A 62,400-nucleotide genomic window follows, 5' to 3' on the forward strand; every position below is an offset into this window, starting at 1 on the left:
TCACTCAGCAAAGTATTTTATCCTTGTTCTAACTAGGTGCTGAAGGTGACAGGTAATTTTGTACGTAATTATCTAGTGAAAACCAAGTACATGGAAATCTATGTGACCTCAAGACATATTTCGTCTTTAACCATCAAAGCTTTCGACAAATACATAACCAGTTATTCTGTCTGTTAGTTGTATAAGACTTAAGACATGCATTGGGGCAAGAGTATAACCTGATATTTCTGCATTACAAAAGCAGCAACAGCCACTTCGTATTTGACTTAGGGTACTACAGATATGATACCAGTAAAATACATTTGGAAACCTGGAATCACAGAGAACAGATAGCAAATAATTTCTGTCTGAAGTGAATTCAGGTGATGATCCTGCTACAAGAGCCTAACACAGCACAGCTTGCTGCAGTGCCACAAAAGAACTAAAAGTGTCTGCAGTAGAAGCAATCATCATCTAATAAAGAGGATGTGGTAAATTTTATGAATAAAAATGTGTATAAAAGCTCAAGGCTATTATTAACAAATTGACTGACAAGTGCTTTTTTTCCTTTTGTTCCCTCTGGGAAACACAGTCATGCCATGTCTTTGGTTACGAGTAGTATGAAGTGAAAACCAAATGACTAGAACAAAGTATTAAGGAAATATAAGTCCTTTTGGCCACTTCTGTCATTCAAATAAACCCTGAACAATTACAGGACCAATTATTCAGTTGCATATCCACAAGAAAATACAGACCTTCCTCTCATCTGGGAGGTCATTGAGAGATGATGCACAGCATCACTTTAGAGCACCTCTGGGGCTTCACATAATAGCTTGTAAGTTAGCAAGGATCCTTTCTGAGCTCAAGAAATCTTAGAAACTGATCAAAATCCTCCTGTTTTGAGGTAAAAAAATGCATGCATATTTTTTTCTCCTCTGTAAATATTTTGTCATTAATTTTAAGAAAATCTAATCTCTAAAAATAATTTCAGGAATACTGTACATAGTTGCAATGATTCTGTGTAAGTCCTCTTGTTTTGCAAAAAAACCTTAGATATTATGGTGATTTGTTTTGCCTTAGAAATGTAAATTTTGCAGAAATATATTGACATGTTTAGCATTGTAAAAATGTGTGGCCTAGTTTTGATTTGGAACACTATTTGAGTAATGAAAATTTTGTTGAGAGAACAAAATAAGCCTCACGTAGCTTTACATTGTTCTGAGGTTTGGAGTTTTGGTTGTTTTTGGTTTTTTTTTTATACTTAAGCAAATGTTCATCTACAAGTAAGAGTTTCATTGCACTGTTCTTCCCCTAAGAATTGGAAATGGATATGGGAGTCATGCACTCCCCTAAAAGTTGGCATAATGTATAATATATGGGTGAGAGAGTGGTGGGTTAGGTCTAATCTCTGTGAAATGCTACATCCCTATGGTTCCTAGGAAGGAGTTGTGTTATCTTTTCTTTGCGCCTTGTCTCACTTTGAATGGCTTTGTTGTCTAAGTGCTGCCTGTTCCTGTATTCTTTCCCTCCTTCCAAACTCTCAGCTTAGCTGCAAGACTGGGTGCACAGAATTTTTACAGTGGACTTGAACTGTTGTAGCTAATCTTCCAGCCATGGAGATGGGAGAGTGCCATTTCCTTCCTAGGCACAAATTGAGTCCAGGTCTCAACCATGGCAGATACACCTGAGCTCAAGGTATTAGAAGTGACTTTTGGATTCACAAAAGTAGGTATTGCCATAAGCACCAGTCTTGTCCTTTTCAGCAGGGTGGTGTCTGTGGTCTGGTGTGCTGTTGCTGCTGCTGACTGTGATTCTTTGACTTGTGATTTTCTAGGAATTAATCGCCATTAATTACGTAGCAAATCATCACTATTTGTTTATGGAGGTGAGGCATCATGGCGTGCATTCAGCCCTGTGTATTAGAGGACACACATCATTCACCTTCATTAAGAATCTCCCAGCACTTGCTAAGAGTGAATAAAAGCATCAAAGCTTGGTCCTTCTTCAGCTGCATGCTGACATTAAATGTTACCAAGACAAGCTCAAAGGTTAGATAGCATTTCTGCCTGCTGTGGTATATTGATCTTGTTTTATGTTGTTAAAGTAATTAAAATTATGTCTGTGACAACAGTTTGTGAAGTCCCTGGGATATAAAAATGAACTCTTTGTAGAAATGAACAGTCTTGTAAGAAAGAGACACAGTGAAAAAGAATAACAGACCCAGAGAGAAAATTACATTAATTTTCACAATTTGATTGATCTGAAATAACTGCTAACAATTATACACAACCATTCTTCATTCCAAATGGAAGCAGAGGTACTGAGGTAAGCTTAGCTACTTGGGATTCTTGGATGACTATTTGATCTACTCATAACTAAAAGGCATTTCACATGCTGGACCATGGTATCTTGCAGTGTAAAGAAACTCACAGAAAGGGAGCAGGGGCAAGCGAATTACAGGAGTTGTAGGAACTGAACAGCTGCACTGCTGGGATGGTCAAGATGATTTAGCAGATATTTTCTTAAAGCACAGAATCACACAGAATATACCGAGTTGAAAGGGACTCACAAGGATCACTCAGTTCAACCCTTAGCCCTGTACAGGACCATCCCCAACACTCGCACCATGTACCTGAGAGTATTGTCCAAATGCTCCTTGAACTCTGTCAGGCTTGGTGCTGTGATCACTTCCCTAGGGAGCCTGTTCGAGCACCCAACCACCCTTTGGGTGAAAAACCTTTTTTTAAAATGTAACCTAAACCTCCCCTAACACAACTTCAGGCCATTCCCTCAGGTCCTGTCACTGGTCACCACAGAGAAGAGATCAGTGCCTGCCCCTCCTCTTCCTCTGACAAGGAAGTTGCAGACTGCAATGAGGTTTCCCCTTAGTCTCCTCTTCTTCAGGCTGAACTGACCAAATTCCCTCAGCTGATCCTCACACGGCTTCCCCTCGAGGCCCTTCACCATCTTTGTTTCCCTCCTTTGGACGTTCTCCAACAGCTTCATATCTTTCTTAAATTGCAGTGCCCAAAACTGCACACAATACTTAAGGTGAGGCCGCCCCAGTGCAGAGCAGAGCGGGACAATCCCCTCCCTGGACTGGCTGGCCATGCTTTGCCTGATGCCACCCAGGACATGGTTGGCCCTCCTGGCTGCCAGGGTACTGCTGACTCGTATTCAATTTGCCATCGACCAGGACCCTCAGTTCCCTGGCACTGTTTTCCGGCATCTCATTCCCAGTCTGTATGTACATCTGAGGTTGCCCCATCCCAACTGCAGAATCCAGCACTTCCCCTTGAACTTGCTGTGGTTGGTGATCACCCAGTCCTCTAATTTGTCCAGGTCTCTCTGCAGACCCTCCCTGCCTTCAAGGGAGTCAACAGCTCCTTCCAGTTTTGGGTCATCTGCAAACTTAGTATCCCTTCCAGTCCTGTGTCCAAGTCATTTATGAAGATGTTGAAGAGCACAGGGCCTGACATGGAGCCCTGTGGAACCCCATTAGTGACAAGTCACCAGTCTGATGTTCCCCATTCACTATTACCCTCAGTGCTCGACCCATGAGCCAATTGCTCACCCACCACATAATGTGTGTATCCAGCTGTGTGCTGGACATTTTGTCCAGAAGGATCCTGTGAGAGACAGCATTGAAAGCTTTACTGAAATCCAAAAAGATTACATCAACTGGCTTCCCTTGAACAACTAGGTGGGTTTGATAAGCAGGACTTTCCTCTCAAGAAGCCGTGCTGGCTGTGACCCATTACTGTGTTGTCTTTCAAGTGTTTTTCAGTACTTCCCAGAATAATCTTCTCTATAACTTTTCCAGGCATTGAAGTGAGACTGACAAGACTCTGCTTTCTGTGGTCTTCCTTCTTGCCCTTCTTGAAAATCAGGACAACATTCGCCGGCTTCCAGTCAGCTGGGACCTCTCCATAGTCTCAAGACTGCTCAAAAATCATTGAGAGAGGTTTTGTGATGACATCAAAGAGCTCTTTGAGGATTTCAGGATGAATCTCATCAGGTGCCGTAGATTTGCAGGGATCCAGCTGAAGCAGCAGATCCCTCACAATTTCAGAGTCAACTGGGAGTCATGGTCCTCCAGCTCAGGGTACTGAGACCCCCTTGGTTGATCATCTGTGTTGAAGACAGAGGCAAAGAAAGCATAAAACACCTCTGCCTTGTTTCTGTCCCTGTTTGTGAGATGACCACCCTCATCCTGTAATGGGCTAATGATATTTCTATACTGTCTACTGCTATTAATATATCTGAGAAAACTCTTTTTATTGTCCCCCACATTTCTGACCAGCTTCAACTCCGGCTGAACTTTGGCCACATGAATTTTTTGGAACGGATTGCCCAGAGTGGAGTCTCCCTCACTGAAGATATTCAAAAGCCATCTGGACACAACTGCCTATAATGTGCTTTAGGATGACCCTTCTTGAGCAAGGAGGTTGGACCAGATGACCCACTGTGATCCCTTCCAACATTACCTATTCTGTGATTTTGTGATTTATCTTCCAAATTTAATGATTTTTCTAGCCCTAAGATATCTCTTTATAGTGAGGATGAGTTTTTCTACTGTAGTTTTGACCTTGTATCACAGCATTCAATTCAGTCTTTCTAGAATAGTAGCAAGAGCTTTTCAAAGAGGGAGAATTTTGGTTTTCTCCCTGTATAGTAAAACTTTTATTAAAAGGAAAAGACAAAAAAATTCCACCACACACACATAGGATGGGTAGAGTGAGTGCAAATGTTCTGATTAAGCAATAGGATGTTAAGAGGTAAACCAATTAGCAGGTAATCCTAGATGCTTCAAGACCCTTTGTTTTCAGTGTCTTTGTTCTTTTTTGCTTATAGATAGCAAATGTACATTATCAAGTGAAAGTATAAACAAGCAAACTTGAAATAAAATTAATATCTTGCTTGTTCTTCTTTCCAAAATGTTCTTTATCCCAGGAAAAAAAAAATCAGTATATGAAATATTAAATATCTGGTAAAATTGTGGGATAAAAAGGCTATGTCACAACAATAGGAAGATAGATACCTGACTATCATTAAAACAGAAAAGATATCTGAGAGGCAAGGGCACATCCAGAAGTATTCATGAGCAGCAAAAATCATCCGTGAAAGGTGAAAAACTTTTCAAATGTTCATGGTTATGAAAAAGATTTGAGATCTGAAAAGCAATTAATCTGATGAATTAAATGAAAGGTTCTGATAATTCTTCTTCTGACATAAAATCCTGAGTCAAGGAAGCAGATTTACTAGTGATGAACATTTTGTTGCTCTTGTTTTATTCTTCAGTTTCCAGATCCTATTAAAAAATAGTGAGTTTTACTATAACTACCCATCTCATTTTTTTTCAGTCCATGGTAGTTGTGCATTACCTTCTTAATGCAGTTAAACATAAAAAATAAAAATAAAAAAGCTAGATGCCTCTTTTTTTCAACACTCCTTGCTACTGCCTGTTTCTGGGAGAATTCCTCCCTATTGGCTGTCCAGTTCAATCATGTCTTAATTCCTTACCGTGGGTGTCATGGTTTGTTTTCCTCAAGCTTGTTTATCTTATTAATGACTTCCCTCTTTATAGAAAGGTACAGCTAAGCCACAAAATGCAGTCTCTCCTGAAAAGCCAGAGATTTACCAATTGAGCCAGGCTTTCAGAGTACAGAAGGCACAACCTCCTGAACGCAGGGAGTGTGCTGAATTGGAGCCTGTATTGGAGTGAGCCTGTACTGGAGTGAGCCTGTGAGTCTGTATTGGAGTGCTGCTGAAAAGGCAGGGGAAACCCAGAGCTTTCAGGATAGTGACATTACAAGTATCTGGATGTGAAAGCCATTTCTGTCAGTGTATCATTTGGACAAAGCCTCAGTGTTTGGAATTCTAGATAAATTGAATCGTATGTGGCAATTATGCTTGCAAAGTGATAAACTGTATGATGGGGAAAATAATAAAACCCCCCACATTATCAGCTCCAGCCTATATTCATTGCACAGTGTCAGGAAAGACGTGAACATGCCTTTCTGAAAATAAAAGAGAATGTTTGCCAGGAAACTTTTCCTTAGCGATGAGTTGAAGTCCTTTAGTACAAGCAATATTATTCTTAATTAATATGTAATGCACTGTTAGGAAATGTATTGCTGTAATGATACGATTTTTGTTCTCTGCTGACCAATGATCTACCACAAACCCTCAGTTTCTATCTTGTGGTTGCAAATTTTATTTGTGCTTTACAATTTATCAGATGGCCATAACCACTGTACATTCAGAGAATCCCTTTTAAGTATCTTTATTCCCCTCTATACTATTGTTTTATTTTACTTTGAGCCCCTTTCCATTACTGTAAAGCAACATCTTGTTTAAGAGACCAGCAACTGATGCTGCTGCATTACAAGCTGTCTGTCAGGTGATTCTGCATCTGCATTGTGGTTCACCTTGGAGACCATAGATTTACATTTCTTCTGTAATCCAAAACCAGAGACACTGTTGCAGAGAAGGAATACAATATTGATTATTTTCACTACACTCCTGTTTTGACTATTATAGTTGCTTAGACCCAACCATGGCAGACCAGATTTTTTCTAAACATCTTTAGCTCACCTCTAATTCCATCTGTGGCCATGATATGCATACTAACCTCACTCCATTTAAGATTAAGTAAATGACTTTATTCTACTCATGTCCTCGATACTAGTGCATTTGCTGGAATACACCTATCTAGTGAAGAGGAAAATTAAACCTATAGATAAGCAGTTAGAAACAATTATTAACACAAAACTAAACAGTTTTACTTTAGTACTTGCATTATGTTAAAAGCAAGTGTACGGAAGGAAGAAGACTGCCAGAGAATAGCTTAATGGTACATAACATGAAGTTGAGGATTTTATGGAGCTATTGTCTATGTCCTCTTAATGATAGGGAATAAACTCAAGACAGGAAAGTCAAGGTTTTGATGGTCCTGAAGGGAAGAAATTTTTTATTTGCTTGCTCATAAATATTACAAGCTTGATCATTAAACAGAGAGGGAGTTCATATTTTTTAGCATAAAATGGACCCTATTGACTAATACTAGATCTTTGAATATTGCTGGAATATTACTTGAAGTTTATAAACCTTTGTTGGGAAGGACTTTGTAGACAAACAGGCAAGACAGAAAAGGGGAAGGGCACACTTGGTGTCAAAACAGCATTGTGTGTTCCAGAATTGCAAACATCTCTAAAGCAAATAATCTCAGAGGTGCATAGATCAACGTGTTAATAGATAAAGCACAGACTGGACAACAGAAAGATCAATCATTTAAACACCCATCTACAAGAAGCAGGAAAAAATATCTGGTATTAGGGAGGGCATTAATCTAGCCAACACATTCAGGAGGCTTTAAGCTGCCAGGATTAGGAATTTTCTAGCAAGTAAAAAAAAATAAAACTTAAAAGACGAGTTCTACAGGGAGGAACTTTGCCCTCAATTCCTGTTAAGAAGAAAGTATTTGTTTTCATAGAACTAAATATAAGCGATTACTTAAATGTAAATGATCAAGACTTAAATAAATTTATTAAAAAACAAATTACGAACAAGCAATATTGATGCTCGGAGTTTTAAAGGTCAAACTTTACAGAGCAGAAAACAATATGCCAAATCATTTGGAAAAAGAATTTAAACAGAAAAATGGAAAAGACATTAGTTGTAAGGTTTTTTTCTCCATTTTCTACCAAAATAATTTCAGCTCCATGTACTATTTTTGTGTGCTGCCAAGCTAATCTACATTTGCTTTCAGAAATAAAAGGCATGACTTCATCATGCTGATTTATTATTAGTAAATAAATCTACAATAAGTTTGGCTCAACACTGATTATGCCAAATTTCTGTGGACATTGTGGCTATTCAGACCCACAATTACTTTCAAATAAATCTTTACCTATTCCAAGTTTGAAGTTACCTTTTATTGCTATTAAAGCTAATAAAAGTTTCAGCTAAGTTGAACTGATATGCTGAAAAAGTTTTTCCTCTAGTATCAGTACTTTACTTAACAATCACATCCTTTATATCTATTATATCAATATTTCCTCCCTAATCCCCATTCCCTACTTTGATCAGTAGACAAATACTCCCCATAGTAGTTAGTGGCTTTTTAATTTTATCATAAGAACTAAATATATATGCCTGGCAAGATTTATTCATCATCATTTTACACAGTTTAAGGAACACAATTCAGTTAGTTTTTGCTTACTTGCTGATAATTCATCTCAATATCTTCTCCACTGTTACAGTAAGAGAAGAAGATATATGTATTATATGATGCTTTCTCTTTATTCCCTCTTGAAGGCTGGTACTACTTTTACCTTCCTAAAGACTTCATCTGTGTTATGTGACTTCATTAGTCACATAAAAACCTCACAATAATCACCATGGATTGCTGTTTAGGCTGCAGTCTTATAAAAACATATATAGATATGTGACTTTATTTGTACTGCCAGTTTTAATTTAGCTATTAAGATCCCTTAGTCGACGTATACCTTTGAAAGCTTGTAATATTATGATCTACTGAAGGCACTAAACTTATCCAAATCCACATCCTAATAAAGTGTAAATAGGCTATTGTCAAACACTCTTAGATAAACCACAAATGTGTTGATTTGTGGGAGAACAGATTTGTTTTTTTAGTTTACTGTGAAATTCTGAGGGAGGAAACATACAGACTGTGAGGGGAGAAAGAGAGTAAGTTTTAGAAGAATGCTAAATCAGTAGGGGATTTTTACTTCCTGGGAGTACCTAATACTACAATGCTCAAGTGGTATATATTCACATTTTTAAAGTTTTAGCTTTTTTTTCCTCACTTTTTGGAATGAATTTCACATTTATTTAATTTCTTAACAGTTTTTAACAGCTACGCAACTTCTGCAGAGGTGAAATGTATATGAATTCATTGGGGTAAGACCAGAGCACTGTTTCATACATGATTTTCTGAAGTACAAAGGATAAGCACAGAAAGCAGAAAAGAATGAAGTAAATGAAGAGTAAATATCTCTAATAAATAGTCGTGGGGTTTGTCTACAACAGGTCAATATGTATTTAAAGGACATAGGTTTTGTCTGCTCTCCTTAGCATCCCTTTTCTTAACTGGCTTGAGAAAAACGTCTAGAAAAGCATACAAGATCTTCATTATAGACACCAGAAGATAAAGAAAAACACTTCCAAAATTGGTTTTAAAATGTAATTAACACTAGATCAATGCTCACTCTGGATTTGAATATTATGTCAACATATGTAAACAGTAAGTGTATTAAGTAAGAATATACCATGTTTCTGAGTGAAAGAAAAGATTCTCATATAATTCTCTGCCAATCCAAGAAATAAAAGGCAAGTCTAGCTGAAGGGATACAGAAGGTGATTTGAATCTGTTACTTAAAATCTTTGGAGTGGAGGCAAGGTAAGACTGTGTCATGGCAGGCTTTAGTTCTAGTGAAAGCAAAGTAAGATAAAAAGGGAAAAAAGTAATAACTTTAATTCACGGCAAGAGATTGCCAAACATGTAAAAAAGCAAGAGGTGAATAAAGAGACTGGAATAACATGACCAGTCCAAAACATGTAGGAATAAGGCCCTGAGCCACATCCTGTTCAAATCGCACCTGTTCATTTGAGTAAGACTAAAATTTGATTTCCTTCCATGAATATCTTCTTCAAGAAGAGCAGTGGAAAAGTAGACCAAAGCCTATCAGGAAACAAGTATAAAGAATGTCCTTAACCCATTCATTAAAACTAATCAATGACAAAAATACCTCTTAGGCATTTTTCATGGAGGGTAGGGCTAAAGGCAAGATTTTCAAAACTGTATTCTATGGATAGCACTGGAGAATCAAGTGGTCTCACAGATACAGGGCAGATCACACAAGAGGCAGACTGGAGCTAAAACCTTGCCTACAGAGAACACGCCTGCTCTCAGTCACATTGCAGCTGAACTTAGATAAGGGAATAAAGAAGCTTACCCAGCAGGGGACTCTGTTATCGCTTCTATGCAAAGTCTTCTTCGACTTTCTCTGCAGTGCTTGTTCTTACTCCTGTGTCCTTGCCCTCCTGATTTCAGTGGTCAAAGCTACTTGCTGCAATTGCTTGCAAATCAATCAGCAATTGCTGAAATTGCCTTCTGCATAGGTGGAAAAATACTGTAAACCTCAATGATTTAAGAGATTTTTTTTTCCCCTGTACCCCTGCCAGGTCCTACAAGGAAGCAGTACTTACTGATGCTGCCACCTCCAGGGAAAATCTACACCATGAAATGGAAAGTGGTTCAAAGACCCCAAACTAGCAGAGGCCTTTTCTGGGCAGTTTCATGTTTGTGTACAGAGAGGTTGTGTTAGACAATGCTACACCTGGGCTAACAAATCTTAACCTGTGTGTACTGTTGCATTTACTTTTATTATGCTCCTTGGGAAGGAGGCATGAACACAGAGTGGAGAATTTGCTTGCTGTTTGTTTCCTCAAAATTATTCCTGAGAACTCCTTTGGGAGTAATAAATTTGGAAAGGCTTCCTGACACCAAAGTTGTGCTTCAAAAAATGTGCCGTGTCGTGAAGCATCAAGACCAGCATTGATTACCCAGGTCACCCTTGTGATTTAAAGTACGTGTCTCTTTGGGAAGTAACTGGTGAGAACTTGAGAACTTTAGCTGGTGCCCAATGAAGGAAGGCTGGCTCTTGGGTTAGAAAAGAGATCACAATACTAATGATACAGACTATTCAGCAAACCAAAACACAGTTGGGGACCTTTGCTCATGTTTACACTAAGATGGCAAGGTAGCTGTTTAGGTGTAGTGCCATTAGTCTCCATACAGATAGGTGTCAACATACTCCTTGGTTTGGATTTGGCATTTGCCTTCTAGTATCTTCACTAAGGATATCTGGGAATTTCTTGGCAAGCAGTATAGTACTTTTAATTATTCATGTAGATGAAACCACCCTGTGCTGGTTTGGAGAAAGTACCTTTAGTTGCAAGATATCAGCTGTGCTGTGCCAATTTTCCTCAGCATCAGAGGAATGGTCATCAGCTCATTTTGCTTTCTACTGTGTATGTGTGTTGATTCTGTGCAATTGTTCTAGTATCGCCTATAGCTGAGTTAGAGTACCAACACATTTGGTATAACACAGTTCTGTAAATTATTGTTTTGCTCTCAAGCAAACCCTAAATATTGAGGTGTCAGACTGCATCGAAAGTAGTAGTTTTCCTATTGCTCGTGTTTCCCAGTAAACTTTAATAAGGATAATATATGTATGCCTAAATCTGGAAAAGAAATTAAAGACTGTGTTTGACTCTTGTTTTCTCCATCCCCGTCCCCTGCAGAAAGCAGACTTTGACATGGGCTTTATACTTTATTGTGCTGGGGAACTTGAAAGTTTCTTTCTGTAGAAGTTGCCAATTGCGACAAATTATGTTCAGTTTTATGAGCAGTGGCCGCTGGAGACTGAACTAAATTGGATTTGCACTCAAATCCCACAGCCCATGCCTTCTTAGGAGCAGCTGCTGCTTGGATGATGGCAGGATTTAAATATGTTTATTTATGATATGCTAGAAAACTATTTCTGTAAACAAAAGTAGTTTCATTTGGAAGAGCAAAACCAGGATGTTAAAAAGAAAAGCTACAGGGACTGATGGTTGCCTCTGCAGTATCCATATTTTCTAAAGAATTGTATTATTAATTTAATAAAACTTCAAAAAATTTTGACAGTATTGCAAACTGATGTTGAGATTGTATGAACTGATTAAGCTGATGATCAATAGCAACCCATGTCTTTCCAACTAAATTTAAAATTCGGAGTGTGTATCCTGCAGAAAATCAAACTCCTAAGAAGCAGGGAACCAGTACTGAAGCAAAAGTTATTTTCACTTCTGTTTGGCTAAAATTCAGGGCTTGTTTCTGTCTGGATGAAGTGTTCCAGCTCTCTTCGACGAGTATTTGTTTATTTGTAAAGAAAGTGAAAGGTCTTCTTTGCCTGAACACAGAGGATCTAGTTTCTTACAGCTCCAGGAACCTTTCAAGCACTCTTAGTAAAGACATCTTCAGAAACTGTGGCTTTTAAACCTCAGAAATGCTGGCCAATTTCTGTTGGACTTACCTATGCAAACCCTGACTTTGCAAAGGCATTGACTGAAGCCATATGGGGTGATTTTCAACAGAGTGGCATAAGGCACCTTCTTGATGTATAAACTCAACCCTGCCAAATATAACAGTCCTTTTACAGAGTCAGAGGCCAGTGGAACTTCTATAAGAAAGGATAAATGATTTTAACATTTAAACAAAAATATATTTTTTTCTGGATGGGTTAATAGATGAAATATTGTGGAATTTCTCCATTAAAGTGGGATCTCAGGCAGATATCTGAACTGGAAAATTTCTGCCCATTTATTTTTGCAAGCTTAAAAAAATTAATAAACAGGGTGTTACAGTGGAAGGTGTCTGGCAACGTTAGTAATGGGTGGTGCCAACCAACATGCATAATGGTCAATAATAATTCTATGATGCATGCATATGCAAATGAAGCTCAGTGGCAGACTCCCAAATGGAGTAATCACACGATTTATAGGAACTCTTGAGCAAACTTAATGGGAAACCTTCTTCTTTGAATAAGTCAAAGTGAGAGCTTTTACCACGACGTGCAATGTTGGTGAAGGGGTTTTCTGCAGCCTGTCTTGTGTACTGTGCCTAAGAGGCTCTCTAAATTGCTTATTCACTGTTAAGATGATGACAGGTTTCATATCCAAAAGGAGGACTTTTTTTCCTTATGTCACAAGCCTTGGAGACATAAAACTATGTTAAGTAAAGTTATGACCACTTATGGAATCCTATTCTTTGCATGGTTTCCTTTGGTAGCACAATCCGTGTAACTGATCCTCACTTCTCCCGTTTTTTCTCCTTCACTGTCAGTTGAACAAGTTCCACTTCATAAACAAACCTCTATCTACTATCTATTTTATTAGTTCATTTGAATCTAAACTTTGCTTCAAGAATTGTGGAGTATTGTGGATGAGGAGTAACTTCACTTCCTGAGTAGCTTCTTTTGTCTGAAATAAAAGGGGGTGAGATAAGAGGAGAAAAAAGAAGCCTTCTACATGACTTCAATTAAATTATTACTTGTCCTGTAGCTGTTTTGATCAAATGGTCTTGGGACAGTATATGGAACTCCATTACTTGGGGTAGTGGTCATTTTTTATGCTCCTGGCTGAAAAACTACTCAGGGAGGCTGAGTACGTAACAGTCTTCTTGTAAATTTGCATGGGCTTCTTAATGAGAAATGACCTGATATAACCAAGATGAAGGCATATCTTCATCAGAAAACAACTAATTTAGGTAAAGTAACTTAATTAAGTTCAGCTTAAACTCTACTATTTTCTTTACTCAACATAAAACTTAAGTGATCACCTCTAACAACAAAGTGATCACCTCTTAACAACAAAGTCCATTTCATAATAACAAAGTCTGATTTTGTAAGATATTATTTCCTGTAAAGCAGACCTATAGAACCTGATGATTCTCTGATGAGGGTTGTATTTGTAAGATGCATTGCTCTGACATTCCCTTCTCCTGAAAGAAGCTTCCCAAATTTTTTCAGCAAAACCTATCTATCTATCTATCTATCTATCTATCTATCTATCTATCTATCTATCTATCTATCTATCTATCTTTTTTTCAGTTTCTACTGAAGATTCACTTATATGGTGACCTCACAGAAAGTGAGTCATGGCAGTTTAATGGAGTCACGACAATTTTATGAAAACTTGTGTGCATACCTACATAGCAAGAAATGTTTTTTCCTCATGTCTATGATTATGTTATTTTCCTGTTACTTTTTTCCACCTATTTCATAAATTCATGTTAGTTAGATTTCAGATGCACTGGGATGGAGACTGAAGTTTGTAATGACTTATTTGAGGTCCTGAGTATGTATCTAATATATGTACATGTAAACAGAAGCACAACAAAATGGTGATGAACTCAAACTAAAAAGTGGAGACTGGATTTCTTTTTAAGGCATACAAGTAGAAAGCGGGAGGCTTAAGTCCAAATCCTGGCATTATCTCAGATTTACTGTATGACCTTGAACAGGCCAACAGGGCCCTGAAGTAAAGGTCTGTAGACCTTCCTTTTGGCAGTAATACCATCCTGAACAGGAGTGGGATTACTCATACATGTGCTTAAGAGTTTTGCTGAACAATGGCCTTAATCTCCCTGTGCATTAGTTCCTTGCCCACACCAGCATGTATAGATAACACTGCCCCTTCCCAGCCAGCCCCATCCTCTGATTTAGGTTTCCAGGTTTTTATGGCCTGGTTTGGTTTATGCTGTCTTTGTGAGTATAACACTATAGCCCAGCATGCTGACACTATATTGAGGGACAGAGTCTCTGTACACCCTTGCAGTAAAAAGATATATCTAAAGTCCTAGCTAAATAGGTTACCATGTAGTAGTGTAAGTGGTGAATATAAACTTGTTGCTTCCGTTATGGTATCTGCACATGTGGATTCATTAGTCACTAAATAATGTAAGATAGCCCTCATTGAAATAACATATTAGAATAATTTTTTCAGTAAAGTTTTTAATACACTTAAACCTTAAGTTACAATATATAAACATGAATACTAACAATAGTCTATGATATATATCAACTTATAATTTATTGAAATTTTTTCCTTCTTTCAAACTGCATTATGGACTAGTAGGTTGGTGATGTTTTATTTGGAAGCATCAAGGTTAGGGTTGCTTACAAAAAGATATAAAGTACACCTACTGAGAAATTTTTTTATGAAGTCTTTCTGTTGAAAATTTTAGTCAAACCTGTAACTTTTTCAGGGGAAGGACTTGGTTTAGATTAATTGCTCAGTGATATCCTCTTACTTTTCTTTGCAAATTGTGCAGGTGCCTCCTTGTTTTGATAATAAAAAATGAATTTTTTTTCTGATTTTTTTTTTATTATATAATCAAAGTAATCAGAGACAACAGTAACCAAATAAAATAACTTAATTGACCTAAAGCTGTGTTCCTCAGGTTTTGCTTGTCAGCATCTCTGGAAATTAATTTTAGATGCTGATTTAAGGTGCAGAGATTCTTCTGGAGGTCTTTTTAGTTTGAAACTTTTTTCCAGTAGCCTAGCTAAGGATGCTAGGAAAGCTAAGCTCTTCCAGTAGAACTTCATTGGAAACTGGAGATGAAGGTACAAATAAGAAACATAAGCATGTTGTCTGCACTAACCTAATCTTAGCTTAGCATCACTGTTAAAAAGGAAAGGTACCTGTAAGAAGGATGAGAAAACAAGCATGATAACTCTCAAGTATTATATCTGAAACAGGTACCAGTAAGAGAGGAAAGGAAAGGAACTAAATCTATCTTATGTGTCTCTGTGTGACCATGTCCCTTAGGTTGGCCTCTGAGTATGAATTCCTGTTCTGAAGGGTAAAGAATGAAACATAATCGGAGTTTGGCCCCAATGGGAAGGTATAATTGAGGAAGCCACTAAACCAATATCAGAATCATCTAAACCAGATAAGAATCAAGTCATGTTTCAGATATTGTGCAGAACTTAACTGCAGGATTAAAAGTCTCTCATCTTTAGTATTAATTACCTAGTGAGAAGGGGTTAAGTTGGATTGCCTGCTTACTGATTAAACAGAACCTCATTTAGCTTTTAGCTAATGTATTACAAATAATGTCCACTTTTTCTGTTGGCTTATTTCTATATTTGTATGGTATTTCCTGCCATACGCTTTAGCTATATTCTCTTTCACATACTCTTTTTGGACACTGCTGTAGTGTACATATACTTGAGTAATTTACTGGCAAAATCAGCTGCTCATTTACTGGTGGGGAAAAATGGAGTGCTAACTGAATTTTTATTTCTCTTTGTTGCCCTGACTCAATTACAGTCTGGCACTAAGAAATATTACAGCATCTTCTTTGCAGCTGCACTGCACATCTCCATTTTCCATTCAGTGAGGGTTACAATGTGCAGCAGTCAAATGTGCATTTGTACCACCCCTTTGTAGGACAAAGTAGGGCAAGTTATGTCGTGCTTTAGTCTCAATGTCTTCTGCTGGAGTGCTCAAGTAACAAAACTTCATGTTTGTCATCCTATATTTTAGGCACAGGTCTGATTCACAGTTGTTGAAAGTTGTCCTCAGGTAGAACCAAACCAAAACAGAGTAAAAAAACTCTCTACTCAAAGTATTTCAGTGACTGAATCTGGGAACCTTCAAGCCCACACGTGAAGCTCTGTTACTTAAGATAAGCAAGCAGCTGAGCCAGATGGTAGTTGGAATAAACTGCTCTTCTGTGCATAGAATACTCAGAAGGCAGGAATGAGATAGAGTGTTAAAGCCTCCTACCTTACAAGCACATTACAAAGACAGGAGATTAACATACAGATTTTTAAAAGGCCTCTCTGGGTATACCTATGCTGTTCTTAAATGGTGGGACCAAGAGAAATGGTGAAGTGCCTGCAGGCAGTTTACAAGGTTGCTGCATTCAGCCACCCACCTGCTGAGGTACGTAACACTGCCAGTGAGCCCATGGGCAGCCTCAGGAACAGTGCTACTGTGGGTACTATTGAATGGATCATCTTGAGTTTGAGTGTCACTGGGCGCAAACTAGAATAGCTGATATTCCTTCCCAGTCCCTGAAAAACATTTGTATATGAAAGCAACTATGTAAAACAAAGCCAGGCCCCAGCAATACTTTCAATTCATGGAAATGCATCTGCTGTGAGAAGGAAATAAGACTTCAAAGACATAGGACATCTGAGAAAATTATTCTCTCGATTTCTTTGGATCAATTTGGCCTTGAAGTGAAATTGCTCCTTATTCAACTGACAAGGAGATTGCTGCAAAGTTTTTGTGTTCTTGGTATCGGCTGACCCTGTATGTTTTTCAGAAATACTGGCAGCTGTTTCAATGGAAGAAGTGAACAAGTGAACTGAAATGACATCTCTATTATAAATAAATCTGAGCTAAAGTAGTGCTGTTGTTTGCTAGCTCACAGACATTTAATTTCTGAAAGAAGAGGTAGTATGCTTTTTTCTGTATGTCGAACAGTGTATTCCTTGTATTGATTGATAAATTTGTACAGAATGCCATAGCCTTTCTCAAGCTGCAGAATGTTTGTTCTCCTAAATTTGTGTCTAGAGTGGTTCTTACAAAACACATTGAGATTTCTAAAACATGTTTGGTCTAGCATGAATAACTAAAAGAATATGATGTCGTGCAAGATAGAGTCCATTAGATGTTTTGTATGTGTGCTTGTGTCATCCAGAAATTCAGAACCATGTCTGTTTTAGAAGCTCTTGCACTGTCTTGATATTAGTAGGAAGCAATACTTCAAAAAAGGAACAAACAACTAAACCACTGTTTATTGAAACCTAGTCTTTTTGTCAAGTTAATGTTTTGGTTTGTGTGGCTGGAGTAGAGAAATTTCTCTGAACAATTTTTCCTGCATTCTGTAGGCCTTACTTGACATGACTTTAGAAGTGGCAAGAGGTGTAATGTTTATACTTATAAGCTGTGTGAAACTATGCAATGTTTATACTTGTTAGATGTGTGTTTATAGTTATAAGGTTTGAGAAAGTAGTATGATTATAGTAAGAAAGCCTTGAGAAACTGGAGATAATGAGACACCTATAGATCTTGGAAAAAACCCTAAAGGTGGGTCAATAGAAAGAGCTTTGCATGACAAATATGATTTCAGGCCGCGTGGACAGAGCACCAGGTCCAATAAACTGAAAGCATGAGATGCGTGCACAGACTGAGCTATCCAATCATCTTGTTGTGAGCATGTACCCGGAACAAACTAAACTGTATAAAAGTTAACTGATTTAGATAATGAATTGGACATCACTGATCACATTGATTGTCTGCTTTGTCTCTGTACTCCTACCATCCACAGGTTTGTGTTTTTATTTTTGTGCAGATTAACTGCTTTCTGTGCTGCATTTAAGTATTACCAGATTTCTTACCTTATTCTCCTATAAAATGTATTTGTGTTATCTCTTAGATGCTGTCGGCTGTACACTGTATGCTAACTTATGTGCAACACTGCACGTGAAACTGCGTAGGCCAGTGTCTGCCTGTACGTTGAGACCACAGCAACCTGCAAGAGTTTGAAGTCTTATTCTTATATTTCAGATGAAGGATTCTAACAAAGCTCACTGGATAAACAATGATGAGTCAGTGGGTTTAGTGTAAGAAGTTTCTGTTTAGATTTATACAGAACAGAACTGCTTTAAATCACAAAGCACTGGATCCTGAAATAATAAATATTCTATTTATACCTATTTAATGGAAGACAACTGAAATAGCAGTGCATTTGGGTGTCTTGAAAGTAGATCCAACTGCATAGCTTTCCCAAGGTTCAGTTTGGGAGGCTGAGCTTGTTTTGAGTGGGGAGGGTGATCTCCATCCATAGGTCCCTCCCAGCCTACAGATTCTATGAAATAAATAACAAGAAGTTAGATAGTTCAGTCATGAAAACTTATTAAAATTTGTTGTTCCTGCAGTGTAGCAGTTCAAGGGGTTTCTGGGGGGTCACTGCCGGCTGCTCTGCGAAGGTTTTCAGGGCTGGAATCACCCCCCCGCCGCCTGTCCCTCGTGGCAGGGACAGGCGGTGGAGGTACTTAAGCCAGGAGACAGAGACCACACAGCACCCAGGAGTCCAGCAGCGAAGAAGAGCTTTATTTAAATTTCCCGCAGCTTAAAAGGGCTACTGGGCCAAAGAGGGGATTGGCCATTTGGCTAGCCAATGCAAGGAGACAATATAATAACTATGGCAGCACAGAAACCAATGGTAGACAAGTGAGTTAACAGCTTCCAAACCCCTGCACTGCAGTAGTCATCCCTGCACTTCTGTGGGAGCTAGGATTCCCTGAGTAACAGGAAGACTAGTAACTGTAGAGCTGCCATGTGGGCTGCGTTACTACACTGCGCTACAAGCTGCCCCTGAAAAGTCACTTGGGCATCTCTGTATCATGTTCCAAGCAAACACAAGGAGCCATCATAAGCTTGGCATTACATTTGAGCAAATACACCCCACTGGAAGCTGGAGCACTGTGGGTGTGCAGTACAGACTGAGCCACACGGCTCTGCCCAGAACCATCTGGATGTACTTGGTGCTCTGGTTTCAAGTCAGTGCCAGCTTTGCAGAATGGAAGTTGATTCTGCAGAGATGTTTACAGGCCTCCCTGCATACAATTTTCTCCAGCAGATCTGGGGACAGCATGAAGACAAATGCCATTCCAGGCTATGGCACAGAGCCAGCATTGGTCTTCAATGTTTATTGGCAGGGGATCTGCTCTGGGCAAACATGGCAATCCTGCTCATCAACCATAGCTGGCAGTGTAAGCAAGATAGCTGTGTTCAGCACTGAGCTGGAGGCTGCAGAGAGCCAGGTTGTGACATTTGTGGCAGAATGAGTCTGTTGCAGATGACCTACCCGTGATAATTAGGTGTCCATGACAAAAGCCTCAGCTCTTTATTTAATGTTTGTGGCAAAAGGAACCCAGGCTCCCTGTTCATCCACACTGTCCCTGCGCTGGCTGCTCTGCTGGTTCAAGTCTAGTGACTTCATCTTCAGGCAAAAGAACCTGGGTGTGGAGCATGGAGTTCAATTACATTAATTTGTGGTCACTGAGAACATCACAAGTCAAACTGACTTGGAAAGGCAGAAATTTCAAAATGTAGGAATGACTTGAGGTAAGAGAGGTGGGATCTAGTTGCATTAAAGTCTTGAATTGCAAATAAATGAGAATAAATCAGTTACATTTCTTAACTATAGGGAATACACTCCTAGTTGGCAAGCCAGCTTTAAGTGTAAAATCTGTCCTGATCAACAGAAAAATGTTTTTCAGAGTAAGAATGCAATTCAATTTCAACTTCAAATGAAACTCAACATAAATAACAAATTGATCACTTGTCTATAATTAAGTTGTTCATCTTTTCCAATCATTGGACTGTACAAAAGCTAAGGATTTGAATAAATCTATACCACATAATCACATAATCAGATAATTATATTAGCGTATTTACAATGAGAAGTAAATATAAGATGTAAAATAATTGTTTAAGTGAAAGCTTTTTTTAATTGATGCTTTAAACTATGCTTGGAATTGCTATAATTATAATAATCTCCTCTGATTCCTTGCATTCAAGGATAGTAAGCAGTTTTTAATTTGCAGCTTCCATAGAGCTTTCATGTTGCAACTGAGGTAGAATTTTAAAACATATAAATGTTATGGTAAAAATCCCAAAAACTCATGGAGGAGCTCAGAAATAAAAAGGTAGTTTCAGGCACTAAAACTAACTCGTGTTTGAAGATCATTTTGGTTTCCAAGTGGCAGCAGTTTTTCCTATTTGCATTTATAGGATTTCACTTCTATTTGAATGCTAATGCCTGAAGAATCTAACTAACAAATCTTGTTTGCTTTTAGTAATTTTATTGCCAGATTGCCAGATGTTCAAGAATCAGAAGTAATGAATATTCTAAAAAGTGTTACAATTATATTAATCCTGAATAATTTGAATGTGATCAAATCTAGCAAAAAATAATGAGCTTATAAAATAAAATACCTTTAAAGCATTTATATAGCAGTAGTAGTTTGAAGGACCTCCTCTTCCATGATCTAGGGAAAATATAATAACATAAAATTCAGTATATTCATATTCAAATTTAAATTGCAAACCAGTGAAAGATAAAATCTTAAATAATAACACTCGATGTTCATGAAAAGTACTCAGTGATTTTGATCTTGATCTTAATTTCTGGAGCTGTTAACCCTCCTTTTCCTCCTCAAAAGTCAATTGGCAAATAAAGGGTGTAAACTCCGTTGTATCAATGATTATTCTATACTATTTTTTGGCACAGTCTTTAGGTTTCTCTCTAGATAAAACTGTGTGCAAGAACTCACGGGTCCTGTATTTACTGGACATTACACTAGACTGATAACTGGAGTCAGAGTGTATCTGCAAAGAGTTTTTGCAACTCTAAATGTGTGCTGGGAACTTATTTGCTGCTGTTTGTAAGTGGGTATGGTAAGGCAGACCTGACCCAAAGTTAAATTCTGTCACCCTGTCACAGAAGAGCGGAAGGTTTAGACAACATTTATTGAGAAGCTCTGCTGCTGAGTCACAAGGTGCAGAAAGGACTGCCTTGCTTTCTAAAGCCCTTCTCAGAGAGGAGTCCGGGTGTGGCTGTATCTTATCTTAGCCTCAGATTATGTCAACAGTTTAAATTTAAGGAATTACAGAGGTGTGATTGAACCACTTTTGTCCGGCAGGTTTTAATGATTGATGAAATGAGAATATTTATTTTAAGTGAATATTTTATTATTACAAATGATCAGACAAAAGATCTTAATCAGACCTATTTATTACACAATATAAATGTTAAAAATCTACTAGTAGAGTATAATATAGCATAAAGTAGTATAGTGCACTGTAAAAAAGCAATTATTGAAGTTATATTAAAGCTAACAAAAAGAAATAATTATTAAGTAGAGATTTGATGTAACTCACCCAACCAACACTCGTGGGGAAATCTCTTTATCTCAGCCTCGAGGAATATCTTTGGAGGGTGCTCCCAGACAAAGGAGGAATCTTCACATGTACACCCCTAGAAGAGTTATGTCAGAAGAACATGACTGCATGAAAGGGGACTGGACTTTTATAATATAAAGTGATTGACTTCTAGTCACACATTTGCAGGTCAGCTATCAGCTTATCTGTCAAATTGGACTTCAAAAAACAGGGTGTGTACTCGAAGTTTGGCGAACCAGGATAGTTTTAGCATAATTAACACCAAGACAACACCCTGGCTCCAGCAGTTGATTGTGCAAGATAGCTTGATTAGATTTTAGGTCTTATCAGAGTAGGTCTATTCTGCCCCACACCCCAAGGATGAGGAAGAAAAGGTTTTTTTCCTCATTGTTAGTGGCAGCAAAATTAAATTTTGTGTTGATAGCATGGTCTAGGGAAGCTGGGAAAGGGCAATAGTGAGCCAGAGCCAGCACCTGGGTAATGAGAAAAATATTTCTCCAAGCAGTCTGCTAACAGAGGCAGCCACCTACATTGCATCTGTCTAGGGCAGTCCCTGTCCTATGACAGCTTTAAACATCTATTTGAAAGAGATTCTTTACACTGTGTTTGGAAAGGGGGAAAGAGAAATGCTGAACAATTTCAAGAGTTATATTTAAAATTATCAATTATGCTAGCTACACTATTCCAGCTTAGGTGCCTGGACATATATTTCTGTGATGTACAGTACCCAGAATTGTTCCATGTTTTCAGTAATATTCTTCTATAATTCCACGGAAAAAAAAAAAGAATAAAGGGAGGAGTTTTTGTTTTGTTTTGTTTTGTTTAGTTTTCCATTATTTCCTAGGTGATAAATACGTCAAAATATTTTTGAGAAAATAAGATGGGAACTGATGCCTACAATTTAATTTTCAGGTTTTATCCTGGATGTAGGAAAGTAACAAGCAAGGCAAGTGACAGCAAAAATATGTAGCAATCTCTTTATTCCCTTTGCCAAAGCATTGCTCTTTTCCCCTATTGATTTTCTGTCCCAGCCACTACTGCTGACCTGATGTGCATGAACAAGATTTCCTTGTTTAAATAAATATACCCAAAATGGTCAATGTTAACAATGATGGGGGAAAAAAACTTGGTACAAAAGGGAAAAATATACCTTTTATTATTAATGTTTGAGCTTTAGATGGAAAAGATGAAAGTTTTTCTTTTTCCTCTGCTTAGGGAAGCAACAGTTAAAGAATACAAATTCATTTGTAGGTGAAAATAGCACTGAGAAGCCTCAGACACTGCACTTCTTCAGTTACTCAGTTCCCCAGACCTGGGAACCCTTGGGAGAGGGTAATGCAGAAAATGTCCTCTACTAATAAGATTTTTGAAAGTATATCACTGAGTAAAGAAATCTTGCAGGTATCCTAGACCCAGAGCAATTACTGAGCTCATCATTCTTTATCAAATCCATATGTCTAGAGTTGCTGAAATAAAAGTACAAGGATCCTTAAAACATTAGCTTAAGACAGTGTAGTTATTGTAGTAATACTCTGTAATATATCTTCAGAAATAAAATAAAACCATTGTTGTGATGAACCTTAGCTTTCTCCTGATTTATTTATGTGTTTAACTTTAAAAGTTTTGAACTACACTATAGCATTTAACATTTCCTTTTCCTATTTTTTTCCCCACTTTTTGCCAATTTAATTGCTTGTTTGTCACTTTCCTTTCTGAACAGTTCATCCCTTTTACCATTTCTCCATCACTATTTCAGTTCTGATGCACTCAGGCACACTGTTATCCTAGAGGTGTTATCTGTTTTTGTAGAGTTGAGCGTGTTTTACCACTCTACATAAAAAAGCACAAGGATGGGAAACCTGCAACATTCTCTCATTGTTCGAACATTGTTCGTTGGTATTAAGGTAGTTCATTTTGTATTGTGCTGACAATAAACACAATACGTAATGTGGAGTAGGTGCAATGCAAGAATATTAGTCAAATATTAATAGAAATAAGGCTGACATCCAATTAAAACTGACTATGTACATCTTGTTCTTTACATGTACAGGTTATGGAGGTGGCTACTGATATGCCTTCCTTTTCATTCATATGCTTCTGGTCTTTTTACACCAAAATAAGTTTTGGGAACAGAGCTAAGGGAAAAAATACCTCTGGAGTAATGCTGGAGTAGTGGATTAAAAAAATAAGAAAAGTTTAACAACCTATTATGCAGTGAAAGGGATGGAATAATTTGCTAATGTTAAACTCTAAAATCATCAGAGACAGCCCAACAACAATAGAAAGCAGAATGAGGACTTCCATTCCCACAAATGCTTTTGAAATGTAATATTCTATACAATCTTTCCACAATGCTACTTCTACTGATAGTAAGATAATTCTGCTGAAGATATATAAGTGCAAAACAGTTTAGTATTAGCATCACTTGCAGCCATAGCTACAATATTAACAATGCATGAGGCATACTGAAAAACGAGTAATCTAGAAAGAAAATACTTCTGTAAAATACAGTTTGTTCCAGACTAAAGTGTAGGCAAAATGCATTCATTACCTGTAAGTTCACCATTTTACTATGTCCAGGCAGAACTGCATAGTTTGTGCTTCAAATGATTGAAGTTCTACTGATTCCATACACTTGCTGAATATTCCTCTACCTTTGTGAGTGCAGATTACTGAATTTAATCCTTAATATAACAATGTTATTTTTAAAATAGAAATATCCAGTATTTATCAATAAAATTTTAATGAAATATGATATTTATAAAAGAGGTATTATTCCAAATAACTCAGAACTAAACCATGAACTTTGGATTAAGGGATATAATGTATGGATTTTAATGTATAGGCTTACAATGTATCAATGCCAAAGGATATAATGCATAGATTTTAATACCATAAGGACTTATGATACTGTGAGCAACATTATAAAAGAAGTAAATAAAATTTAATCTTCATCTGTCTTGACATGATGTCTTTAAAGAAGGAAAAAGTCAGGTATTCTTGTGCCAGTGCATAGTGACCATCAGTTTAAAACCATCAACTAAAAAATGTATGTACTACTTATTTCAGTGTGTCTAGCTTTATTTTATATCATTACCTCTAGTTATATTTTGTCTTTTGCTTCTCTCTACCTAAACAGATATAATTGCACCCCTAAAACATTTTTATTGACTAAAATAACTTTATCGTCTAATGGATCAGCAAAGCACTAATCCAGATGCTTAACATAAAGGATCTTGAAATCAATGGGACTGTAATTAAACATATGTTTAAGGGCTTCACTGGAGAACTTGAATCTCATATAGATGACATATTTTGTGATACCTATCTGGATTGTGACTTGCTCATATTACAGAAGGGATCAGTTGAAAGTCATAGTTTTTTTGTTTCACTGCTACAGAGCAAGTAAATTCTGTGTCTGTATCCCATTTTGGAAATTTTTTTTACTGCCAAAGTTTACTGGTTGATTTTTATTGAATTTAATTTTTAAAACTACATGCAGTACTGTATTTGATGAACTGATCTCTCTGCTTCTTCAGATCAGTTATACAAGCTAAGCTGAGCATTGTTTGAGCAGTGTCAGTGCTCGAACTGTTTCTGAGATCATGGTAGCTTCCACTTTTGTTTTACTTCATGTGTGTGTTTTATGGTGTAACAGAAAACCCTTCCAATGTAGAGGGAACCCTGGGACTAAAACGAAAATTTTTCTTCAAAGTGGATTTTAGAGAATAGAGAGCCAATGTGAAAAGACCTGAGCATGATCAAGCAATGTGAATGCCTAAAATTTGACATCCAGTAACATTTTAGAGGATGTAGGGTATCTGAGAGACTAATATGAAACTGACAAATGCTATTAGCCCTACAGAAGATCCATACCTTTCTTCTGTAGTGCATGGTATCCAGATTTTACCTCCTCCTGATGTTGGATTGGCTTGCTTAATATGCTTCCATATAAATTTTGTATCAATGATTATTTGTCCTTCAAAACTCCAAGTTTCTTCTAGGAAAATATTGACAATAGATTGCCAACCTTCATTTGAAACTCTAAAATTTGACACCTTTACCACAATTGTTCATGTGTAAACTCAGTTACAGAAAAGGTCTTTGTAGGGCCTTGATGCTGTCTGTAAAATAACAACTAGCTTCAAAATATTATTGATGCATTAGAAAGATTAAAGCTGACACAAGAACCTGTTTAAACAATATAAATAAATTTGAAAAACCTTTATATAGACTGAAAGTTCTTTGACAACTATTGCTACTCAACTAGCCCTTTGTTTTGACTTCAGCCAAATGTCATACTCAGAATGACATTTAGCATCCATATTTGTTTAGATGTGGCTATTTCCAGCCTTATGCTTACCCTTTTCCTCACTCCTTGTGTTCTAATTTCTAAAAGATTACGTTACGTATTGTTGACCTTGATTGTATGCTCCTGCCATTTTATAAATTGTTTAATTACTTCTGTGCGTAAGTCCAAACATTGTGCCTGCTAATTATGAGCTCACTCCTCTCTTTTAGCTTGGGATGAATTCTATAAGTAATGTGCAGTTGCAAATCTGTGTACTTTAGGACACACACCTTTCATGCATTTCTTCTATTGGGTGTTTGTAAATAGCTCTGCTTCAGATACCAGATTTTAATCTCTGAGTACTTTGACTTGGTCTGAGCAAGTAATACTTCACAGCTCAAAAATATCATGGGCAGAAAAGCCTGTTCTGATATTTTTCAAGGAAGACTACAGTTATTAACCTCGTTCTCCTACCGTGTGCTGGAATTTATTAATAAAACTTCAACCAGGAGCAAACACTCACTGTTCAATATTTACCATTACCTCAGATCAAGAGGAAAAGCCTGGTTTTCACATCTCTGTGTTTCTAATAGAGAAGAACACCCAATTAAAAATTATAGATACCATGGATACAGAAGTATCTCATATTCCACTTTTCTTTTTCCTATCTGCTCATTATCTGTCATTAACTAGTCCAAGGAACCACAAGACGATCTCCTTAAGTGCCAGCTTGTGCCAGTTCAGTGAATGGTTGGATGAATGGTTAATCACTGAGGGAATGACAGACCATGAAACAGTAATCATATAACTAGTGCTGATGCAGACTTCCGGTGCAAAATCCACCATTATTTACAGATTAGCTCAATGAGACAGAGGGAATATGCATCTGCAAAACTATCCTTCAGTAAAGGGGTGAGTGATCCAGTGAGAGCACATTGTGAATATTCATAACTTGGGCTGAATGAACTGCACAGATGCTGCCAAATCATTTCAACAGCCCAGAAGACTTTTAGAAAACAGTGAAGATTAGCTGCCCTCATCTCTATTGTTATGAGGTGACTAGCTGGAGACAAGAGGCTCTTTGTTCTCTTTACAGTCCCATGCAGACATCAACTTCCAAGGAATCTGTTCCATGGAAAGCTGATTTTGTTTTCAAAAACTTTCCATTAGATAGCATCAGGTGCATCTCCTACTTTAGGGTTGTGTTTGTCTGGTTTTGTTTTGGTTTTGTTTGTTTGTTTGTTTTGTGATCCACATGCCACTTTCAGGTTGTGCAGAACTGTTTATTTCTGTTTAGAATTAGGAAGAAAAATTTCCAAATGTGACCTAAGGGTAACTGATTCCATGCGGTCTCCTTGAGCCCATATTCACATGAAGCAAGGTTTGGGGGCAGAAATTAATTGTTTCTGTATCATCTCATTGGATCATCGTAAAAGAAACTGAGTCAAAAACAGGGCTTCTTGCAGATGGAGAGGGCCCATACCAACCATGTCCAAACCCTCTTTTTTCTTGTCTATATCAATAGTGACATGCAGTAGTGGCATAATGCAACAGGGGTTATTGCAAACCTGGTACAGTACTTAGTATAACTTCATAGATGTGCATTTTAAACAGCACTTCAATGGCTACTTAATTCTGGAACATTTGTGTTTGTTCAGTAAACATCCCCTGGGATCTCATTGGTCATCCCAAACTCACAGAGATGGGCAAAGCTCCGCCTAGGCTGAGCACAGAAAGGCACACACAGGGGAAAATAACACCATCCTTTGCATGGCAATAGGTAATTTTTCCATTTTCTCTGATGTTCTTGTCTTGTTACTATTACTTTGGTTATGAGTGAGCTATGCTGATCTTTTTTACAATACAGCTCTCTTAAACCTCTGTTGTCTTATGGGTATGCACACAGAGAAATAACACACAGACATATTAAGAAATTTTCTTTTGAGTATTCTGTGGGTTATAAAAATTAGCGCTGCCACTGCTGCAAACACTATGTTACTGCCGAATTATTTTTAGAATGAAGGCTGTAGTTATGTTAGATAGGGCAGGAATAAGTAGAAGGAAAAAATAAAGATGTAGGATAGAACTGAAAGAAGAGAAGATAGAGGAAAAAGGTGGGGAAAGGAGCAAAGGATGCAACAAAATGATTCCCAGTGATTTCTCCCTGTCTGAAAGGGAGGAAAGGCACAGGAGTCATCAGGACTCATTGAAATCTAGCTTTAAACTAAATTTGAAAAGGGATGGGGATAAAACCAGGCTCTCTAGAAATAAGCCTGAGGGTGGCATATCAGTGTTTGAGGGACAATGTGCTAGTGAAGTGCCTCACTCTGCTATCTCAGTGGAGGTAGGAGATGGAGATCCATAGGCAGTAGCAAAGACACAGGGGTTATTTAAGGGTTAGAAACCATGGATACATCTGAGAATGGTCACTGAGGAATTAGGACTTCTCCACCCAAAACGTAGTAGGATCAATTGCCCAGCTGAAGTGGGCCCAACTCTTCAGAAGGGACAGGCAAGGAAGGAGAGGTGATGGGGTAGCCCTGTATGTTAGAGAGTGTCCACATTGTCTGGAGGTTAATGATGGTTGACTGTTTATGAAAAAGAGTCAGGGGGAATGGTAACAAGGCAGATACCCTCGTGGGACTCTGTTCTAGACCGCTCAACTAGGATGAACAGGAAGTTGGGAGAAATCTCACAATTTCTAGCCCTTGTTCTCATGGGGGACTTCAACTTGTCAGATGTCTACTGGAGATACAACACAGTAGAGAACACATAGTCCAGGAGGTTCCTGGAATGTGTGGAAGATGACTTCCTGACACAGCTGGAAATGAAGCCAACTAGGGAAGGTGCCCTGCTGGACTTGTTCCTTGTGAACAGAGAAGGACTGGTGGGTGATGTGATGGTTGAAGGCCCCTTGGGCACAGTGGTCATGAATGGTAGATATTTCAATTCTCATAGAAGTAAGGAGGGTGGGTAGCAGAATGGTCAGACACCTTGGAATTCTTGGGGGCAGATGTGGGCCTGGTTGACAGAGTCTCATCAAGACAGATGGCCATCTACAAGAAGGGTCAGAAGGAGGATCCAGGGAACTACAGGCCATTCAGCCTGACCTTGGTGCTGGGAAAGATCATGGACAGGATTGTCTTGAGTGCCCATCACATGGCACATGCAGGACAACCAGGGGATCAGACCCAACCAGTATGGGTTTAGGAAAGTCAGGTCCTGCTTGACCAACCAGATCTCCTTCTATGACAAGGTCATATCTCCTGCTATAATCAGTCACCTTATTTTCCAAATTACAGAAAAATGAGCAGAGAGGATCTGTGGAACAAGGCACACTGATGCTGTCCTAGACCGGTCATATCTACTTTCATGTGTGCTTGGTGAAGGTAATGCTTCTTGTAACAGCTGTCCTTGAGAACTTAATATATAAGTTATTAAGCAGTTGCTGGCATTTTTTCCAAATGGGTTTGTTCTGCCTTGCTTATTTAAAGAACACCTTCCTCTTCTGAGCTATTCTGCAGCTTCTCAGTTGTGCCAGCACTTCCGCACTTCTGAAATCTCAGTTCAGTTTTATTTTCTGGCAGTTTGTTTAGTCATTCCTTTCAAGCTACTAGTCAGTTTTTGGTTTGCATCTAGTTGCTTCAGAAATCATAGTTTTTTGCTACATTGAAAATTAATTTTTCTTGTTTCTACTGCTATACTAGTTTCTGTCATGAATCAACATCTTACTGGAGCTAGAACTTGTCACCTCTACTGTGATTGTACAGTTGTATTTTTGTGTACCACTTTTTATGCATGCCTATGGCTTCATTTAATTCCAGGACTTTTACACTTTGACTGGAGCAAACTCAGGCTTGTCAGCTGTCTGGCTGCCCATGCTACTCCCAACTTGTCTCTGCTACTGGTGCCCCTGACTTGCCAGCACCTGGTCCCCATGGCTTGTTCTGCTGCTGTTTTGAACTCGCTGCCTCTTGCTGTGAGATGCAGGGGCAGTGTGGTCAGGAGCAGGAGGGCAGTTTTGAGGGCATCTTTCATTTTTGCACAAGCCCGTGCACCACAGGAAAGGGATATCGTGAACGTGGATCCACTAGCATGACAATAAATACATGATCTAGGATATTTAATGTGGTTTTTGTTATATGAGGGTCTGCCAACTCTTGGCTTCAAAAATTATCTTTTCATGCACCCTAGTTTAAACTCCTGGGACACCTTTGTCTGAAATCCATTACCTGAATCTAACTGTCCAGACTCTTGTACCTACAACTCCAGACGCATGCAAACATCCCATGGACCTTGGGTTACACCCGCTTTTTGGGTGTTTCAGAATCCTAAATAAAATGTCACAAGACAACATCTTGCACAACTGAACTGTGTCCTTCCCCCCTCTACTCATGTGTGAACCTCTGTATTCAAAGAAACTCACTTGACAAATTCAGTTTTGGCATACTTTTAAGAACACAGAATACAACTCAGCTTTTAAAATACAAGACAAAACCCTTTTTCTTCTAAATGTGCTTGGGCATTCACAAATATGTCTTGCATATAATACTAATGTCTTGTTCTAGAAAGAATCAGAGTGTGTTGGTGTGTTCGGCCTTTTATATTTCCCTTTGATTGGCTAAATATGCCATTTTAGCCTACACAACTCAGTAGGGATCTTGCTAGCTTCAAAAAAAACCAGCAAAAAACCAAACTGGAAAACTGTGCTGAATGTTAATTTCCCTTGTGCAGATAAGAATGTACACTCTAATTTGGAATTTACATTTGGGAAAGAAGAAAGTTGTATTGAGAAGTAGAGATGAGGAACATCAATGTGAAAATAAAGCAAGGTTTTAACAACCGGAACTAGAGCTTTTGATAAAATGTATAATTAGAAGAAACTGTGAATCTCATTTTTAATGCAAATGCCAGGGAGAACTCTTTGTCCTTTGGAAACCTTTTGCATCCTGAGTATGCAAAAGTATATACGTATTTTGAGAGGATTGCCGTAGATTATTATTATGAACCTTAGCATATGAACCAGGGACAAGAAAGCTCCCAGCAATGTCCCCATGCCTTGCATTAAACAATGAAAACCCCTGGTAACATACTATTATTTGGTAAATATATGCTCTCACCATCATTGACTGGAAACCTGTGAAGGCAAGCAATTACCACTGTGTTGGCAGTTTGTGTTTAAAGTGTGTAATTATCTCTCCAACCCTCTATGCAAATGTTTTTTACTGTATTTTAAAGGTGCCTAATGAACATTTGCGTTCATTGTGTGCAATGACATATGTAAAATCCAACAACCATCAGAAAAATTCAGTAAAATTATTTCATTCTGCTTGTATATTCATAGAACCATAGAATGGTTTGGGTTGGAAGGGACCTTAAAGATCATCTAGTTCCAACCCCCTGCTGCACCCTGAAACTTTAATTTAACTGGAAGAAAATGACTTCTAATCTTTCTTTCATTAAGTGTAAGTAAGTTCTCTCTTTCTTATATTTTCCTGATATAAACATCAAACATATAAATATGAACTAAAGGCAAGATGAACACTGAGGGTTCACATGCTATTGGTAGGTATTTTAGACATTTCTCTGTAAAAAGGAAAGGGGTTTTTGGTAAGATTTAATACACAAGATTTTAGAAAATTTAAATAAATATAACTTGTTTTTTTATGTTTAACAAAACTAAATAAGCCCCAGGTTTTAAGTTTGAATGTTTTTGCCTTTTTTGGTATATTTTGACTGTGGTGGGCTAGTCAAAACACAAAGCAGAAATCACACACCTAAAAAAATTATAGCATTGTAAGAATACTGTCATATTTTGACCAAGGAAGGTGAAATGGGTTTGAATGAAGCAACAGTTTTTCAATATTTGTTCAAACTATATTTCCAAATTTATTAGCAAGTTGTCTAGCACAGTCTTCACTGTCACAATCATCATATTATTATTACATAAAATAATACCTAAGCCCCTTTTGTCACTGTAATTCAACTAACTCAGAACTTGTAAACATGTAATTTTTCTTTATATTTTTCTAAATCATGACTTGAATTTGAAAGTGTTTTAGTATTGTTAATGATACTGAATATCACCTTTGTGATATACCAAAGAAGTTCCTAAGATTGCTTTTGAAGGAGAACATTATTTGAATAAAGAACAAGAGAGACAAAGTCCTTTGACTTTTGTCAAAATGTAAAGGCTTTACCCCAGTTATGAAAATCAGGCAAGTTGCCATTCTCAGGACACATGGAAAGAGTGTTATAACCTTATGTTCACCATGCTCAACAGGATAGAACCTTGATTAGCAGCACACTTCACAAGAAAAACTGCTGTTATAAGTGTGGTTGCCTATTATGTGTTGAAATGGTTACTGTGAGAACTCAGAAATTATTTTATTGAAGTTTTTTTATTTGAGCTTTTCTTATTCATGTTTGCAAATACATTTTTGAATGGATAGAAACACTTAAAAAATATTCATTGCTCAAAAGTAATTCATCACTCAAAAGTACTTATCAATGTGTTAGGTATTATTTTTTTCTCACTTGAAATCTGTTGTTTTTCTGTGGCTAAGCCTTCTTTGAAATTTGTATTTTACAAAAAATGTGGAATTATTGTATCACTTTTCATAACTAACAGACTAATATGTCTAGCCTTAAAACTTTAAATTGAATATTATGATGTTATTTTCTGAGAAATATTCATAATATTAAAGCTCGGCTACCTATAAAATCATCAAAGAATATAAAGTTTATGAAAATAAAAATTAAAATTAATGTGACATTGTGCATTACTCTGCATAGTGGCACACCCTGCAGCTTTAACAACGAGATACAAAATTCAGAAAAGACCTACTCTCCTTTTACCTTCCTTACCCCTAACCTAACTTTAGAATAATTTTAATACCACCAATTTTCTCTGTTTCCACATAGCATTTGGGGAACGTCCACAATTAGGCTCAACAACACAAGGAAGAGGCTTGGTCCCATATTACATTTCATTCTGAAACACAGTGTGAGTTTAGTGTCTCAGGAAGTTAGCCAAAGTTTTGTAATCATTCCCATGTAGGTTGGTCTACACTTGGAACAAGGACTCCATGTAAAATTTGCCTAGTAAGCACTCAAGCCAGAAGGCCACAAGAGACTTCTGTGCTAAAGCAGATGAAACCTGATTTTTATGAGCCTCAGTTTTGAGATTTGGATTTCATTCCACTTAAAAACTCTAGTGATGTTAACAACCCTTCCTATTCAAATGTTTCCATTTCCATTGTAACCTAGAAGTCCAACTCTTTGCACTCAAATGCCTCTTTTTAATCTATGTTGTTTACCAAATTGTACTTTGTATTAACTACTTTGTGAAGTAGCTATGGTAGTTTTTTCTAAATTTGCTAAGTGACTTGTGGCTTTGTATTTCCAAGCACAGACACACTCCAGATGACTGAATTTGGAACTGCTGATAGTCACATCTATTTTGAATGCTGCCAGGTAGGTCCAGAAAATTGCTATGTCCTCCAAATCACTAAAAACTCCAAATCACTTAACTATACCTGGGTATTTTGACAAGGCTAATGAACAGCAGGCAGGCAAATATGAAGTAGAGAGAGAGGTTATGTCAATGGAGGTTAAATGATATTTTAAAATAAGAGTGTAGGCATTTAAAAAGTAATGGGCCATAAAATATGTAACTCCTTATAATATTACCAATTTTGCTACTTGATGAAAAAAAATTAAATCCTTAAAACATGACTGCTTTACAAAGTATAGTGATCAGTGATAAATATACACAACTTATACTCGACAATATTTTAAATAGTCCTGTGTTGTTTAGAAATAGCACTTTACAATGATTCCTTCTAAAATGTAATCAAATTGCAATAAAAACTTCACAACATCAATTTTTCCCTCACTTGAAGTTTCAAATGATTATCAACTTTGCTTTTAATTATATTCTTACAATGTAAGACTAATTGCAAAATATACGCTTCAACTTTGTTATAAGCAATTAAGTAATTGTGATCTGTATGCACATAATTTAAATGCTTATATGAAGAAAATACAGGATGGAAAACTTGTGGATGACGCTTTTTATATTTTGAGAATATAATCCAGAACTGGAGCGCATTGTTGTATTTACTCTGCTTATTTGCATGCAAAAATGTAAGTGGTGGCAAAAATATTATGTGAATGAATTAAAAAAAAAAACACTACTGGCTCATCTATTAGAAATTGTAGATGTCAGTATTGCACAGACCAGCAACATTGCATGACAACAGTCCAGGATAGGTATATTTAAAGATCCCTGGAACAGTGGTCAGGTTGGAAGGAGAACTAGTTGGAATGCTTTGTCTTGAACAGTTTTATTTAAAAAAAAAAAAAAAAGTTTTTTGAACAGCACATTCATTTGATAGGCTTCTTTCATTTGAAAACATTTTCTCAATTGTCCTAGTTTTTGTACTTGGTTAGAAATTAAAATGAAAATTTTACACCAAAGGAAAACATGACCATTTCAGAGAAAATTGAAATTCTGAGCTGGAAGTAAAAGATGAAAGTTTTCAATGGCACGAGCACTTAACTGTTTTTCCATGCAGCAATGAGAAGCAGTTGAAGCTTCTGATGAGCCCACTTGACCGGCAGTGATACAGGAGTGAATTTGCTGGACGGTAGGAAACTCTTTCACTCTGTGAGACAGTCAGTCCTTTTGCATCCATTCCCCATCAGAGCGAAGGAGTGATGTGTAATGGACATTGGCTCATGCTGCATGGCAGAACCATCCTCTGATCAGTTTTAATGTCATTTTTGCCATGATGATTTGTTTCACTTTGTGTATGAAGTAGAACTGATGTTAGAAGGTTCACAAGCCCAAAAATCCTGAACAGAATTACTTTCCATTTTACCTCTTCATCATTTTCTCTCTGGAACAATTTTCACTCTGCCACAGTGAAAGAAGGAATCCGCAGTACAATTGTAGTTTGACTCTGTCGCTCCTTCCTTACTCTCTTTCCCACTCTTGAAAGCACCCATTGTTGGGGAGATATTGTGAGTTCACAACCTTCCTGGAAGGGTTCCTGTTCAAGACAAGCTCTGCAGGAGCCAGGACAAAAATCAGCACTGGCTCTGCCCTTTCTAAGCAATCACTTTTCCTTTTCTCTTTTGTTGCATCAGTTCTGAATGGTACTACACTGTGCATGTCTGCTGAAATCCTAATCAAAACTTATTGAGCATGAAATTCACTTATAGAGTATTAGGTGCCCAACTGGGTGTGCAACTAGATTCTTTGCCTGCATATCCTCTGGAAAAAGGCTTGGGGTCTAAGGGAGATTCAGTTCAGTTTTGATGATTTCCATCAAAAAAAAAGCTGTGTCTCTTATAGTGGTGGATGATAGCAAACTACCCTCCTTCACCATCAATCCTTTATTGTCTTGTGCTCCAGTTCCTGCCCAGCTGCTGCAGCTGACATTCTGTAGCTCAATAACTGCTGGGTGCCAGCTAGAAGACTGCATTTAGGATTGGTTTCTATTAGAAACCGGAGTCTTTGTTTTCCATTCCTGCTGTGAGGCATCCGCAGAGCATGGCAAAAAAAAAGGTGAAGCTGACTTTTCCCAGTTCATTAGACTATGACCCACGGAGCTCCCTGGACTGTTATTTGAGTGCTGCATTTTATCATCCAGACAAATCTTTCTTTTACATTTCATTTGTTTGTCCATTGACTGTGTTGTGTTCCATAATTGCTAGTTACTGTGGTGCAGCAGGGTCAGGTTTCACTCTTGACACATAGAATTTAATCCTCCAGGATTCTCCTTAAAATCAATGCAACGCTCAAGGGAGGTGGAGGTAGGCACTGGAAATCCAAATAATTGCCTCTAACCAGTATGCTTAAAACTTGTCAAGCCTTGTCCAGGAAAAAGGTGTGGAAGCTCTGACGCCATATCTTCTTTAGTGTTGGAAACTAGAGTATTTAGAGTGCACTCCTTGAGGTCCCTCGTGCACCGCAGTCACAGGTGTTACATCCCTTTTCATCAGTACCCTCCTCAAACTGCAGCCTTTGGGGCTAGAATCACTGTTACAGTGAACAGCACATGGAAATGATGGGGACATGAAATACATTTTTAATTTTGATACTTTTCTGCTTACTAACATGGTACTAATTTGCAGAAATATCATATCCAAATACATATAAATTACTCCCCATTCCCTAGAGTTCTGACCAATGATTCAGACCTGGTAGTGTTGCTGTGTCTCCTCACAGAAGATCGTCAGGTTTCATAGGTTTTCTTTTGTCAAAAGGGTAATATTGTTCAGGCTGACAATAGCAGAAAAACCTGACAATTGGAAAGAATAACAAGAAGAGGGAGGAAAGGCACATTCATTTAAAACAAATGCTGGATGAGGGAACAAAGAGATAGGGAGTTTGATGCATTTCATAAGACTGTCTGGATCTGTTCAGAAGACAAGACTGGACACGCAAGGAAGTTACACTGTGCTGTACCTTTAGAAATGTTATTGAGTGGTGTCTACTGGGAGGGATGGTCTCACAGCAAATCCTGCTTGATCTCTCCAAAGCCTTCCTGCTGACTGGCACATACTCATCTATGTCTGCTCTGATCTGCCTGAGACCATACAGGCTGTGCTGTTGCACTGAACAAATGTGAACATAGAAGCATTCAAACAACAAGAGGGTGAAAATGCATAGCCAACACTGCAGAAATATATTCCTGCTGAATTATTACTGTTTACTTCTCAAAAAAGGGAGTTAGTCTAAATTTAAAAATGCCTGTTGAAGTAGAACTACTCAAGTCTATATAATTATAAAGACAGATGATAAACCTGTGTGTAGGTTTGAACACATAAAAATATATTGTAATATATGTGTTTGACTGGCTTCTCTCCAACTAACACCACGTTTCTAACATTCACTTAAGATTTTTGTTCACTGAGTGTCTCTCTCTCTCTCATTTTTTTTATGAGGTTTCTTTTCCATAACCTTTGCTCTCTAAAAGTTTAAAGAGTTTAAGCCCAGTTTAAACAAATCATCAGTCTCCTAAGGTCCTTTTCAAGTTGGTAAATGTATGATCTTCTAAAGATTCCTTAATACCACCTGTTTCACAGGGGCGTCTTGAATGGTTAGGCTATAATATATGTCAGATTTTCAGGTAATAAAATTCAAAGAGAATGCTACTCTCATTTTGTTCAGGTATGTGTATTCCTCTTATAGTGTTATGTGGCATTGTCTCTGATGTGTGTTTTTTCTTTGTGATTTAGTCCCCTCTGGGACAACTAGTCTATCTTCAAACATGAGATATGGGGTGATACTGCTGAATAGTTAACCAAAATAATGAACATGTTCCAAAGGAAAAAGAACCTTCCAGAGAAAGGAAAGGTTCACACACACACACATCACTTCACTGCAGTTACTTTCTGTGTTTTCTTGGTCCACCTGCCTGTTCACAGAATGGCAGGACAGTATGACTGGGATAGGAAGGACCCTCTGGAGGTCATCCACTCTACCCACCCAGCTCAAAGCAGGGTTAAAAAGAGTAGGTTGTTTAATCTCTTGTCCAGTGAGGTTTTGAATATGTTCAGAGTTTATGAAGAAAAAAAATACTTTCTTCAAGGATATATACATTACTGGAATGCCATCTGAGCTGATAACAACCAAATTGCTTTCACTGGCCATTTTGACAAGGGGAAATGATCAGTTTTCATCCATGCTAACTTTATGTTGGGCAGAACCTTCATTTAACATTGTATTCAATGGTAGGGGCACACTTAAAATGTTGTTAATTAATATATCAGGCACTGAGCAGATCTTCGCCCATCAGCTGCAGCTCCCTGCTGTGTAGTGTTTTGATTTTGGAATTAATTTAGAGCTCATGTTATGAAAGATATTAAAGCATCCAAACCAAAACTAAATTTCATTTTACAGCATTTATGAAAACTTTCCAAAGCAGTATGAAAAATAAGAAATATATTTTATTTTTCCATTGCTAGGGAAAGTAATTATGTTAATGACATATTGTATATAATATCAGTTACAATGTATGAAAGACTGATTTGTGTGTTTGTGCACATTCCAACACAATGACATTTGATTTAATAATATTCACACCACAAAACATAACTTATATTAATTTATTTTTTGAAATTATGTATTCTACTTCAAAGTAAGGTTACTAATAAGGCTACTAATATTACAGAACTATAATAAACCCCTATATGTTGATATATCTTCCCTATTCATAGAGACCAATTAGAAACCTCTTTACTGATATTGGGCCCAAGATGTCGCAGATAATTCATAAGGGATACAATTTGTAACTTTTCTTTTGTTTAATATTTGGATTCAAATGTACATTAGTTTAATTTTGTTATGAAATATTGACGGCAATTTTAAGGACTTTGTCAGCTTGCTGAAATCAGATATGTTTGCTTTTAATAGAAGGCACACTGAAGTACCACATACTGCAGAGGGCAATGGAGTGTCACAGCAGGAGGTTTAGGCTTTCAAATCCAGCCCCATAGCTGAAGAAGCAATCATATATTGGTTTTAGGGAGAAACTGGTTTGCACGTCTGCCTTCTGGAAGCTCATCTTTCAGCAGTCCAGCTGATTTGAATGTACTGAATCATAACATCACAACATACTTCAAACAATCTCTGTCAAATTGTAAAACATTGTAAATATACCTGGATATATAGAAGAAGCAGTACCCTCTCAGCATGACCCCTAAAATAGATTGATCATTTACAATTGAGATGCAGTTGCCATTTTCACACTAGGATTGTTATTTGTTCCTTTCAAGATCTCTTCAGTTGCTTCAAGGATTATCTTGGCAACCCATAGAAATAGTTGTCTAGTTGATGAGGCTTCCTGTGTTGCCAAGAGAGTGTCACGCACAGTAAACAAATCACTTTGTTTAATTTAGGCAGTAAGAGTAGGGTGAATTCACCTAAAGAGTTGTCTTGTATCCTAAAGAAGGAGCCTTACAGTGCTTATCTAACTTTTAGATGTCAAAAGTGAACTGATATGAATCACAAACCCTAAAATATAAAATAGATAAGCAGATGAAATATTATGGTTCTTCAGTTTTTTCCATACAGAAGAGATACACTTTTGTTTTCAAGCTTTGTCTTCCAGCAGAGACAATATTCCATAAATTACACATAATAATTACAATTGAATTTCATTATGACAGCTAAGGTTGCTTTTCCTCCCAAACTTGCTACGCGGAGGAACACCCAAATCATTATGGGCATCACAGCACAGGAGCAGCAAGGTCCTCAGGAGAGCCTCTGTGGGTTCTTCTGCTCCATGGTGAGTGTGACTGGGTCTTGGTCATTCTTGTCAGGTGTTTGTTTAAGCAGTTCCCAAGAATCTCCATTGCCAGAACCTCAGCAGCTTCCCCAGGTGGATTCCAGTGCTATATTACACTTAACATCAGAATATTTTTGCTAGTATTTAATTTAATTCTTCATGCTAATTCAAATCAATTACTTCTTGCCCTACCCACCACTGGTACAGTCAATTATTTTATGTCTCCTTTCAGCAGCCTTTTATGTATTTGAACAGCATTGCATGCCTCTTTGGTATGCTTTAATTTAAATGACCCTTAAACCTTTCTTTATAGATCATGATTTTCTGACTTCTTCATTGCTCTCCTAAGGATTCTGCTCAGCTGGTCCACAACTTTCTTGAAGGACATTGCCTGAACCTAGAGACATCTGAGTCCTTATTAGTGTTAATCAGAGAGAAGGCATTGCTTCAATTGTTTTGCACACTGCATATATTTTATATATTCCGGTATAATGTCAACTAGTTTCCTAGGCCTGTATATGAAAATTGAGAAATGTGAAGACTATGATGCTGATGAAGCTGAAACCATGGAAAAAGTGGTCTCATTTTTCTAAGACCCTTTATTTTTCGTAGTATCAGGAGCTATCTAGCAGCTAATACAGGTGTTAATAGATACATAAAAAAATGCAGCCATGGAATTTCCATTTCAGAAACAAGTTTAGGGTTTAGACAGTTGAATATCTGTTCTTTAATTGTGATTACTTGACAGCGGAGCCAAATACCTGTTGGGCTTTTTTCCCTTTTAGAGCAGGCAAGTCCTAAGCATAAGTAATTCAAGTATCTCCACAATGTTCTGCTTGGTACCTTGAAATGTGACTTGGATTTACTTCCTAAATGGAAGTACACTGCTACCATGACTACTGCTGATGTTAGCTGCCAGGCAAGCTTTGCTTTAGTGACTCGTTTATAGTGACAGTAAAAAACATCAGAGTCTAAATGTGATGAAGCATTTACTTATAAAGTATATAACTAGTTAATATGAAATAAGTGTCCACATGAGCTCAACATGACCTGGCAATGTGCACTTGCAGGCTGGAAAGCCAACTGTATCATGGCCTGCATGTGGCCAGCGGGTTGAGGGAGGTCACTCTTCCCACTTGCTTTGCTCCAGTGAGACCCCATGAGGAGTACTGTGTTCAGCTCTGGGACCCCAACATAAGGGCAGGGACCTGTTGGAGAGAGTGCAGAGGAGGGCCACGAAAATGATAAGAGGGCTGGAACACCTCTCCTATGAAGACAGTCTGATAGAGTTGGAGCTTCTCAGCCTGGAGAAGAAAAAGCTCCAGGGAGACATTATAGCAGCCTTCCAGAGGACTACAAGAAAGCTGGAGAGGGACTTTTTATGAGGGCATGTAGTGATAGGACACTGAACCGGAAACTGGAAGAGACTAGGTTTAGGTTAGATACTCAGAAGAAATTCTTTACTGTGAAGGTGGTGAGGCACTGACACAGGTTGCCCAGAGAAGCTGTGGATGTGATTCTATGGTTCTTTGATTCTGTGATCAAGACAGAAACCCTTCAACGTTTCTGTGTTCTGTTAACAGTATTTTTGACCTCTGAAGGATAAAGGAAGAGTAATTTGCAGAGTCCGCTCTTTACCAGCTCTGGACGCACCTTTAGATATTACACAAATCAGTTCCATCTCCTTCCACAAATACCTATGTTGGAGCTGCTGGAACTGTGGTTGTAAGCACTCCGTGGCCAGTGGAATTTGAAGCTGTGGCTGTTGCTTCTTTGTGGGCTCATGAGAGAAGACATAATGGTATGGGGTGTACTCATTGACTAATGAAGCCTCCCAAGCCTCCCTCTGTTTTTTGTGCTCCCCAACAGAAAACAAAGTTGTAGAGTCCATATTTGAAGTTTTATAACCATTTTCAAAGCATGGTTACATGCTTTGGTTACTAAAAAGCCCTCTATTATAAATGGGCAGATAGATAGGTTGATAGGTAGATAGATAGATAGATAGATAGATAGATAGATCCCATCCCATTTGTCTCTGCATAACCAGATGCTCTTTAGTTATCAGTGATTTAACAAAACTAAGACCAGGTCTCTATTTTTAGTTGTGTGGATTAATATATGATATTTTGGTTTATATTTGTACTTATAAATTGTGAGAAAAAATGTTTAAATGTTTACAGAAGTTTATTATTTGTAGGTAATGGACTATATCTTCAAAAACATGTAGATAGCATAGAACTTTCAAACTGTTAACTGCATAAGCTAAAGAATAAAATCAGTGGGTAAGTTTCAACGCTGTTTCCCAAAATTAACATTTTTTGTGTGAGTTCTCTATCCAGTGACTAGCTTCTAAGGTGATTTCATTATAATTCAGAAATGACATTGTGCCCTTGAATATGATCAGTATGGATCTTCATGAGCTGTCACTGTGCATGTGGTTGTCAGGGCTGTTTTTTAAACTAATACTCAGCCTAGATTAATTCACATTCAGCTTACTTTATGAATAGAATACCTAAAGAATACCTAAAGTTAAAACTTGCTTCACCATTTCCGGAAAGATACTGGGATTATATTTAATTGAAATCAATTAATGTTGAAGTAATTATAATTTAATGTGTCCTTTTCTGCTAAACTTATTTTTCTAGACAAGATGAGGAGTTCTAAAACTAGATGTTATTTTTCTATTTAGATAAATTATTTAAAATTGCCTTGAGTTTAATCTATGTTTGGAGCTCACTGCAAAACATTAATGTTCTAAGGCAAATTTTGTAAAACTTTGCTCTGATGATGTGCATTTAGCAGAGTTCCAGCTGGCAGCTGGACACTTTTGAACCCTCAGCAATCTTCAACCTCAGTGGAACCTCACTGGTATAATGTTAGAGTAATGGAAGTGCAATACATCCTTTTCCATCTCATTAACAGAGTTCAGAAGGTTTCAAAAGAGAGTTCCTGTCAACAAGAAAGTCTAAAATTGCTATAATGCTCCTTTTCTGCAGGTTCTGTCTGCTGATGACAAAATTATTTTTTTATGCATAAGAAAAAGAATAATCTAAGTAACCCATGAGGGTAAGCATAGCCATTTAAGGCAAACATCTTACACTTAGTGTAGGGAGAGGAACTCTGCTATGCAAGTGTGCTAAATCTGCATTCCAGGGGCTTTGGACTTATTGCCTGGGCAATATAGAATTAGTCTGTCCATGGGAGTATACTGTTGCTTATGTGCTTTAGATTGAAAGAAGATTTCATCAGATCTGATGTTTCTGAACTTACAACTGATGGAAATCAGCACTTATTTTTAATAATGAAGCTTTTTGTCGTGTTATGACTGTGGTAAATACAATGCCAAGTTACAGTGAGGTCTGAGTATACTTTTCCTTCAACAAAAATATGCGAGAGAGCAAATTCAAGTCTTACATTCAGAGAAGCCATTCTTGAACAAATTTTAAAATGCATGATACAAAAATCCTTTTGTTTTCTTGCAAAGACAAGCAAAAACCCTAAAAACTATCATCAAGTTATGAACATAAGGTATTAAAAATACTGAGAAAAAGAAAGTTTTCTACACTAATGAAAGGCAAAGGTTTTCTTTTGCATATACACAGGAAACCAGTCTAATTGCTATCCTTCCTCCTCTTGATTCTCATTGTAAAGACCCTGGAGCAGTCAGTACCTAGTCATAAGCAGAAATCTGAAGTCAAGGATCAGTGGTAGAGTCCCCTCAGGGCAGCTCAGATGGTGATGTTGCTGTTTTCTGCCCAACTGACCTCCCTTTTCCTTTTTCTCTCTGCTGGCAGGCTAGGACTGCAGTGCATTGTCTGGTGACATCAGATGACTTCTTGCCTTTCAGGTTTATGCACTGAGGGTAAGAACATAAAGCTTCTTAGTCTCAGGTCTTGAGCTGTAACCTGGCTGAAAGCCATGAAATGTGACTTACCATTTCTCCAAATAAATAGATAGTACATCAAGGAGTAATATTTTTTGTATCTTTGTGTTCGTCTCTTTTTTTTTCTTTTTAAATTTCTAAGGGATCTTAATTTTCATTCAGGATTATCTGGGAAATCGAAAACAGTAAAAAAATTGCACTAGTTGCAATTTAAATAAATGAAATAATTAGTGTTTCAGAATGTAAACATCTAAAATAACATGTTCCTGTTCAAGATCCTTCTAATTTTATCTTTTTTCTTGAAGGAAGGAAAAGAGAAGATCTCATTTCTTCTGTGAGCTCAAATACTGGTATTTTTTTCAAAAGTCTTCTTTTAGCTTTCAGAGATATGGTAGCCATGGCAAGTAATCTTCTCCTTTATCCTTCCATAGCCTCTGACTAACATATGTGTCCCCCCGTGATGTCTTGGGTTTTGCCATCACAGTTGCTGACAGGCAGTCAGTTTTTAACAGCAGTACTGTCTTAACATTTACCATAGATCAACATAAATGTAGATTATTAACCATTTTCCACTTGATAGGCCTCGAAGCGAAAGGGGACCTTTTCCTTGGACTGCTTGTACCACTCATTTCCCCAGAAATCCTCACACTGTGAGATCAAATTTACATCTAAGATTTCTTGCAAAATCTTGGAGGCTCAAGCTACAGGGTAACAAACTGTCCTCTTTTTTTCTTAACTACCGTCAGAAAAATACTTGTTGCTTTCTGCTGTAGGGCTGAACTCTGACATAAGGCTCAAAATATTGTAAGTAGGTATAACTGCAAAATTAAAAATGTGAGGGAGGAAAGACCAGTTGCACTGTGGTTGCATGCCCTCTAGCTGAGGAATTTGTCCATTTCATCTTATGTTCACTCCAGCCCCTCCTCTGGATATTTAAATTTGCAATTTCCAGGATGGCTTAACTACCATGTTATCCTGTATTGTGTGTACAACACCTTTCACTGACTCTCTTTCACCTTATAGAGGCTAAATGTTTTCTCTAAGACAATAAAAAAAAAGTAAGTACAATTTGCTTAGAGTACATTCCTGAGAAAAGAGAGACCTTCATTCTAAATTCTGCTCTGAATCAAAACATGGATTTGAGCCAAGATTTGTCACCTTCCAGGAAAGTACTCAGGAAAGTGCTTTAATACTGAGTCATTTTCCTTCTCACTGGCTTAATGAATATTTAAATAGTCCATGCAAGACAGAACAAAATCAGTGGGAGAGACTGAACAAACCTCTCTAGAATATCTTACAATGTTGTAGCTAGGTCATTGTTGAGGAGACATGGCTTCAGATCTCAGGAAGCAGAAAAAATTGTACCTGCCTTCTATAATTTGAGTGAATATATTTTTGTTTTCTTAGCTTTCTTTTCCTCCCCTCTCCCTTCATCTCCCACAAATGGTACCAAATAAAACATTTGTAATATAGGGAAGTAAGTAACTTTGAATATTTTAAATGTGAATTCTCTTGCCACTGCTACAGAAGTTTTGTCATCATCCACATGAAGGACAAGAAGGAAGCAGGGGATAGCTGATGTGGTTTCCTGAAGGGATATGTCAGTTCATGATGCATTAGATTTTACACAGAAAGATGATTTTTGTAACACTAGGACATGGCAGTTGAGCTCATTTTTCCTAAAGGGCATGCAAAGCTGAAGCAGCTTGAGCTTCCTAGGCAGTTTAAGCTGATGGAAATCTGCACTGAGGCTGAACAGCCTCATCCTCTTCTAGTCGTGCCATGATGTTTCTACCCTGTCTCTTGCTCTGACATTAGTCATCCCACAAATGTAGTTTGAATATGTCTGACTCACTGGTGTGAGAGAAAAACAAGTGGTTTCTTTTCTTCTTCTGTGTGTTTTGGTTGGTTTTTTTTTTGTTTGCTTGTTTGTTTGTTTGTTTTTTGGTTGTGTTTTTGTTTGTTTGTTGTTTTGTTTTGTTTTGTTGTTTGGTTTGATGTTTTTTGTTTCTGGTTTTTGTGGGGTTTTTTTCCTAGGGCTACTTCCATGTTGGTTTGCCAGTCTTGTCCACTCCATGGCTGCATAATTCCTAGAGCCTTTTGGCAGATTTGCTGTCTTAGACTGACTTCATTCAGACATACAGCTAGAAGGTGAGGGAAAAAAGAAAAAAGTAATTTTTAGGAAATGAATGGATGCCAAGAATGAACAGTTGATGCTAGTAGAACTGCACAATGAGGGAGGGGCACAATTACCTCTGTCTTCCGTACATGTCTCTGTGAAGGCCTCCAAAAAAGTCAGTACGTGCTCTTGTTCTTGTTGTAACTATATATTTTGTTGTACTTGTATAAACCTCAAGTCAGACTAAAATGAGATATTATTATCCTTTCCTAGCTACAAGTCATGGTATTTGTTTAACTGCAGCTGTTTTGCCCAAATATCTCTTATAAAAAAATATGGAAATACATTCTCCAGTTCCCCAGGATAAGGTGACCAATAGAAAGTTTGCTTTTCACATCCCTATTCACCATAATGGCATCATTCAGACTTTCTCTTCGTAAGAGGTAGGTCCTGCAGGGACACTTTTTAAAGACTCAAACTTTCTCTATAACTTTGCATAATTGATGTGATTCACTACAATGTTACCTATTAGGATTCATAGCTTTTGCAGTTGATGCATCTTTAGAATAAAAAAGTAATATTTCAGTGTCTCTGTCCACATAATTTTATAACTTAATCAATGTCAAACTGTGTTAGATATATAATATTGCTATTTCTTAAATTATTCAATGTATTATTTTCCACCTTCATCCAGTACTTTTTGTACTCAAACTTTAACATTTGTACCTAAACAATAGCAACTGTTGCTATGGTGGTGTTCCTGCTTATAGAAGGACCTTGTCAACCATAAACTACATTTCTAACCTCAACTATTAAGAAGTTAACATCTCCTCCTTTTTTGTGGTTGCAAATGTATTATGTCTCTTGATGGATATTGCTAATTTGATTTTTAGGGCTAGAGTGGTTCCAGAACTGATTAATCTATTTATTTGTTTATTTATTATTTGTATTGTGATGGCAGGCACAACAAGCTGAATGTTGGTGACACATTCTGGATGAGTCTGACTGTAAAACAACAGATCCCACAATCAGACTCGTACCTCCCCAGCACAGAGAATTGCCAATATTTGGATAGTCATATCAGAGTCAATGTTTTGTTTTAAATATCAGGTTAACAAAATGTTCTTTGAAACAGAATGTGATAAACACGTACCACAAATATTAACCTTAAGAAAAAATTATTACCAGATTTTCTTGTGTTCTTCTGAAGACTTTATTTTGCAGAAAAAAACTCAATGGTAACAACGAAATCTTTGATTTAGATAATTTTTTGTTCTTAATATGATGTGTCCTCTTTCAGTGCATTCAATAATAAATAGATAATCATCTAAATCATCAAAATACTTGCCATATTTTTGGACTTCATGTACTAGACCATAAGGGATGGAAAGATATGGGAAAAAAACTGAACAGAAGGGGTTTACTAGTCACTAAAGCTTGGGGTCAGATTGAACTGTTAGGTATATGAGCATAAACCTGGAGTTATGCTCTCAAGAGCAGTCAGATTACTCCAGATTTATGCTTGGCTACCTGAGATCAGCATCTGGTCAGGGATTTTTTCTGTAAGTACACTGTTGTAATTAGCACTGTCAATAAAAAGAAACATTGAAAAAGAAAATGTCATACTGTTCAGGCCTTGATGAATACCTTGAACAGGTCTAAATCTTTTCATCCGGCCTTCTTTATATTGAATTAAAGGGGAAAGAGATGCATGGCAGACTCAATCTGCATTTAATTTCTTATATTAATATAATTTAAGAATAATAATTTTTAAAATAAGGCTATGTCATAAATACTGACACATTAATTTGAAATAATGCCAACTGTTGAACTAGAACCTTTTCCTCTCCCTTCCTGATCAAGATATTTTTTATTACTTGTACATAAAATGTGGAACAACAGTTGTATGAAGATTGACATACAGAAAGATGCACTTTTTCTACAGGAAACCATTTTGTAGGAATAGATTTTATTGGACTAGTCTAGTAGTATGTCTGCAACATCATGTCTGAAATTATTTCTTAATTTCATAAAAATTTCCTTAATAAATAAAAATAAATTATTTAACTCATTTATAGCAAAGTAATTTCCTTCCTATATTTCCAGATCTGTATATGATCATTTATATTGCACCATTAGGATGAAAATCCCCACTGCTGGATGTTCATGGACATATTTCAATGGACTCATATTTGCACAGAACTTTTGTTTCCTCGAGCTGACAAATGTTACCATGGTCTCTTTATTCTCTCTTTCTTTAACACTGAAATTTGTGTTCAGTTTCAGGAATTAACTGCAGTCTCTTCTGTTCCCTAAAAGTCTGAGCTCTGTCAAAAGCATTGTATTTTTTCTTTTAGGGTAGCCTTCATTTATTTTTTCACTAATGTAACTTGATTTTCATAATGGCATGCCTTTTGTATTGTTTTTTGCAGTCTTATTATCAAACAATGACTTTCTGGTCAGCAACAAGATTTGTGTTAATACACAAAGAGGGAGGAAAAATCTCTTCTAAACTTCCTCATCTAGAAAAACAATTTTTTAAAAATGCTTCTTATATGGGAAATATTCCCACACTATAGAAATTGCCTAGGGGAAACTGATGATTCATATAAAATTCAGGACAAAATATTTGGTTGCGAAATTTCTAGTATAAGCTGTATATTTTTTGCATCTTTAAAAAGGGACAGTTCATGATACTTGAAGGTCTGATTCAGGTGAGTGATCATAAAGAGGATCTTTAAAAGATAAATTACCAGCTTAGTAACTTCGGGAATCTTCTCAGGAAAATTACTTTACCTTCTCGAGGACTGCTGAAGTCATGGGAGGATGCAGAAGGAAAAGGACCTCATTTCAAATGTGTACCAGAATAAAATTTAAGTAAAGACTAAAATGTTGATTCATATCTAAAATAAAAGAGTAGGTAAAAAGGAAAATTATTAAGAAAGGGTCCTGATGTTTGACTTTGGAAAGGGACCTGGAGAGCAGTAGGAGTATCTTCAGTAGAGCAGAAATATTAAAAGCCAAGCTGGACAGTAACCAGCTGCAGAAGATGAAGCTGGTGCATTTGTTGTAGGCAGTACGTCACATGATTTTAGAGACTGGGGGAATATCTAGTCTGTTCATAGCCTATTTGACAAAGGAATTAGAAAACAGTACAGAAAACTAGGGAATTTTCTGAAAGAAAAAGAGGAAATGTACAATAGTGAGAGACTGAGAAGAAAGGTGACGAAGAGCAATGGAAGGAAAGAAGTCAAACTGATGACTGGGACAGAAGAGAGGGTTAAATATCTAATACAGAGTTGAAAACTACTTATAACTGCAGAACCCTGCCAGGACATATCTAAAACATATGATGTTCCCAACTACTCAAGTGTAAGGAGCAGCTCCTTAGGTTTGGCAGTTTACACTAAGAGGATCATCTGTTAGGTTTATTGTTATCATAATGATAGAGGTTCTTAAGAGTTAATGTTTCTTTTAAAGATACAAGCACAGAGGAATTAATTAGCTCTGACAAAAGTCAGTTTGACAGTGGTACTCAAGAGAATATGATAATCTAAAGGGAAACAAAGACAGCAGACAGAGCAAGATTATTCCTTTCTCAAAGCATTAGATAAACGCGTTCATTGGCTCATACAATGAATCAGGAAGTCTTCAAACTCTTGGATGTAAAAGCTAAGCATATTATACGTCATTGCATGCTGTGTAAAACCTGAATTTTTTAGTAGTCAGTTCACAACACGATGAATTAATGATTAGCGGAGAAACAAAAAACAGAAAAATAATGCAGAAAATTAAAGGATCAAAGCAATTTGGCTCTGGTGAGGCAAACAAATAATTTAAAATTTTAAGGGTAAAAGGAGGATAAGAAATAAGGACAAACTCAAACATTAACTTGGAGCAACACATGTTGTTTTTTTCCTTGTTCTTTTCTCTCTTCAGCTTGTAACTCGACTAAAGGAGACTTCAAAGTTTATTTAATTTACTTTGGTTTTCTAAGACAAATCAAGGATGGCTATATAAGTAAAAACTTTATAATGTGGGGTTGTTTTATCTACAAATTATTGGTTTTATATATGTGATGACTGAATTACAGTGTATATGCAGTGCACCCAGAAGTGCAATCAAAATTTTTTATACATATAATCGCATGTAAAAAAAAAACAGTCTCATGTAGTCTCAAGAAGGAATAACAGTTGATCACAGTATAAAACAGATTCCCATCAAATTTACTTTTTGGTAAGGTGACTGTAAAAGACATTGCATTTAAAAAACTATATGATTACCTTGAACTCTGTTTTCAGATGGTTTGGAATTCATGTGGGAAAGGGACGCATAGTAGATTTTCAAGCATGAGCTGACATGAAGCTCAACAGTAGATGCACCACCCTTTCAGCAGCAATGTGTCCTGCACAGTTCATGCCCTCAAGCTTCTCTCTTTGAAGAACAGTGGAGTGTTTTGTCCTGTCATCCTTTAGTTCCACCTAAATGCCTGTCATGGGAAAATGGCACTGTCGAGTCATTGATATTTCTTGTATTTCTGTTGAGAGAGCTGTTTTCCTATCATTACTTCCTTAAACCATTAGTTTGTACCTTAGAAAAATGTACAGTTCTGCTTTTATTTCTGTGCTATCAAGAGTTTTCTAGTCAAACTAAATACTTTCTGATTTTAGACTCTCTGTGCCTTGTAATGGACTTATTCTATTAATTGAGTGTCTCAGCTTCAATGTGTTGGGAGGGCTGTGCCCCACACATTATGGGTCACCTGTTGTCCTTAGGGTCTAAATCTTGAAAGAAATATCTTAGTTTTGTTTTGTGCAAAAGATGAGATGCTTCTGACAGCATTCATGGATCACCAGTGAAATCTCAGATAGACTGATCCCTGCCACCTGGTGTGCTGTGGCAACACAGACAGCAGAAGTGTCCCATGAGAAGCCAGTAACTAGGTACATACCTAATAACCCAAGAAATAGTGATATAAAGGGAAAAAATATTCCAAATAAACCAAAATAACTCCAAGAAAAAGCTGGAGTCATCTATATAGTGTGATCAAAGCACTCTCAACAGGTGGTGCTGGAGGGTGACTTGGTTCTCACAAGTATACCAGGGCAAATAATACATAAAAAATAGATAGTAACATTGGTCTCAGCTGTACATTTAACAGTGATTATGAAAGCTGGCTTTGTTTCTGATAAGTATTTCTGTGCCCAGAAATGTTAATTCTTCTTGTACATTCTCCCTTAGTCGCTCTTAGTAGTAAACCATTTTTTTTTGGCTTAGGAAAGAATGCAGCTCTTCCTAAAAGTGTGTTGACTTGCACCCTATGTCACAGTGGATTTTTGGAGGATTTCTCTATAACATAATGCAGAACAATTTGAACACGAATCTGATTTTTTCCAAATTTGGGAGTATTTGGATCTCAGTTCTGCATAACTATTTAGTGAAACGTGGAATGACAGAGAGTTACTAAATCCAGACTTGTTTTTTTTCTAAAGCTGTCACAGATCAAATTACAAGCTATGAGTAGGAAGGAGGGAAGAGGAAAAAGAAAAACAGAATTATGATATTAGATCTCTGACGAAAGTGGAATGTTTCTGACAGAGAAAGTGGAGGAAGTCTAGAGAAAAGTTAAAGAAAAAAAAAGAAAATATGATTTTTGGGTGATAGTTTCTCACTATGTGCTTTAGTTGATCAAAAAAAAAGACTTGCAGATAGAGGCTGTTAAGAAGATAAGTAATAGAGACCATAAAAAATTGATTTCTGAGATATAAAGAGTGGCTTTGGTCCAAAAATCAAATTGAAAATTAAATTATGGAAAACAGTAATATAACAAGATAATTGCCTGTATGTTCAGATGAGATAACAGATAACAGAAAATTATTCGTTAAGAAAATGATAATAATATATAGAAAAACACTTTAAAAAGTCACTATTTTTATTGTCTACAGGGAATAAAACCATCTTTTAAGAAAACTGTCAGATTTTCTGGCATAAGAATTAAATAATGGCTAGATAACAAAGAGCTTGCATAAAGACTTATTTAAATTCCTACTGCATAGAGAGAAAACTTAAATATATTACTGTCATCCACCAAGATAAAAAATATTATTTTTCTCTAATTTCTTTCAAAGTGCCTGAAATTACCAGCATTTAGTGTTTTTATCATAATTTTTCTTTACAATACCTAGAAGCAGATACTTATGAGATGAGAGGAACACTCTGGGACAGAGCTCAGGATGGGATTGAGCCCAGACCCGGTGAGGCATGGTGAAGGTCATGACTACAGCATGCTGAAGCCATGTGACTGGGATGAATCACCTCCTGACATGGACCGAGACATCTGAAGAGAGTGGTGTTGTCCCATCTTGCTGTGGCCACATGACTTGTCTCTTTTTCCTTTGCCTTGTAGCAGTTGCACCTCCAGGATGATGCTGGGGCTACATCTAGACACTGGAGATCAGAGTTGAAAAAGGAGGGGCAAAAAAGGCTCTATCACTTCCTGCCACTGTAAATCTGCCTGTGACACCATGGCCAGGTGAGATTCAGAGACCTGAAATTCAGCATCTACATGAGTGCTATATGTCTAAACTCCTTTTTTATTCAGTGGAGATCCAGCCAACACTGAGCAGAATATCTGCCTGGGCTTTGTTGGCTGCACTGAAATGTCACTGTATGGACATTAGCCTGAACACTGGGTCTTCTGGGGCTGTTTTGGATGGTTTGTGTAACTCTCCCTCACTGTATCAACTTGTTCAAGTAACTTTAAAGCAAGTTAGCAAAGTAGACACCACTTAAAGGCATAAAGCAGATTTTTTATTTGTTGAATATGTACAATAGATAGTCAGGACTAACGAGTTCCTAGAGTAAGCATTATTATACTTTTTTATCTCACTGAGCTAACAATGAGTTTTTGCTGACCAGAAATTATAAGTCAGGGAGGGAAGAGTGGGCCTCTGCCATACCCTGAATGCCCTGATTCTTGTTGCTTCTGAGTTGTCATCTTCTGATTCCCAGTTGTTTCACTAAAGCTTCTGTATGTTTCCTGATCACAGTTTTTTCTCAAGTTGTGCTCTGTGCACATACTCACAGTTCTTCCTTATAACTTATCAATACCCTCAGAATTCTGAGCTGTTCTTATTGTTACCTAAAAATTGAGAGCAAAAAAAACTCACCAGGCTAATTTAGTAGAGATAAGATATAGAACAGGTCTTTAATTAAGGCCTTCTGGTGCAAGGAGTACAACAAGGCAAGTGCACCGTGTCAAGTGGTTCTATAATTTTATAAGTATTATCCATCCAATCCCAGAAGTATTTGCCCTCCAGGTCCTCCCCAAATCTGCCCCCTGGTACACCTCTCCGGAATTGAGGCAGGGGTCCCAAGACCCCTTTCTTCCTCATCTTCCTCTTCTTCACAGTGCATACTGTCTTTGGAGCTCCTCTAAGTTTCTGGGCTTGAAGGTTGCTTTGACTGTGATAGTATCTTGTTGTTCAGGCCTGGGGTGTGTATGTTCTTAAACAGAATGTGTTTACTCTAGTCCTGCCTTGAAAGGAGCCTAAACAAGCCTCTACCTATTTAACTTATTCTGGGTATACTGGTTATTCATATATCAAACTAGCATTTCCAGAGGCTTTCTAGGAGTCATTCCTATCTAGTCAGTGTAAGAGAATTTGCCTTCTCTTTCTGACTCTAACAGCTGTCTTCCATAGCTCTGGCTTTGGGGTTGTTACTAGTCAAACCATATATATATTTTTAAAATGTCTTCTTGGTATAAGACTACTATTTATGATGCTTACAGCTAGCAGTAAAAATCCAAACCCAGTAAAATGCTGGATGCAACAGATGTAGACAAGGCATGCATGAGGGACAAGACAGATGAGGCAATTGTGTTTTCATACCAAGTACAAAAAAGTGGGTCTGGAGTAGAAAATTAGATGAATACTGTAGGTCCCCACAACTGTAAGTAGAAGAATGTTCACAGGAAACAGCTTAGACTGATGCATTAAGTGCATCTTTGTACTGAGTTGGGAGGAAACTGATAACCAGTACTTACTGAATGTGACTAATTTTAATTACAGTTATTGTATAAGGACTTATGTATTTCCAAAGAAAACATAAATTTAAAGGTAACTCTCTGTGTTTGCTAACTTGAGGACCTGAGGTGAGCCTTTTTTTTTTGTGTAGATTGCATGGATACTTAACACACCACGCTGACATAGCTACATTTCTTGCAACTGGGTGGACAACAGTAAGTACTGAAGCAAAAGGGTGGGGCTTCTTACATTTAAAAATACGTAAAAACAAATTCAGAGCCCTGGCATTAGTTCCACTGACTGCTAACAAGAAGTAAATGGAATTTTACACTGTCAGATAAGGTACAATATGAAAAAATTATAATACTAACTAGGAATATTTACAAAATGCTCAGGAAGACTTGGTGGTGCAGGAACCAGCTGCCTAAAAACCTCTTTTTTATTTTGTTCCTTTCCAGTCTTTATTTTCATCTGCACAGAGAACAGGGGTGCAGAGGCTGTTTGTCTGTAAATGATGCTTTTATAAAATCACATGTATTCCTGCTTATACTGAGTCTAGCAGAGAGATGTGCCCTAAGTGTAGAGGCCATCTGGGGATTTTGGAGGTTTGGTGTCAGTCTCAGCAGGTGCTTCGTTAGTTTTCAGTAGTGCTTGCTTGGTACTGTCTAGTTTGCTATACTGGCCATGGTATTGCCTGAGACTTGTTTTCTTTCTCGTCACTGCAGCACTGCCTGTGTACTCAGGTTCCAGGGCATGCAACCTGTCCTTCAAGATATTTATTTATAAAATGTGCTTCCTCCCACACTTGTCATACATGGCAGAACACTATTTACAGTATATCACCTGCCCTTATTTGTGAGCCTGATTATATTAAAGAAGTAATGAACAACTAGTATTGAAACAACTTGTCACAACAAAGGAAGTATTTGTGGGGTCTCTGTCTTTTTAATTTCCAAAAAATAAAAATATTTGATTGGAGGTACAGTGTGGGGAGTATAATTCTAATAAAATATGTTTAGCTTGATGAGAGGGATTGAGATTGTGTTTTTTTACTTTGTGTTGGCCCACCAGAAACACTGATATTTCAGAGATATTAGAGAAGAAAGCATGGCATTCCAAGCCAATGTGTAGCCTTTTACAGATCTACGCAAAGGAGATTTTTAAAGAAGTTAACACAGAAGAGGATATTTCTTATCATTAATGTGATTTAGAAGTTGACTATCCCAGCCAATCTATGGAGCAAAATTCTTCCATATGGCTAATTTTTAAGCTCCACATTTTAGAAGAGTAGCTGCAAAGATGGTGGTAAGTGATGACAAAAGTGCAGTTTGTCAGCTAAGTTGTAGACCTGCAATATTATTCTCCCCTACCCACCTCTCCTGAAGCTCAAGACCCTCCTGAGGGTCTTGAAGCCAAGAATATTGTCACCTTTTCCCTGTTGCTGGAATAGACAATTGTCTGACACAGGAACCTGAAAGATCAATGGAAGGTTGCTCTCAAAGGAATGAAAGTAACGCTATGAAACTCTCTGTTGCAGATCCACATCCACACCCTGTCCCATCCTCCTCTCATATCCATTTCCCTATCCCTGTGACATTATCCCAGAGAGATAGCATTTACAGACACAGAACTGATTTCTGATAACTTACAATTATTATGAGTGTTGTTTATAGAAGAAATTTTTTTATTTGTAACAGGGACAAAATTCTAGTTTGATGCTGAAGTACAAAACATGAAAGGGAGGGCTTTAAGAGTTGAGGGAATTTTTTTAACAATAAGAAAATCCTTTGATTTTTCTTTGTAAGAAGTCCTATAGGCTGTGGCCACTTGTGACCAGGTCAGAGTAAACTGATTTATTTCTGCAGGAGAAAGAATAACATAAAAGGACTATCACAGGTAGATGCCAGAAGTTAGTACTTCTTTGGGAAAACCTACCAAGAACAAATCACAGCCTGTCAAAGGGAGTCCTATATATTATGGAATGTAAAGTAATATGATTTATTTTATGAATATCGATAACATTATGTATATTATATATGAACCTAGTTTTTTGCTATGCAATTTTCATAGGAATCAGTATTAAAATTTGTGAAATATATTTATTTTCAAGGAGCTTTATTGGAAAATGTCAAATAACAGAATGAGAGGTAAACTAGCTAGACATCTCTCAAATATGTTTCTTGAAAATCTTGTTGAATTTTATCAGCAGTTTTAGACTTAATACTGTTATTGTTCACTTATATGCTTATGAAAATTTCCTTTAGGCAATGATTGAGCAGAGAGTAAGGAACAGAATCAATATAACTTTCATAATAGTAATTTCATAGAGTTGGTGTGCTTGAGTTAATACAGTGTTCTGTATTGTTGTTATTTTTTGGTGTGGGTATTATAAACTGTGCTCTCTGTTTCTAAATGGGTAACAACTGGTAAAGCAAACAGGTTATTATGATAAAATCAGTAGGCATTAGTCTAAGGTATCTTAAAAAATACTGTTATTGATGTGTAAAGGTCAATGCAGAAAACTGTTTCTGTTTTCTTTGATAACACAAATTATCAGTTATGTATTTGAATTTGATATGAATTAATCAGGATTTAATGCATATGACAAGCAAAATAATCCCGATGTAAACTTTATTGCAGGAATTTTGAAAACTTCATTTTTAGACAAATTTGAATTCTACCATCCTTATGCATTTGACGTTCTATTGATCTTGTGAAAAGTCACAAATAAAATGAAAAATACAGATCTGTAGTGTATTGTAAAGTACAGTCCATCAAGTGAAGATGACCAGCTTAGTGTCAAACAACTCCCAACATGCTGATTGCTAAAATTAGATCTAGGAATTAATGCATTTAGAATACTGCAATTCTAGGAGAACATTCAGAAACAAATTTTTGAAAACTACATATATCTTCATATTAGAAATAGTTCCTTTATCTAAGAATTGTCTTAAGGCATTTAATAGTCACAATGAATCAAATTTGACTGTTGTGAAATTTTCAGGCTCTGCTTTTGGCAATGGCCAGTGTTCTGCATTGATCATGTGGGACTGGATGCTTGAAAAGTACTCATGTTTTCATAAGGGTTATATAAAGCAAAGAGTATTTCGTTATTTCTGCCAGTTATATTACATCTGAACATGCTGTTCAATTGTACCCTAATTGTTTAAGTAACTGATGTGGCAAAGATGGTATGTGGTTTAAAGGCAGGCTGGGAAGTCATTAGGAGAAAAAAAAGAATCAGTCTACGACACGCACGTATAATGTACCATGAAAAAAAAAATAATTGTAGACTGTATTTTGAATATAATGTTAACCTTGAATAAATCATGCCATTACTGGTTTCTTCTTACTTGAAGTAGCACTATGTGGCAATTATTGAGGATAGCTATTAGTCCTTGTCTTTCTTTTATCAGTGAGTCGATGGAGTTGTTTTTGTTAAAAAGATGAATAATGTATATTCAGAAAATTGAAGTATAACATAAACATGCTAGACTTAACATTCTTGAGTTTATCTGGTGCACAGGCAGGGCAAACAATGATACATATAAGTTGAAATTCTTGCTGCCTGCCTGGGTTGTTTGCAAGTAGAAAACTTGTTTTTCCTTAGGAGGTTTCATGCTCTTGTTATTTCACTGGCAAAGGAACTGTGTTATGTTACTGTATATACATAATTCATTTAAGGGTTTTCTTCTGCATTAAAGTTCTCTTACAGTTATGCTTAATTTTATCTACATGTTGCATTCATTATAAGAGAGAAGTATAAACTTCTGTCTGGCTTAATTGGTTGAGAAAAGATTAGTTTTTAACCTATTTATGGAATTCATTTCACTTAGATGAGTTGCTCACAAACTCCTATGTTTAAACAGAAACTTAACTGGTTTATAATTAGCTGTGCTTTTTAACTGCCTTGCAGAGTTGACAGTGAATTGCTCTTTTGACTAAGCACTATCAGTATTACCTTGGAAAGCAGCTACCTTTTTGATGCAGTGGGTGCCCGTGGTCGGTGTGCTGCTGTGGGATGCAGCTGGGTGTGCTGCATTGAGAGCTGTAGGTGACAGGAGCAGAGAGTTTATAACCTCAGGACAGCAGGTGGCACTTCATGCTGCGGTACCGTTCCCTGAAATAACCTGTTCATTCTCGCAAGCTTTCATTTTGCTTTTCATTTTTATAGTCTAACCATGGAGATTTGAAAGCTAAGTCTGCATAGCTTAGGTATAGTTCAAGGCTTTGTATTGCTTTAGAGAGAAAGCCAAGGGACAGCTGCAATTCAGCTTTCTTTGCCTCTGAGGGTAGGAGTAATATGGTTACTACTTTTTTGTTCTATGAAAAGTGAGTCTGTTTTTTCTTTCTGAACTATGTACTTGTCCTGAAGGTAAGGACTGCAACCTTTTCAAAGTCTATCTCCTTTGAGCATACAAACCCCATGTAGCTGGTTAAAAAAAGGAATATTTACCTTTAAAGATTTAAAAAAAAAATAGTAGTACATTTGAGGATTACTGTTGTTTATGTACCTTTATACTTAGTCTTTCAGCTATTCACTGCAGCCAAAACACTGAGAAAAGTATTTAAAAAGTATAATAAAAGTGAAATCTGAATTTCTCTGGAAATTGCTTCTTTAATTAGATGAATACGAAGTCAGTAAATATTATGGAACTAAAACCATAGAAATTGAAATCACTTTCTTTTTACCCTTGTTTGATTTTCTGGATTATTTCTTTTGTGGCATCTTGTTTGACGAGGAATTCAAGGGTGATAGGAATCCATATTTAGAATTTAGTTTTCGTTTAAAACAAGCAAAAATTTGTTTGACTTTTTTCCTCATGAAGCCAGAATGGAATGGCAGAAAAGTGTAGATTATTTCTTTTCTAGATATATGGATCCTATATGACAAGTAACAAGAAGACAGTCTACTGATCCTCTCAAGTTGAAATTTTGTCTATGTTTTATTTATGATGGAACAGGAACAAAAAATGGCAGCATTGGACAGAGAAAAGAAAACTCTAATGGCACCAGCAATAGTATGGAAGATCAACAGAATCTGTGGAATAAGAGTGGATATAAACACACAAATGCAAATATAAAATACATCAGAGATAATTATTGTCATTGGATTTTTAAAAAATAATTACCTTGTATTTACAGTGTAAATAATTGATATGTACAGACACACACGCTGCTTAGAAATTACATATGCTTAGGCAATGAAATTCTCCATTTTCTGACTGGTTTTGGCCAGCAGTTGATCTTGAGATGCCCCCTTGGTAGAAAGTTTAATTCTAGCAGAATAACACTTTTTGTAGTGTTTAATTTTTTAGAACTCAAAAACTACAATGTTGACTTACACATACACCCAGTTTTAGCTTTAGATTCTAGCTTCACTCAGCTCTTCTCAGAGAGTGTTTCTGTACCCAAAAATGCATTTGAGGGACTGTGTCTGCTCTGGTGGCACTTCAGTGTAGACAGGTGGGTTTCTGTAATGACCCAATAACCACACCAGTGTCTTTCCAGCTACTTATCTCACCCTGTAGGACAGCCAGCAGACATGGATTATCAAAAACCAACAATTACCCTTAGTATAAAAAGCATAAAATAAAATTGCCCAGGTGGCCAGTACATTTTTATGTGTATTTGGCCGGCACTGGGTTCTAGTCCAGAAACAGGAGAGACTGAAACAATAAGATTTGTACTAAAAGATGAGTAGAAAAAGAGATGAAAAATCCAGCCACTCCTAGTCTTGGTAAATGGAGAAGGGTAGAAATTGCATTAAAATAGTTATGCCTCCATAATTAAAAGAATTAATCCTAATTTTGCAGTATTTTAAATCTTGGAATAGAGCCAAGTAAATTTAGAGTGAAGTTTTAGTGGAGAGTAAGTTACAGTTTGAGGTTATTCTTTAACTTACTAGTCTTTAACTGAGCTTACAGGATAAGCATGCTGATTATGATGTCAACAGCCTTTCCCTTTTTTCCAGGATGTTCAGTATGTACCTCTGTGGAAGGATTGCGAATGGAAGTGGTTGGGATTATGCATTTGTACCATGGATCTGAAGCAGGGCATGAGATGATAACAGACAAGAGAAGAAAGTGCAAGGGCGAATACCTCTACTCTAATGGACACAGGATCCTAGATTTCAATGGTTTTTTTGGTGGATTTATTCATCCAAACACACTAGGTAGATCATAATAATAGATCACTATCATAATAATAGAAGAAGAATTAGAAGTGTGTGTTGTTTATCTTTTCTTTCTCTTTCTGCCAATGGCCAGCACAGGCCTCTCAAAGGCAGATTTATTGCCATTGCATGGAAACAGCCTCACTCATTGTACAGGCTGTGTTTTGCCATTTCCAGTCTACCAGAAGAAAACACTTGCAAGGGCTGGGTGAGATAGTGCCACACATCTGATATCGATGTTACTCATATGACTTTCCAATACATTGGAAAATGTATTGCTAAAATTTGTGTTTTCAGTAATATCAACTGATTACACAGTGTGATTGTGCATTGTATGGAAAAGGACTTTTGTATTGAATTTGTATTTCCTATCCACCTTTTCATTTCTATGACTAACTGATATTCTTTCACTCTAAACAGGGCAAATCGGAATTTCTGATAGATTTTCTGTGAAAAAGTAATAGCTTTGTATATTTTATCATGTTCACTTCTGTTCCCATTAGTGAAAAGAGTTAAAATTTTCATTTAAATAGTCTGTAACCTTTTCAGTTTGCATTGTGTGTTCCTGGAAAACTCTCTTCTGCTCCATTAATTATAAGACTAGGTGATGGCGGTCCAACTGAGGGTGACTCAATGCCTGCTATTATTGTATTATAACAATTTTGGATTTTTTTTTTTTATCCCATTCTTCAGTAATCTTGTTAAATATTTCCTTTGCCTCCAATTACTGCTGCACACTGGGTGGAAATCTTAATTGACTAGAGTGCAATGACATTCATGTATACTTCTTAACCTGCAATCATTACTTTAAACGCTAAATGTGGTTAAAATATTTCATTGTTTCACCTCTACTGTTTGTTTTCATTGGTATGGATGTTCATTTGTCATTATGATTCACTGCAGTTTTTCAGGTCTTCTGAAGTTTTTTCACACTGCCTTCTAATTCTATTCTATCTCATTACAAACTCAGCTGCCTTGATATTCCCCTTGCCACATTCTAAATCACCTGCACGTATATTAAAGAATATCAAACTTGGTATAGAAAGTAAAGATATATCTTCATAAAGTTTTGATGCAAGAGGGAATATAATGCTATTGAATCCTCTGATTTCATTAGCAATTTCTACCCAGTCATTGACTGATGATTTCTTTTGTCTTTTACCTCAAGACTACTTAGCCTTTCCAGTAGCCTTCTGTGGATCACCTGTTAAGGTTTTTCAGAACAAAAAAGACTTTCAAGAACTTAGGGACACTAAGGGGCTGGTAACATATTGATGATTTTGGTTTGGGTCTCCCCCTCTGTTTTTCACTTTTACTCCAGAGGTATTAGTCAGTACAATCAGAAAACAAGGCAAGGCAAGGAAAGGCAAGGAAAGGCACATTTTTTTTAAAAAGAACTTTATATATCAATAAAACATGATGTAAGTCAGTAGGCACTGCAAACAAATGAGTTGTTTTGATGGATTTGTAAATGTACATTTAAAAATAAATGTGTGTATTGATTTTGCATATCATTGCATATCTAAATCTTCTTACAAATATAACTTTGGAACTGAAAATATTTTTATACTGGGTGTATCTTCATCAAGAATTTTACCTGCATTTATATTACATAAGAAAAAACCCCAGGTCAGCCAAATTTGTTTAGTCTGATTTCACATGCTTCTGGCAGTCTTCTAGGAGTATGGTAGCTAACTTCTCATGCTCCTTTTTGAAATTACAGTTGAGATCCTGGTACTAATGACATCAGCAAGAGTCAAGTTTTTTGATTTCATTTGGGTCAGTGTTTCACTTTCTAAGCTTAAAAACAGTAGGAGTTTCATATCTTTTGTTATGAAGAAAAGAACATCAGTAGAGTAGATAAAGGGAGTATTACTAAGCCCTGAAGAAGAGGGAACAGTTAATAAAAAAATAAGTACAGAAGATAGCAAGAAAAGATTGAATGAATAAACACATTTCTGTGTAAGCATCCATAGTTAGAATTGTTACCAGCATCTGAAGTACAACAAACACAATGTACAGAGAAAGCTGAGAAGACATGAACAGATGATTTCATGGTACAAACCCTTCCAAAATATTTATTTTTGAGACGTCTCATTAGGAGCTGCAGACTGAGTAAGATTTCCTGAACAGGAAAAGAGAGAACGTGCCGTCCTTAGCACAGCTTTTTCCCTCAATGTGGGGAATATCCTTATATGACACCTTCTGCCCCATCCCATGTTGTTTAAAGGACTGTATTTATGTGATCTGAATCTTACATAAATCCATAAGAAATATATTCTAATGGTAAGAAACCTTAGAAGTTCATAAGTAAATTGCTGCATTTCTTCAAGGTGGCTGATTGCAATTTCTGTAAATCTTACCTTGACTTTCTTTTTGTACCAAGTGACATAGAAATTATTGAAGACAATGACAGGAAGTTCATAATCTTATATGCTGGCATGAGTTTTTACAGAGTAATACAAATAATAAATAACTTTTTTCAAGAATTTTAAAATATAAAAATAGAACTGATAAAATAAAGAATGGCAAAAAGGAGAAAAGAAGTGGGAAAATAGTAGAAGAGCAACATTACAAACTAAAATAGACACGTGTGACGAATATACCTTGGCACTGAGCAACTGCAAAGTTTTCTACACTGATAAATTTGATTTATCTGTAGCATGATCTCAGTTTCTGTTTCCTTGCAATTGCCTAAAATACTGCACCAACATCACTTTTGCCTCATATCTTTACAAATTCCTCATTATGAACACTGTGAGGATTTGATTTTTCTTCTTCACTGGTGTTTATTTTGATTGAATTCACTTAGAAGTGAATTTTGCTCTTCTGGCTTTATTGACGAATACAGTTCCCAGTCTCCATCCTTATCCTGTGTTTATGTTTTCTACAACAGGTTTTAGAAGAACTTTCTGATTAGTTCTCGTAACTTTTCAAAATGAGACTAATTGACCTTGCCTGCATAGTCCACTACTTAAGTACAACTGGGAAATGATTCGGCTGAAGCCTGGAGAACACTTTTTCTTTTTTTCTTTTTTTCTTTTTTTTCTTTTTTTCTTTTTTTTTT

At 36.9% G+C, this 62,400-nt stretch overlaps 1 long non-coding RNA gene across 3 annotated transcripts; it reads left to right on the forward strand.

The window, feature by feature from the left end:
- Positions 1-52,662: 52,662 nt before the first annotated feature.
- LOC113947796 lies at positions 52,663-59,305 on the forward strand. 3 transcript variants are annotated; one of them, XR_003527868.1, is made up of 4 exons: positions 52,663-52,785; positions 53,310-53,373; positions 54,300-54,463; positions 58,031-58,162. It is a non-coding gene; the product is annotated as an uncharacterized LOC113947796 (long non-coding RNA). The 3 variants fall into 3 exon arrangements; XR_003527867.1 differs by lacking the exons at positions 54,300-54,463; positions 58,031-58,162 and adding an exon at positions 59,133-59,305; XR_003527866.1 differs by lacking the exon at positions 54,300-54,463.
- Positions 59,306-62,400: the final 3,095 nt, after the last annotated feature.

This window comes from Corapipo altera, unplaced genomic scaffold (assembly GCF_003945725.1).
Source record: "Corapipo altera isolate COAL_440 unplaced genomic scaffold, ASM394572v1 2, whole genome shotgun sequence".
NCBI lineage: Eukaryota > Metazoa > Chordata > Aves > Passeriformes > Pipridae > Corapipo > Corapipo altera.